The 72,089-nt window shown below is 35.5% G+C and overlaps 4 protein-coding genes and 2 pseudogenes across 4 annotated transcripts; 2 read left to right on the forward strand and 4 right to left on the reverse strand.

Annotated features, from left to right (window-relative positions):
- Window positions 1-19,011: 19,011 nt before the first annotated feature.
- Window positions 19,012-20,747, reverse strand: LOC130727433 (cell division cycle protein 48 homolog; annotated as a pseudogene).
- A 2,193-nt stretch (window positions 20,748-22,940) lies between these two features.
- On the reverse strand, window positions 22,941-25,369 carry LOC130727443 (uncharacterized). Its single transcript, XM_057578575.1, has 2 exons — window positions 23,065-25,369; window positions 22,941-22,952 (listed from the first exon to the last, which is right to left on the reverse strand). Exons 1-2 carry the CDS (start codon window positions 24,376-24,378, stop codon window positions 22,941-22,943), a joined length of 1,326 nt encoding a protein of 441 aa, XP_057434558.1. The 5' UTR covers window positions 24,379-25,369.
- Window positions 25,370-26,221: 852 nt separating this feature from the next.
- Window positions 26,222-26,662, reverse strand: LOC130727450 (cell division control protein 48 homolog A-like). The gene has a single exon (XM_057578587.1). The coding sequence runs from the start codon at window positions 26,660-26,662 to the stop codon at window positions 26,222-26,224; it is 441 nt and encodes a 146-aa protein (XP_057434570.1).
- A 1,716-nt stretch (window positions 26,663-28,378) lies between these two features.
- Window positions 28,379-29,898, reverse strand: LOC130733708 (uncharacterized). Its single transcript, XM_057585950.1, has 3 exons — window positions 29,525-29,898; window positions 28,738-29,008; window positions 28,379-28,648 (listed from the first exon to the last, which is right to left on the reverse strand). The coding sequence occupies exons 1-3, from the start codon at window positions 29,852-29,854 to the stop codon at window positions 28,524-28,526; spliced, it is 726 nt and encodes a 241-aa protein (XP_057441933.1). The 5' UTR covers window positions 29,855-29,898; the 3' UTR covers window positions 28,379-28,523.
- A 3,655-nt stretch (window positions 29,899-33,553) lies between these two features.
- LOC130731615 (uncharacterized) lies at window positions 33,554-35,811 on the forward strand (annotated as a pseudogene).
- Window positions 35,812-66,690: 30,879 nt separating this feature from the next.
- Window positions 66,691-71,231, forward strand: LOC130733709 (expansin-A4-like). Its single transcript, XM_057585951.1, has 3 exons — window positions 66,691-66,906; window positions 67,012-67,330; window positions 70,616-71,231. Exons 1-3 carry the CDS (start codon window positions 66,744-66,746, stop codon window positions 70,923-70,925), a joined length of 792 nt encoding a protein of 263 aa, XP_057441934.1. The 5' UTR covers window positions 66,691-66,743; the 3' UTR covers window positions 70,926-71,231.
- The last annotated feature ends 858 nt before the right edge of the window (window positions 71,232-72,089 follow it).

Genomic DNA, 72,089 nt, shown 5'->3' on the forward strand with positions numbered 1-72,089 from the left:
TAACAACATCATTATTAGTTTTATTTTAATTTTTAATTTTTTTATTTTTAAATCAAATAGATATTGATTTTTTTAAAAATTTATAGCATCAATATTTTTTATTTTGATTTTCCCGAAAAAATATTTTTTATATCGCTCTTGGCCATGGCTTAAAGCGAAGAGAGGTGATTCGATGAACCCATTGGCGTGCTTATCGCCGGTGCGTGGTGGAGTGGTGGGATAGAATTTGGCTTGGCTGTTTGAGAATGGATGGAGCACGTTGCCTATTTATCTATGGCTTATTAATTTTGTTATTCTGTTTCTTTCATTTTTTATCTTTTCTACAGGGTGGTTATGCTCAATTATAATTGATAATTGGTTGCAAATACATTGTAACAAAATTTATTCATGGGTTGGAGTAACTTGCCTTGAATTTGCTTTTAAGTTTAAATTTCTCTTTTGATTGGGATGTATCTTTGTTTTGTTACATGATGCACGCAAGTAGTTTTTTACTTGGAAAAGAGGAGGTGGATTGTTAGAGATTAATTGTTAAATATTTGAGGAATGATTGTGATAATAACTTAATGATCTAATAGGAAAAGTCTTTATCTACACTACCGAACAATAAACAGGGTATTTTCAAGTCGTCGTTATGCCATTAAGTTCTGTCACATGGACACTTGACACAAGCAATCCAAGTAAGTCTAACCACCTGCAAAATTAAACTAACTAAATAAATTCCAAGTTAGCTTTTTTAGTAATACAAGAATGTAACAAGTTGTTAATTTTATTTGTGCAGATTCTATATAAGAAAGGGGTAGAAATTTAGGTTTTCTAAGTTTGTCTCCTTTGGATGCTTGCCAGCTCTTAGAGCACTGAACCAGGAAGCTGGCAATAGTGGTTGTTTTGAAGCAGCTTCTGGACTTGCTCTAGCACACAATAATGCTTTGAGCAGTATTCTCACAAGCCTTGACCACATACTTAAAGGGTTTAAGTACTGTCATTCTAATTTCTATGATTGGCTTCAAGATAGAATAAACAACCCTGCAAATTATGGTATGTATTGCAATTTGCTAACCACTCATTTCCCAACCATACCAAGACAACCAAATAGTTTAGACACTCAACTGAAATCTCATTTTTCACTTGGGATGTCTCCTAGGTGTCTTTAGTGTGCGGATCTCCATGAATCATTACTCTCAATTTCCCTACTGCCACTGTATTTTAATCACAATGTATGTGCCCAATTCAATTTTGATTTTCGTTGAAGGTTTTAAGGAAGGAATTAATGCTTGCTGTGAGATTGGCCCATATGAGGGCATTTTTACTTGTGGGGGCACCAAGAAAGTTAAAGAATATTATTTATGTGACAATAGTGGCGAGTATGTACGGTTGGATTCTTTCCACCCAACAGAGAAGATCATGAGCAAAGAAGAAAAATTACACGTGTCAAAAAAAATTTTAAAGCATAAGTTTTATTAAATAGAATGGTTGATTGTACAAACAAAACTCAACAAAGTGAGCATAAACCCCTCCAATGTTCCCCAAGAACACCTAAAAATCACATTAAACAGGTCCAAACCCGGATCAAGCACTAATCGACCAATGAGAAAGAGAAAATGTCGGGGACCTAGATGTGGTTAAAAAAAACCACATAACCTAACAAAAACAGAGCTCGCTATTGGAGGGGACGCGAAACAACACACGACATCAACCGGAAAGCAAAGGGAAAAAAACCTAAAGGGAACAACACCCGAAAACGACCCTAAACAGCACACGTCGGCCCGAAATTTCACCACCTTCACTGTTGACCTTGAGCAGCACTCCGGCAACCCAGAACCATAGCGCCCAAAACAAGAACCATAACGCCCCAAAACGATCTATGGCAAAGAACATCTCCGCACCGGTTGCACCGTGCCTTCGCCCATAACTCCACATGCAACACCTCACGAACAGAGCTGGAAGAATCATCAGATCTGTCGTTAACACCAAAGTTGCAAAAAGGCAGAGGGGAAAAACAACATTTACCACTCCGAAGCATCAATCTGAACAAAAACATGGCGCAAGAAGTATCAAACTAGCTTCATAAAGGACCCTTTGTTGACAAATGCGGAACACAGACCAGCCATAAAATTAGGAACCTGAATCCTACGTGTCAATTTGTTAGATAGCTATATAAATTTTTTACAATCTATTTAATATTTGATTGGTTTTAAAAGGTGTATGATGATCAAATAAATATTGATTTTTTTAGTTAACAACATCATTATTAGTTTTTTTTTATTTTTAATTTTTAAAATTTTCTAAATCAAATAGATATTGATATTTTAAAAAATTTACAGCATCAATATTTTTTTATTTTGATTTTCCCGAAAAAAATATTTATTGTATATATTTGATGTAATTCACATTTTAATTCAAAAAAAATTAAAATCTTAAAATTAATATTCTATATAATTTTTATAACAATATAAAAAGCACAAAATTATATAAATTTCGAAATATATACAAAATAAAAACGAAATAGGAAAGAAAAACACAATAATTATTTTTTTTAAGGAAAAAAACATTAATTATCTCTCTAGCCAATTAAGGATAAAGAGAATAAATAATATGTCCAGTTCAAAAAATAATCAATAATATGTCAAGATAATATCAAGCTTATTTTAGAAGATGATATCAAGCTTGAATAAAATGAGCTACTGATTATATCTAATATGCAGACAGAAAATTACTTTCAGCGTCAATATTGACTCAAACTTGGATGACTTGGAATAAACACAATAATGTCATACTTTATGATTTATCTTTCACAATTCTTATTTGTGCTACTATCACATTCATTTTTTTTAAGATTAATATGTTGGTAATTCCTTATATTTGTGATTTGTGATATTGTCTTCATATTCACGAAGAATGTGAAACGAGTTACTGTTGATCTCAATCAGGCTTAGAAGATAAGTCTTTATGTCCACTTTGCTTAGCATTTCTGACTCTTCTATTTCATCATTTGTTTAATTTTTAATAATCAAGGTATTAACTTACGTATCAAATACAATAGACATATTCCCCGTGCAACGCGTGGGTAAAAGAACACTAGTTCTACCTAATAATACCAAAACATGAGAACAAGAAATCAAAATTGAGAAACTATTTAACTAGGTTAAACTCGTGGAGTTCTAAAATCTACAAAAATTTATCAACTAGAGGAAGCACTTAAGCAAGAGCTTCTCTTCTGAAGACGAGTTCAAGGTCAGGAGGCTTAAAGAATCCATTATTGGGTGGGTTTCTCCGCTGCATCATTGGAAAAACCGCCGGTTTCTTCTTTGGTGCTGGCGGACACACTGTCTTCGCGCTTCTTTGGTGCTGTGTCTTGGCGTCCTCTTCAATGTCCATATTCATCTTCAAAGAGAGAGTCTTCTGATTTTGACTCACTTGAGACTTATGTTGTTATGTCTCTACTTAAAGGTGTATTGTTGTTATTTATAGTTAGTTTGGGAAACAACTTGGGTTGCTTGCTAAGGAAGCAAAGAGGGAAAGGGTTAATTTTTTTTTTTTCTTTTTTATGTCAGCGCCATGGTGGAATCTAGGGGAATCCACATGGCAAAAGGGAGGGCTTTTTAGAGAGTTATGATTCATGCACACCTTCACTAATTTTCCACCTTCATCTATATCTATATATCTATATATATAAGTAAAGCACACTTGAACCATTACATTAAATACATTAGTAAAAATTACATATATTATAATGCATTAAGTAATAACAAATTATCTTTGTAATAAATATATTAAATAATAAGATTAAAAACTGAAAAAAAAATTGTATTATCAAAAGCTATTCAACTACCTACATCAAATATTCACAAAAATACCTATATTAAATAATAATAGTTATAATTTTAAAAAAATAACTTGAGTTGACAAATATTAAGAATTAATTAATTATAAAGGCTTAATAGCTCTTTTGGTCCCTCACTTATCACGATTTTACACTTTTGGTCCCAATAAAAAAAATTAACACTTTTGATCCGCAACATTGCTTAATTCTTTGCAAAAATATCCCTATTTGAGACTAAAGCGGCAAAAAAGTGTAGTTGTGAGGGACTAATTTTGCTAATTTTTTTCTAGAGGGACCTAAAGCGTAAAATCGTGATAAGTGAGGGACCAAAAGAGCTATTAAGCCAATTATAAATAATATTTATAATTAATTAATGTAGATAAAGTAGATTTAAAATTAATAAATATTTTTTATTAAATAATTATTGATAGTTAAAATTATCATAGAGTAATATTTCTATTTAACTATATATATGATGATAAATAAATTAAATATATTTGAAACTAAGTTTAAATTAGGAGATATATAAAATATATATGTTATGCATGTCATGTTAGTTATAAAAAATAATAGAATAATTAAATTAAATTTATTTGTCAAAATAGTTTAATTTTATAATTTTGATTTCAAATATGTTTTCTAATAATATTTAATATGACTTCATAACCTCCTATGAGGTTTATCGTTGTTGCACTCATCTATACAATAGACTAAAAATGTAGTATACAATGAAGTATTTAATAAACTTCCTAAATGAAATTATATTTGATATAGCTACAATATTTCTTCATGGATAAAAAATAACAATCATTCTTAACCAACTTTCACTTTTGCACATTATTATGGTACACGAGTTTAAGGATTTTTTTAACTAAGTCCTTATAATTTATTTGTGTTAACCACATGTATCCTCTACTAAGGGAATCAAGTTCTATCAAGTGTAGTGAAAGTTAAAGGTCTATCATAAAGTGCATTCCTTAAGGACGAAATCTCAGGGATCCAAAGATTTAATTTTAACCACTGTAATAGACATTCACTAGGTTGAACGATTTGTGTTTGCAAAATTGTCTTGTGAGGTTTTATAATATTTTACTTTCTTTAAAACTATAAAAATTTATCGAATAAGATAAATTATTATCTTAATTCATAAATAAGTTAAAAAATATATGCTCTTACAAACTGCATATTAACTAATTAAATACTCATTATGCAATAAATAATATAACTTTTATATGTGTCACTAAGAATATGTTTCGACATTAAACTTTCATTAACACACTTCCCATAAAGTTTCAGCTGAAAACACTACTTTCATGGTCAAAACATGAAAGTAAGAGATAAATACAACTTTATAAAAGTAGTTTTACTTTTATAGATGACATTACACAAACACGGACTAAATTATTCAGCTCTACTTATATATTTTCATCGTTTTACATAATATTGAGAGTGCATTACTATTTAAACATATATTTAACAAATAAATTGAAAATAATTTTTATTAAAGAAACATAAAATATAAAACATGTGCTTCGATTCCCACACAATACACTTTGAAGGAGGGATGATAAGCCTTAATTATGACTAAATCTCGAATATGTAGGTATATCCAAAGGGTAACCAGTACTAAATGTTTATACCAAAGAAAAATATACTAAAAAATTAGTGTATAATAAATTTTTTACTGAGCTTTATTAATGTAATTACATTACATATATTTATCATATTCTTAACTATCTACTATTCAATAATATTTCATATTACATAAATTATTCTTATAAATAATAGATACATAACTTAAAAACAAACTCGTGCAACGCACGAGTTTAATTTCTAGTATATATGTAAAGCACACTTGTGTTTTTTGCATGCAATAAATGCATTAAATCATAAAAGCTCACATACTTTTATATTAAATACATTAAATAATAAATAATTTAATAAATTAAAAACTGAAAAAATTTGTATTATAAAAACCTATTCAACTACTTATATTAAATAACAACATTCATAGACTTAAAATTGACTTGAGCTTTGCATTTAACAAATTAAAAATAAAATAATATTTATTAATAATTATTTTAGATAAAATACTTTTAAAATAAAAAAATTTATATATATATATATATATATATACATACATATGTAAATCAGACTTGAGAAAAATAACATTAAACACATAAAAAATAGTAAATTTATTTTGAATTAAAAACATTAAGTAAAAAAATTGAAAACTAAAATAAAAACTACATCAACTTTATTATTCATTATATTAATTATTAATTGTTAAACTTTTCAATTTCTCATATTTAAAAGTAAATATTAAAATTAAAAACTTTTCAATTTCTCTTATTTAAAATGAAATATTTAAATTATTTAAATTTAATTATTCATTACAACTTGAGGTGAATTTTTAAAAAATAATAATAATTGAAATTGACTACCTTACATTAATGACAATAATAGATTGTTAATAATAATTTATTTATATTCTTTACATTATTGTTAATAATAATTATAAATCTTATTAGTTATTAATCATAAGTTGAGAAATTTTAAAAAAATGAAAAATAAAACATATTACTTATAAAAAAATATTTATTAATAATTAATATCGAAAAAATAGTTGAAAATTAAAAAAAAATGTCTCTATAAGATATTATTATTACTATATCGAATGTGTATATTATTTGAAAAAAAAATTAATATGATTTTTGATCTATTATATAGAAATAAAAATAACTTGAGGAAGCATAACAGAGAAAAATAATTATAACAAAATTTGAATAAATTTAAATTTACTAAATAATATTTTACGATACTAAAATTATAACTTATTATAATTTTTATAACTTATTATAATTTTTAAGTTAAAATTATTTCAAGTTCAAAAAAAAGTTAAAATTATTTTATTGTTGATAAAAAAGTATAAAAAAAATATGTTACTATAACTTATATTAAAACCTTATTACTTGATTTAAAATATTTTAAATTCACTTAAGGATTTTTCAAATTATTAAATTGGTTTTTAAAGGTTAGTTATGATTGAAAAATAGAATAACATATGGGGACAATAATTGAGTATCAATGTTTACAACCGGATATATGATAAATCAGCACCTCTGCAATTGAAACCACAATAATAAACCTAAAAACAGAGAACCCAAATCAATAAAATATATTACAACCAAAGTTTTTAAAATTAATTTAATACTAATACAAAGAAATTTAATTACACTGTAATAATTTTTATACTATATTAAAAAAAATAGTGTAAATAGACCCGTGCAACGCACGGGTATTATTTCTAGTATATATGTAAAGCTCACTTGAGCTTTTGAATTAAACTTATTAGCAAAGAGTATTAAATGCATTAAACCATATAATTCTCAAATTAAAAACTAAAAAAAAATATTGTCAATATTAAAAATTAATTTTGTTAAAAAAAACTGAAATTTTCTTTAGTTTTGCATTTTACAAATATTGAAAATTAGAATTAGTTAATAATAAAATAATATTTTTAATAAATAATGTAGATAAATAGTTTTAAAATTAAAAAGCGCCGCTAAAATGAATTTAAAGTTAGCTATAACATATATGTGCATTATCGAAAAAATATCTAATAGTAATTTTGATCTATGATATATTAGTAAAAATTACTTATCCATGAGAGGGTTGTTCTCATGAATCATCTGCTATTAGTAATATTCATCTTTTGTTGTAAAAAAAAATACTTAAGGAAGCATAATAGAGAAAAATAATAATGGTCAAAGTTGAATAAATGTTCGTTGTGAGAAGCATATCCGTTTAATGTGATCGTAGAACCTCAAGAGATTATAAGTCTCTTGGCTATCGGCTTTGAGAAAACATTCGGAAACCAAATAAGTTAAATAAATTTAAATTCGCTTGATAATATTTTAAGCTATTTATGTTATCACTTATCATAATTCTAAAATTTAAAATTAATTTATCCTTCTTGACCTTGACAAGTCACAACAAATGACTTTTTTGGTAAAGTTGGATTGGGCGAGCCCCCCACACCCTAGAGGAACTTTCCCAGGGACGAACAAGACCTAAAAGAGAGGAACTCGCTAGGGGCGAGAGAAAGGACTTAGGAGATTAAGGACCCCCTTAGGGCAAGCGCCAGGGACGGTTGATGTATGTAAGGGAGTTTGGCCGAGTGAGGTACGACCCAACAAGCCCCATTAGTGGCAAAGTTAGGGTTTCATGTAACCTCTATAAAAGGGGACTTTATGATCATTGCAAAGGATCATTCGACATTTATTCTAAAGGATTAGGCTATTACTAGACTCATGCTTTACTAGGGTTTGAGGCTTATACCATTCTTGAGTGTTCATTTCCAGAACAAAAGTATAAAAAATGATATTAAAATTTATTTCATGACACTAGCACTTAACATTTTTTTACGTAATTTAAATATTTCAAATTAACTCAATAAATTTTCATAAATTTTTTTATTTCCAAAAATCATTTCTATGCTAATAATTAAATATCAATAATAATTTTTTTTTCTAAAGCATAAAGATATATATTAAGCAAAAGCTTTGGGAACAAAGCTCAAAAGAGTACAGGGTAACAAAAGTGATTAGTATAGCAAAAAGCTAATCACCTAAAATAGAAACGCCAACCTCAACCCAAAGACCCGAGATAGAACGCCCCACAAAAAGAAACCCCGTTCAAGAATATACAATGGAAATTCCCAAAAAAATTTGAGTAATATTAATTAATTATACAAAAAAATCTAATAATATTTATTGAAATGTCTTAGCACAGTTTATTTACAATTATAATTAAAAAATATTTTTTTATTTATTTAAACTATAATAATTTATATATAATGTTAAAAAAATATTGCAAGTAAACCCGTGCAACGCACGGGTATAATATCTAGTTTTATATGTATTTCTTTCTTTTCTATCAATCAAATCATCTATCACATCTCTACCTTTTCTCTCATTTCTCCCTAGCTCTCTTCCTCCACCTCTTCACACCTCAAAAAATGAGGTGTGCACAAAAGATTATCCCTTTTTGGCCTTATGTGGGGCCTAGAGAGTAAGGGGAGCATTGGATTGTGGTGGTTTCCAATGTGGAAGAGTGAACCATCAAGGTGTAGCACAATTGATAGATAGTTTGACTCTTTAAACCTTTAGTCCAGAGTTCGATCCATGTAAAGTGTCTAACACCTTGCAATTATTGAATAAGTTATTACGAAATAAATATATTATTATAATATATGAATTGGTTGATCCTTGTCTGTTGTCTGTTTTTACGTAAATGGATTTTTTTGATTTATTTACTGTTGTCATGATTATGGGAATGTGTGTATGACATGTATATATGGTAACGTCTCATAAGACAACCCCACTTTGTTGTTGTTCTTGATGTTGTGGTTATTGTCAGAAAACAGCATAAGGTTGTCTCTGTAGTTAGTCGTCAGTAAATGACAGAAATGCATAATAATTAGAAATAGACTTAGGTTAATTATTTAATTAATCTTATGAGTCATATAAATAAAAATTAAATTGATATAATACGGAAAAATTTCGTGGTTTTCAAAATTAATGACTAGGAGAGAGAAAATTGAGTTAAAAGTCTACTTTGGAGTGTTGTTTCAGGGCTTTTTCATAAAAATTGATTAAATCTTTTAAAATTTGAAAAGGTGATACAATATTCAAACAAAATTATGATGGGTCTGAAGTGACTCAAAAATATTTATTTTATATAAAAAAATTATTTTCCCAAATAAATTGTAATTTGCTATTTTTGAGATTTTAAGGTAATTTGAAGTTTATAACTTTAGCATGTCATGGGAAAATTTGAAAATTTAATTAGTAAAATTTATAAATAATTTTTAGGGGTAACTAAAAGCCCTTGGGAGTAGGGAATAGGTTGAAATTCGAATTCTTGGTTTTAGAAATTAAAATGAGTATTTAATCATATTTTAAGCTTTAAAATTCAAGAAAATGGGAGATATAATTTTTAAAAATTGTGGGAAGACTTCTAGAAGCTGAAGAAAGCTTGGTAAAGGTATGTGACCTGTTCCTTGACTTAAAAGAATTTAATTTCGGATTTTTTCCAATTTATTTTGATTATTTAGCATTTTGGGGGTTTTGTTACTTGGGGTGCAAGTAACTAACCTACCTTGATTCTAGGACTAAGGAGGGACTTCTAGAAGAGTGATAGAGTTAAGGAAAACTGAATGGAATCAGTTTTCATAGATTTTCTTTTTAATCAATTAATTTAGTGGTTTTTAAAGGTAATTTAATATAGTTATCAAGTAAATTCATAGGAAAATAGGGTGGAGTTTGAACCTAGACCAAAGAATGGACTAAAGGGAGTTTAAAACAAACAATAACAACCCCCATGGTTTTTTTGGTCGAGCCTTTCAGTAGGGGAAGGTTGGTTAAATCTCTCCTATAAATAGAGCATTAACTAAATGCAAAAGTCACATAACCACAGTAGGTGATTCCTTCACCCAAAAACAAAAAAACACTTGAGACTTCTAAGACCTTAGAGCTCTCCCCCTTTGGCCGAAACTCCCCTCTCACATTGGTAGACTCATATCAACTTCATCCTCACTAAAAGGTTAGAGGTTTTGTCTCCTAGGCTTAAACCTTTTGCATCTTTCGTAAGATTTCGTTTAAGCATGCCTCTTATGAACTTTTACAAAATAATAAAACCTAGAGAGGAGCAATCTCTCTGTTTTTTGGCTCAAGTTTTCAAAAGATCAAAACTTTTATGGAAGAAAGACATTTTGGGTCATAAAGGGGCTAGGGTTTTGAAATCGGGTTTGCAAACAAAAGAGAAAAATTATTTTCCTCCTTCCTTGTAGTGGCCGCGAGTTTGGGGTCTTAGGGAGGGGGTAGTTGCTTGAATAAAAATCTTTATTAATGACGTTTATATTCTATTTTGGTAGGTTTGTCGTCACATGCAATATAACTAGAGAAGGTAAGGGTAGTCTTTTAATTAGTGCGTGAGTTTGCATGACTTTAATTCTTCCCTTTTTGCATGATATGTGAGATGAATATGTTAAGGCGTCTTGTTGCTTAATTGTATGTCATGTTACTGTATTTTGATTTATGACATGACTATGATATGGATTAATTGTTGAAAGATGTCGTAAATTGGAATATCATTGTCTTGTTGTATCAAATTTGAAAACGACGCTTTGTTGAAGTATGAGTGTGGCCGTGGGTCACCTTGTTGCTAACTTGAGTTTAGGGTTTTGATTTGAAGTGGCAACATGGTGGTAATTGTCCCACCGTTGTCCCACCTTTCGAGGTGATTTGAATTACTTGACGACGAAGTCGTCTAGCCTTGTGAGGCTTGATCGATCCATGTTGGTAGTAGCATATACGCATTAGGACTAACCCTAATTAGGACTAACCCTAATTTCCTCTTGAAATTTTTGTAGTATGTTTTTGAATAGTTGATAAGTTGTTTTTCTATCCTTAAAATTGAAGTTATGAAGTTTGTTGTTAACTAATAAGGATAAGACTTTTAATTTGTCATTATCTTATCTTTAATTTTGAATTTGAAATTTGTTACCTTATCTTTAATTTTTGAATTTGGAATTTGTTATCTTGTTTAATTTGAATTTTTGAGACTAACCCTTAATGTTTGTTATTTGAATACGTGGGCGCTTAACGCTAGATGAGCCGTCGGACAACGGAGTTTGAGCTAGACGAGAAGGACGACCCTTCCGCATGGACCTTGGATTTGGTCGCAGGAAGGGCCACCTACAAAGGATCGCTAACCTTTATGATTAAGACGGGGAATAATATAGACGACTTGGATCATCAGTTCGATGGTGAGAACACCTTTTCTCTACCCTCACCCGCCATATTACATGCACAAGGATTGAATGTGGACATGGTGGATCTCACGAGGAATGAGGAAGAGTCCTCGGCAATGGAGGAAGACCTCGAGGAGCTTATGGAGGTGGAGGTCGTGCCTCCGGTTGAAGAGTCCATGGAGGTTCAGCTCACGAAAAGGATAGAGGCACTTCGGAAGGAGATGATCGAGCTAATGGCCAAGCATGCAACTCTCTGAATATTTTGTCGTCTTTAGATTTTGAACTTTATACCGTCGGTTTGAATTTGAACTATGCGCTAGTGGTTTTTAATTAGGTTTTATCGGGTTATTTTATATTATTTTGATCGTATCATTCTCGTTTAAATTTTGAATAATATATTTATTTTATGTTATTATGTGAACATGGTGGATCATCAGTTCGATATCGATATTCAAAATTTAAACGAGATAGATACGATCATAATAATATAAAATAACCCGATAAAACCTATTCAAAAACCTCTAGCGCATAGTTCAAATTCAAACCGACGCTATAAAGTTCAAAATCTAAAGACGACAAAATATTCAAAGAGTTTCACACTTGGCCATTAGCTCGATCATCTTCTTCCGAAGTGCCTCCATCCTTTTCGTGAGCTGAATCTCCATGGACTCTTCAAACGGAGGCACGACCTCCTCCTCCATAAGCTCCTCGGGGTCTTCCTCCATTGTCGAGGACTCTTCCTCATTCCCCGTGAGATCCACCATGTCCACATTCAATCCTTGTGCACGCACTACGATGGGTGAGGGTAGAGAAAAGGTGTTCTCGCCATCGAACTGATGATCCAAGTCGTCTATATTATTCCCCGTCTTAATCATAAAGGTTAGATGTCCTTTGTACCTTCCTGCGAACAAATCAAAGGTCCATGCGGAAGGGTCGTCCTTCTCGTCTAGCTCAAACTCTGTTGTCTGACGGCTCATCTAGCGTTAAGCGCCCACGTATTCAAATAACAAACATTAAGGGTTAGTCTCAAAAATTCAAATCAAACAAGATAACAAATTCCAAATTCAAAAATTAAAAATAAGGTAACAAATTTCGAATTCAAAATTAAAGATAAGATAACAACAAATTAAAAGTCTTATCCTTATCATTTAACAACAAACTTCATAACTTCAATTTTAAGGATAGAAAAACAACATATCAACTATTCAAAAACATACTACACAAATTTCAAGAGGAAATTAGGGTTAGTCCTAATGCGTATATGCTACTACCAACATGGATCGATCAAGCCTCAAAAGGCTAGACGACTTCGTCGTCAAGTAATTCAAATCACCTCGAAAGGTGGGACAAAGGTGGGACAATTACCACCATGTTTCCACTTCAAATCAAAACCCTAATGCTCAAGTTAGCAACAAGGTGACCCAAGGCCACACTCATACTTCAACAAAGTGTCGTTTTCAAATTTGATACAACAAGACAATGATATTCCAATTTACGACATCTTTCAACAATTAATCCATATCATAGTCATGTCATAAATCAAAATACAGTAACATGACATACAATTAAGCAACAAGACGTCTTAACATATTCATCTCACAGATCATGCAAAAAGGTTAAAGTCATGCAAACTCACGCACTAATAAAAAGACTACCCATACCTTCTCAAGTTATATTGCATGTGACGACAAACCTGTAAAAGAGAATATAAACGTCATTAATAAAAATTTTTACTCAAGCAACTACCCCCTCCCTAAGACCCCAAACCCGCGGCCACTACAAGGAAGGAGGAAAAGAATTTTTCTCTTTTGTTTGCCAACCCGATTTCAAAACCCTAGCCTCTTTATGACCCAAAATGTCTTTCTTCAATAAAAGTTTGGATCTTTTGAAAACTTGAGCCAAAAAACAGAGAGATTTCTCATCTCTAGGTTTTATTATTTTGTAAAAGTTCATAAGAGGCATGCTTAAACGAAATCTTACGAAAGATGCAAAAGGTTTAAGCCTAGGAGACAAAACCTCTAACCTTTTAGTGAGGATGAAGTTGATATGAGTCTACCAATGTGAGAGGGGAGTTTCGGCCAAAGGAGGAGAGCTCTAAGGTCTTAGAAGTCTCAAGCGTTTTTTGTTTTTGGGTGAAGGAATCAGCTATTGTGGTTATGTGACTTTAACCTTCAGTTAATGCTCTATTTATATGAGAGATTTAACCAACCTTCCCCTGCTGAAAGGCACGACCAAAACAACCATGGGTTGTTATCTTTTGTTTAAAACTCCCTTTAGTCCATTCTTGGGTCTAGGTTCAAACTCCACCCTATTTCCTTATGAATTTACATGATAACTATATCAAATTATCTTTAAAAACCACTAAATTAATTGATTAAAAAGAAACTCTATCAAAACTGATTCCATTCAGTTTTCCTAAACTCTATCACTCTTCTAGAAGTCCCTCCTTAGTCCAAGAATCAATGTAGGTTAGTTACTTGCACCCCAAGTAACAAAAACCCCAAAAATGCTAAATAATCAAAATAAATTGGAAAAATCCGAAATTAAATTCCTTTAAGTCAAGAAACAGGTCACATACATTCACCGAGCTTTCCTCAGCTTCTAGAAGTCTTCCCACAATTTTTAAAAATTATATCTCCTATTTTCTTGAATTTTAAAGCCTGAAATATGATTAAGTGCTCATTTTAATTGCTAAAACCACAAATCCGAATTTCAACCTCTTCCCTACTCCCAAGGGCTTTTAGTTACCCCTAAAAATTATTTATAAATTTTACTAACTAAAGTTTCAAATTTTCCCATGACATACTAAAGTTATAAACTTCAAATTACCTTAAAATCTCAAAAATAGCAAATTACGAATTTCTTTAGGAAAATAAATTTCTTTTATATAAAATAAATATTTTTGATTCACTTCAGACCCATCACAATTCATATATTATAATAATATACATATTTCGAAATAACTTATTCAATAATTTCAAGGTCTTACAATTCTACCCCCTTTACAAAAGTTTCGACCTCGAAACTTAAGAGTCAGAAAACAGTTCGGGATATTGTTCCTTCATCTTATCCTCTAACTCCCAAGTCGCGTCACCCGTGAATTGATTCCAAATTACTTTCACTAAAGGAACTTGCTTGTACCTTAACTGCTTAATTCTACGTTCCTCGATCTTCATTGGCGTAACCTCAAAAGACAAGTTATCCCTAAGTTGAACGTCATCCTCCTTGATAACATGCGAGGGACCCGGTATGTACTTCCTTAGTTGTGGCACATGCAACACGTCATGAATCTTCGATAGGAAAAGAGGAAGAGTTATCCGATATGCTACAGCTCCAACTCGCTCCGTGATTTGATACGGTCCATTGAACTTAGGTGCCAATTTCCTCGACTTTATTGCTCGTTCGACTCTGGTAGTTGTTGTAACACGGAGAAACACGTGGTCTCCCGCCTCGAACTCCAACTCCCTTTGCCGATTATATGCATAACTCTTCAGTCTGCTTTGCGAGGTTCTCATCTTTGCTTGAATCTGTTTCACCTTCTCGGTCGTTTGTTGCACCATTTCGGGTCTAACAAGGAGATGTTCCCCATCTTGGAACCACCACAAAAGAGTTCTACATCGACGCCCATACAAAGCCTCATAAGGTGTCATTCCGATGCTAGCAGGAAAACTGTTGTTGTATGTGAACTCAATCAATGGCAATAGCTCATCCCAACTCTCCTGGTTGTCCAACACACAAGCTTGCAACAAATCTTCCAACGACTGAATTGTTCTTTCTCTCTGCCCATCTGTCTGAGGGTGATAAGCAGAACTCAACCTCAACTTCGTGTCAAGGGCTTCATGAAACGCCTTCCAAAAATGCGAAGTAAATTTTGGGTCTCTGTCGGACACAATTCTTGAATGTACTCTATGAAGTCGTACGATCTCAGCAACATATACTTTCGCAAGTTGTTCCACATTGTACGTCGGCTTTATTGGCAAGAAATGTACTGACTTAGTCAAGCGATCCATGATCACCCATATCGAATCCAATCTCTTCTTTGTAGGTGGTAGGGCTTCCACGAAATCCATAGAGATACTATCTCATTTCCATTCCGGAACATCTAGTTATTGCATCATTCCCGCAGGCTTTTGGTGCTCCACTTTTGCTTTCTGACAAGTCAAACATGCCGCCACGAATTCCACCACATGCTTCTTCATTCCCGGCCACCAGAAGTTTAGCTTAAGATCTTGATACATCTTAGTCGCTCCGGGGTGAATACTTAAACAACTCTTATGACCCTTATTGTGGATCAGCCTCCTCAACTCTTCATCACGTGGCACACATACCCTTCCTTTGCAGCGCAAGATGTCGTCAGCTCCTACTTCAAAGTCTGGCGCTTTACCCAAAACTATCATACTTCGTATCTCGACCAACTCTTCATCCAACAGTTGCTTTTGCTTGATCTCTTTCAGCAAATCACTTGTTACTGTCACCATACCAAAACTTCGCTTACCAGGCGCCACCTTCATGCCTAAGCTAAAATCACGAAAGGTCTCATTCATTTCCAATTCCTTGATCATTAGGGACGACACATGAATCGTCTGGCGACTCAAGGCATCCGCCACCACATTCGCATTTCCAGGATGGTATAACAGAGTAAAATCATAATCCTTGATGAAGTTCATCCAACGTCTTTGTCTCATGTTCAGGTCTTTTTTATCGAATAGGTACTTCAAGCACTTATAGTCACTAAACACAGTGAAAGTACATCCATGCAAGTAGTGCCTCCAATTCTTAAGTGCAAAAACTATGGCAGCCAACTACAAATCACGCGTATGGTAATTTCGCTCATGTGTCTTCAATTTCCTTGATGCATAAGCCACAGCTTTCCGATGTTGCATCAACACACAACCCAAACCCCTATATGACGCATCACAATACACTTCATAAGGTTCTTCTTCATGGGGTAAAGTTAGAACTGGTGTGGTCGTCAAACGCTTATTCATTTCTTGGAAACTTTTCTCGCACTCCTCTGTCCATGCGAAAGGTTGGTTCTTACGATTGCGCTTCGTCAATGGCCCTGCAATCTTAGCAAAGTCTTCGACGAATCATCGATAGTAACCAGCCAATCCCACAAAACTCCTTATGCCAGTCGCAGTTTTCGGACGCTCCCAAGCAGTGATAGCTTCCACCTTACTGGGGTCCACAACAATACCTTCCTTTGAGATAACATGCCCAAGAAACATCACTTCCTCCAACCAAAACTCACACTTTGTTGCATTCACATACAAGGCCTTATCACGGAGAACCTTACAGACTTGTCGTAAATGTTCCTCATTCTCCTTATGGTCCTTCGAATAGATTAGAATATCATCAATGAAAACCACCACGAAACGATCCAAGAACGGATGAAAGATTCTATTCATGTAGTCCATGAAAACGACAGGCGCATTTTTAACTCCAAAATGCATCACCAAGTACTCGTAGTGTCCATAGCGTGTCCTAAACGTGGTCTTTTGAATGTCCTCATCTTTGACTCTTATTTGATGGTATCCAGACCTCAAGTCGATCTTCGGGAAAACAGTGGCACCTCTTAATTGATCCATCAAGTCATCGATCCTTGGTAAGGGATATCGATTCCTAATCGTGACCTTGTTCAATTGCCGATAGTCAACACACAGTTGTGACCGTCCATCCTTCTTTTTCACAAGCAGCACTGGCGCACACCTTGGGGTGCAAACGTATTTCAAGGTGTATTTCTTCAAGAGAGCTTCAAAACGTACGAGTTTTAAGGACTCTAAAAGTCCAACATTGGGGAAACTAACTACTTTATTGGTGTAATCAAACAGAACATGATGGTGGGACAACCAATCCATGCCTATGATCACATCCAATGCCTAGAGGGGTAAGCAGGTTAAGTTAGCTACAACGTTCTCTACCTAATACATGTTATTCTGGCCTTGCATCTCATCGAGTCATGAGCAGTTCAAAACCACAATAGATAACTTGGTCAGGACAACAAGAGAGTTTATAGTATATTTCTATATATAGATTCTTATCAACTACATATCTACTATAAATACCAGGTAGATTCTTCACTAACGAACAACCTTCAAACACAAGCACAATACAACAAGCAGTCAACTCACTCTTCCTTCGATTGCACCCCATCAATCGATCTCAGAGTTCAAACTTCTTAAGCAAACAAGTCTACCCAAAAGCTCTGGTTATCCCAACCAATGCTCTAATACCACATATGTAACGCCCCAATTTCTAAACTGGAGATCACATTAGTAACCCAAACAAATAGGGGACTTCTCGGGCCATTGCTTGGGTGATAGTGGGCTTTCTCATTTTCGAAATTATCACCCTTTGAAAAAAAACACGAGTTAGTCTCCATATTTGTTTGGGTTACTAATGTGATCTCCGGTATAGAAATTGGGGCGTTACACAATGCTTATGGAGAAACATTTGTTGAAAGACCTACACATTAAATATGATTTTCGAATCTCAAGAATTAGTCTCATTACTACCAACTGTTGAGATAGCTTGAAATAAAATAATCGAACAGAGATGAATGAAAAGTGTATTGGTTTGAATTGAGACCACAAGTTGGGTTTTGGGGGGAGAGGTTGGGATTGGTGGGCCTGGGTCAGCGTTGGTAAGTAATAGACCTGCGTTGAAAGTTAAGGACACTATCACACAGTAATGTGGAATGACCTTGCTGTCCTTCTGGATGATGTCACCGCCAAACTAATGTTCCACCGTCAACTATGCTTTTAAGCATTACAGATCTCCCCTTTAAATTCAATTTTGTGATAATTTAAAATCTTTTATATACAATTTGTCAATTTCTACGTATAATATATACAGTTGTTCAAGCTAACCTTTTTTTTCATTTGGATTAGACGAGTATATATACATACCTTCATCTCTTTTCCACCTTTGTTTTTTATTTATTTTTCTATTCTTTATCAATCAAACCACATATCACATCATTATTTTGTCTCTCCTTTCTTTCTATCTCTATTTTCTTCCACCTCCCCACACCTCAAAAATGAGGTGTGAAGATATAATTATTCGGACTAGACTAACCTTTTTTTCATTTGGATTAGTTGTACAAAAATGTGTATCCCTTTTGGTTTTTGTTTGACACTTCAAGGTAGACACCAGTACACCACCCATATGCCAACCTTAATTCAAAAGATACAGGTAGAAGTAGAACTTGGTTTGATATCAATAATGGGTAAAAGCATAATAATATGATATATGGAGCAGATTAATTGTCTGGCCTTACTCAAAAATATCTCAAACACTGCCTTCACTTTCACCAAACCACAAGCAATTCTGCCTTTCATTAGCTACATTGCCTAGGCCAACAAAAAAGAGAAAACTACCAAGGACTTTCATTCTTTCTAATATCGAAATGCTCATTTGCAACGGTAAGAGAATTCCACACTTCAGCATCAACAAACTCCATTTCTGAATCGATGAGCTCCTCAGCTCCTCCGTCCCCCGAATGCACGTCCAAGAAGCATCAGCGCAAATATCAATAAGGTCGACACCAGAATAACCATGGGTAAGTTTTTCAATTCTCTTTAAATCAACCTACAATAAGAGAACCAGAACAATTGAATAAGCAAAACAGTTGCTTTTATATATAGCTAGCAGTACGTGCATCAAACTGATTGAATAATTTGAGTCCATAATAGAGCTAGCTATATGCACAAGTTCAAACAAACCAAAACACACAAATTCAACAACAGAAAATTAAAATTCAATAATGCTCAACTTACATCAGAAGAGAGCTTCATCTGTTTGGTATATATTCGAAGGACTTCAAGTCGTCCAGCTTCATCAAGAGCACCAATACCAATTTCTCTATCAAATATACCGGTCCTTAACTTTGGGGGAACATTATCTAAACAATGTGCAGATCCAATTACATGCAAGAATGCGATCACGAGAGTTTAATCCATTCACAAGAGTCAGAAACTCGGAGACAATCTTGTCCTCCCAAGAACAATGATAAATTCCATGAATAAAGATGATGGAGGGAGCATTCTTGACCGCTTCTTCAAATAATGCTGCTTTATTGAGATTTCTTTCACTTTCACTCTTTCCATATCCATTCAGTGTCATCCGAATATCATCCCATTCAATATAAAAGAAGAATGCTCCAGTTTCAGCAGCTATAGCACTTGCAATCATTGTCTTACCATAGCCTCGGGGTCCATGCAGCAATATTCCAGGTTTTGGATACCTCATTGGAGGCTCTACCAACTCACGAATCAGTGTTATTTGTTCGCTGAGACCCCCAAATAATGGTACCCAAATTCTTTGAACCATACATCATCCTCCCCGTCTTTCACAGGCTCGCCATCACATAATATTTCAGAGTCAGGAGCAACAACACAATACTCATCATCACACTCCCCATGATCGGTTTCAATTGAGTAATGTTACTTACACACCTCTCTTTTGAGGTGGAAGAGGTGGAATGATGAGAGAGATAGGAAGAAAAGAAAAAGTAAGAGAGAAAGTATGAGATGTGATAGATGGTAAGATGAGAGAGATAGAAACAAAAAAAAGGTGGAAATGAAGTGTTTTAAAAATGAGGTGTGTGTATATATCATTACTGGTTTCAATTTCAATGACCTTGAACTCTACACTTCTCATCGCTCGGACAAGAAATACATCTCCTTTTCTAACCGGACGATACGCCTCAGCCGCTGAGAAATAAGGTTTCAAGAACCCTTCAACGAGATTGCCAGTGACACCATAAAAGGAGGTATCATTAACGGATTCATCAATAGGCAGAATGTGAACGCACTTCCCATACTTGACATCAGGGCAGTGGTTCGCCACGGACACAGACTCTCCAAGATAAACCATCAATTTGCACCTCACAATTTTGTTCATCATTATCTTGGCCTCCTTGCATGACTCATCAACATGGGCTCTGCAAATCGTGTACCTCAATCTCTTTCCCTTGATGAGGATAATATCGCCATCAGAAAGTTGGAGGGTTTCCATGGTTAGAGGGTGCATGAAGACCTTTGAGTTGTCATCTTCATTGGGTCGATCCACAATTAATTGCAGGTCTGATGATCCGCCCTGATGAGACATGGCTGATGATGATGAAGCAAAACAACAAAACTCCCTTACTCAATTTCCTTCTCTTCTCTGATGTGTGTGTGATAAGAAACTAAAGTTTAGCCCGTGTATTGTGCTTGGGCTTTGAAAGGGGTGTTTAATATCTCATTGATTTTTGTTTGTTATTATCTTATGTCATAAAACTAGAGATAAAGATGTAGATATAGGTTTATGTTTTAGATTAGTATCTTGTGTAATTGGGAAATAAGATGTAGAGATAAAGATGTAGATATAGGTTTATATTTAGTATCTTCTCATATTCATTAATTAAAAAATACTACCTCCGGTCCTATTTATAAACATGAAAGAGAAAAAAAATATTGGTCCTTTTTATAAGAACCAAATGAAAGTTTGAGCTATATTAATTATTTTTTTCCAATGATGCCCTTATTCATTCTAACTTGTAAAATGTGTCTCATTAGTTATTCTCTCTCTTTCTCACTTTCCAACACTAATAATAAAGGGTAATTTTGAAAGTTTATTTTGATTCATGACATATTTAATGCAGTTTATTTAGTTTAACTACATTTCTTAAACTATGTGAATTTTTTTTAGTTGCTTATAAATAGAACCGGAGGGAGTAATATACAATTTATAGAAGGAAATAACAACTAAGCTAATTAGGAACTAGGGAGAAATAACAACGAGACTAATTAGAAATCAAATGACAGAATATCTGAAATAAATATATAAATTTCCTAGAAATAAAATAACAGAAAAAATTCAAATTAACTATATTTAATTATATCTAAGTTAACTAGAAATATCTGAAAAAAAATGCGACTTCATTGTCAATGGAATTTTCAACAAAATCATATGAAGTGTTAGAACTTTAGAAGTGAGTTTTTCAACCATCCGTGAATGAAATTATTATTTATTTAACGTCGCGAATAATTTTTTTTTAATGGAAAAATTATTATTCATCTTACTTAAAATTATCCCCTACAAAATGCTGGTTGTTTTCGGGTGTAATGGACCAATGTGATATATTGAAGGGGGGAAATGACTTTCAGCATAGTGGGCCTATCCACTGTTTGATCTTGTTTGATTCAGAGACCCAATTTGATGTTGGGCAATTTTTTTTTTTTGAACAAGGGAAATTTATTGTTACTAGTCCGGGAATAAGTTTATTGTTACTGTTAAAACTTAAAAGTTAAAACAGAGTGCGTATGGAGTAGAACTGTTTAAAAGTAAACAAAAGGATATTTTGTTTTCAAATTTCATGTAAAAAATTAAAAACTGACCAATTTTTTTTTGCACCAAGTCAAGGTATGCTCATTGGTCCTACCCGACGTTGTGAGTACATGTTTTGAGTTATAAAAAAAAATGATAATATAATTATGTTTAAAGATAGAGACCAATCCAATCTGTAAGTATTAGATTAGATTGATTTGAAATTTAAAAAAAAATGATAAAACGACTTTTTAAATATAGAATTCGAAATTTTACCGCTTAAGAATATAGAGAGCAATCCAATGTTCTTAAATTTCGCTCAGATTAATTGGAATTTTCAAAATTGCCGTTTAAGAATCTATAGACCAATCCAATCAGATAAATTTTAGATGATTGATTTGAATTTAAAAAACAAGTAAAAAATAAGTTGCTGATTATGTGACAAAACACCAGAAAAACTGCTATATTTAATTATTTATATTGGTGCTTTCGTTTACTTGAATTTTGAGTCTATCTATCTTTTCAGAAACTAATTAACAAATCATTGGATTCCTTTCTGTTCTTCTTTTCTTTCTTCACCCACATGAATTCAGATTAAATTAAATAAGAAGAAGAAATGATGTATTGCAGATTCATATTTGGTTCTGCTATAAAACATCAAATAATCAGATTTGAGATTTCAGAAGTCACCTACCTAACTAGCTAAAAAGAAAAAGGCTTAAATGCATTTGTTGCCCCTGATGTATCGTCAATGTGCAAAAGATAACCCGACTCTTTTTTTGTCGACGTTTGTACCCTCAATGTTTTGAGAAAGTATAGGGAATGCCCCTCCATCAGATCGACGTTAAAAAACTAACGGAGGGGCTGACGTGGATTTTCTTTTTTTATTTTTCTTTTATTTCCTTAGATGCCACGTCATTAAATGAAAATAAAAACCTTGAAATTCGTTGGAGAGGTTCGAACCCAGGACCTTGTAGTGGCAAAACACACACATTACCAATTGAGCTACATGGACAATTGATATATTTGACAACAGAATTTTATTTATTTCATATATCTTCTTCATCTTCTTCCTCTGTTCCTCGTCATCGAGCCAGACGCTGATTGGACCCACTACCTCTGACTCGTCAAGGTACGGAGCCGCAGGAGATGTAGCAGAAGGTAGGTCAATGTCCTCGGTCCCTTGAACCCTAGAATCATCAGAGGTCGCCGCCTCCGCCATGTTAGCGATGTTACCTTCTGAAGATGAAAACCCGGAAACTTCCTCTGCAGCGAAAGGGGGTTCACAAAATTCGTGCTTTATATCCATCTCCAAAGCCACTGCCACCACCTCTTCATCAATTTTGATGTTTATCGAGCGACTCTGAAACGACGGTAACGATGAGACTATCAGCATCCTAGCTCTGTCATACCTGGAATGGGACTCTGTTTCTTTATCCAGACACACAAAGATTCCGAATAAACCTGCAATTGAGGAAAAGAATCTGGTATGCCAAGCAGCGATAGGAACATTTCTCAGTGTTACCCATATGAAATGCCTAGTTGGTTTTGCCAACATTGAAGCTTCTGATATACACTCGCACTTGTCGGCAAGGCATTCCACACCCTTGAGCAAGAAAGACAGCATTTCATCTCTATTCTCGAATTCCAGTACCACTTCCTTAGCCCCAAGTGCCTTGACTTTTATTCTAGAGTAGCCTTTTGCAATTAAGAAATTTTGTATTTCTTCTATATTGCGAACACCCCTGAGAGATGCTACTGCCATCCTCTGTACTCTATCCAGGTCCTCTTGTTTAGTATTGTAACAACAAGAATAGTCGGAACTCTCTTTTTCTTGGGAGATTGGCTCTGTTTTTCTCCTCCATACCCTTTTTCTTACATGATTTGTCCACCTATTGGCAGTAGGATGAGTATCCCCTTGTGCATTTGTCGGGTACTTAGCCACAGCCACAGAAATAGTGGCACCATTTAGAGATCCACCATTCAGATTTCTAGTTGCCCTTGCCGCTGCTTCTTTAGACACAAAATGCACAAAGCCAAACTTTGTCCTTCGGTGTCTTTTCTTGGTTCTCTGCACAAAAACACCAGATAGTTTCCCCCATTTTTTGAACGCATTTTTCACTTGTTCGTATGATGTCTTCTCTGTCAGACCATCTATGAACAAGGTAGTGGGGGAAAAACGCATAGTATGCTCACTACCCCTTTGACTGCCATGACCCTGTTTTTGGTGGGAATGTTGGGAGACCTGTCTATATCGACCATTACTCGGAGTAGAAGCATGGTGCTGTTTTCTCCACGACGGTTCCGCCGCATGGTCAAAGCGCCACCGTTTATTTCCTCTACTAGACTCCAGCTTCTCCCTCCGGTCGTTGATTCTCCTCCCTTCATGGCCTAGAGAGAAGTTGGATCCCTTCTCTCTAGAAAGACCCATTAAAATGGTTCTCACCAGAATACTTATGAATTTTGTTACATGAGGTTGAGAAGATGAAGAAGATATATGAAATAAATAAAATTATGTTGTCAAATATATCAATTGTCCATGTAGCTCAATTGGTAATGTGTGTGTTTTGCCATTACAAGGTCCTGGGTTCGAACCTCTCCAACCAATTTTCAAGGTTTTTATTTTCATTTAATGACGTGGCATTTGAGGAAATAAAAGAAAAATAAAAAAAGAAAATCCACGTCAGCCCCTCCGTTAGTTTTTTAACGTCGATCTGACGGAGGGGCATTCCCTATACTTTCTCAAAACATTGAGGGTACAAACATCGACAAAAAAAGAGTCGGGTTATCTTTTGCACATTGACGATACATCAGGGGCAACAAATGCATTTAAGCCAAAGAAAAACCAAATATATATACATGATGAGTTCTAGACAATTCCAATTTACAACCATGCTAGCTATTCTACCTAATAATACCAAGACAAGAAGAACTAGACATCAAAATTGAGAAACTATATAACTAAGTTAAACTCGTAAAGTTCTGAAATCTACAAAAATTTATCAACGAGAGGAAATAATTAAGCAAGAGCTTCCCTTCTGAAAATGAGTTCAAGGTCAGGCGGCTTAAAGAACCCACTCTTGGGCGGCGGCTGCCTCATAGGAAAAACCGCTGGCTTCTTCTTCGGTGCCGGCGGACACGTTGTCACCGTGGGAATCATACAACCGTTACGTCTTGGCGTCCGGCAACCTTCTTCAATATCCATGTCCATCTTCAGAAAGAGAGAGAGACTTCTAACTTTGACTCACTTAAGACTTGGGGGTGTGTTGGTTGTTACTTGTGTTGTTATTTATAGTGGGTTTTGAATTTTTTTATGCGAGCAAGCGTGTGGTGGAATCTAAGGCAATTCACGCGGCAAAAGAGAAGGGATCCGCCAAACTAATGTTCCACCGTCAAGTGTACGTGCTTTTGAGTTGGTTACATATCTCTACTTTAAATTCAATTTTGTGATAATTTAAAATATTTTATCCATACAATTTGTCAATATATTTCCTACTTATAATATATACAGTTGTTCAAGTTAACATTTTTTCATTTAGATTAGTTGTACAAAAATGTTCGTCTCTTTTGGTTTTTGTTTGACACTTCAAGGTAGACAGACACCACTGACCACCCACAATTCAAAAGATACAGGTAGAAGTAGAACTTGGTTTAATATCAATAATGGGTAAAAACATTGTAATATGATATATATGGAGCATAATGTCTGGCCTTACTAAAAAAATTCTCAAACGCTGCCTTCACTTTCACCAAACCACAAGCAACTCTAGGCCTTTCACGCTGATAAAGTTAGCTTGGCATTCATTAGTTACATTGCTTAGGCAAACAAAAAAGAGAAAACTACCAAGGATTTTCATTCTTACTAATACGGAAATGCTTATTTTTAAGGGTAAGAGAATTCCACACTTCAGGATCAACTAACTCCTTTTCTGAAATGCTGAAATTCGCCGTATCCCAAAAGCAATTCATAGTAGCATTAGCGCAAATAGTCGCCACCAGAATAACCATGGGTAAGTTTTGCAATTCTCTTTAAAATCTTTAAATCAACCTACAGTAAGAGAACCGGAACAATTGAATAAGCAAAACAGTTGATTTTATATATAGCAGTGCACCAAACTGATTGAATAATTTGAGTCCATAATAGAGCTGGCTATATGCACAAGTTCAAACAAACCAAAACACAAAAATTCAACAACAGAATTAAAATTCAATAATGCTCAACTTACATCAGAAGAGAGCTTCATCTGTTTGGTATATATGCGAAGGACTTCACGTCATCCAGCTTCATCAAGAGCATCAATACCAATTTCCCTATCAAATATACCGGTCCTCAACTTTGGGTGAACCGTATCTGGACAATGTGCAGCTCCAATTACAAGAATACGATCACGAGATTTTAATCCATTCAAAAGAGTCAAAAGCTCTGAGACAATATTCTCCTGTGTGTATGAATTATAAAACTCATGAATAAAGATGATGGAGGGAGCATTCTTTTCAGCTTCTTCAAATAAATTGATTTCGCTCTTTCGAGTCAGATTAAACCGAATGTCATCCCAAGCAATACGAAAGAAGAACGCTCCAGTTTCAACAGCTACAGCTGTTGCAATCATTTTCTTACCAGAGCCTGGGGGGCCATGCAGCAATATCCCTTTGGGTAGCTTATGAAGGTTTGGAAGCCTCATTGGAAGCTCTACCAACTCACGAATCTGTGCCATTTGCTCGCTGAGACCCAAATTCTGGGAACCATTCTCCGTCCTCCCCACTTTTCACAGGCTCTCCCTCACATGATATTTCAGTGTCAGGAGCAACAACACAATACTCATCACACTCCCCATGATTGGTTGGTTTCAATATTTCAATGACCTTGAAATCTACACTTACTGATCTTCTTGCATACATAGTTATGAAACTCTGCGATTTTGGAATGTCTTCAATGCAAAAGAGGAACTACTCACATGATTATTCAAACATATGGAACTATGAATAAGAGGAACTACTCACCAATATTAGTTCTTGTTAACACAGTGGCACCAATAACATCCGGCGAAAGATCATTAACTATGAGGTGAGTTCCATTGCATAACCTAGACGACTGATCTATATTCCTCAATAACATTATTGGAGCCCCGCCTTTAAACTCAACTTGTGATTTGGAATTCCATAGCACTTTATATCATTTAAAAACTTAGAAGTAAACCACTCTGAGTGTATCTCTGAATCCGCATCAAACCTGGAAGCTGTATCTGAACTAAAGTATTCTTTTGGTTCACCCGGAATTAAGCTCAGCATAAAATCATTCATCATCTCAACTGATTCAAGAATCAGACACAATATGCATCTCTATTCAAAAAAACTTGAATACACGGATCATTCAACAATTATTGGCTCAAACCTATAGACGCGTTCCCTTCGCACAAAAGCATGAATTTTGGATCCTTGTTCAAAGAAGTATAGAATAAGTTTAGATTCACATGAAAAGAACTTAAGAATTTGATTAAAACAATAAATCTATCAAACCTTACGATCCATTAAGACCATGTTCATATACAGCAGAAGCCTGGATCCATCGTTGCTTGGAACAAACCATCTATGTACCACTTTAGCAACGATTGTGACACAACGAGACAAATGTTTCGTTATGTTTGAAATAGGTAAATAGGTCATGACAACGTGGGAAAGGAGAGGAATGAATTGCGTTCACAGAAGAGGAATGAATTGCGTTCATAATGTACTAATATATTGCTTTGTGAACACAATTTATTACTCTTCATTGAACGCAATTCATTCCTCTCCTTTCCCACGTTGTCATGGCCTATTTACCTATCTTAGACATAACAAAAGAATCGCCCCGTTGTGCCACAATCGTTGCTAAAGTGGTACATAGATGGTTTGTTCCAAGCAACGATGGCTCCAGGCTTCCACTGTATATGCACATGGACTTAATGGATAATAAGGTTTGATAGATTTATGGTTTTAATCAATTTCTTAAGTTCTTTTCATGTGAATCTAAACTTATTCTAGGCTTCTTTGAACAGAGATCCAGAATTCATGCTCCTGTGCGAAGGGAAATCAGAGACATTTATCATATTGAAACGGAGAAGGGGGCGTCGATTAAGTTGCGGTGGCGATTAGGAAACGGTGATGAGGATTGGATGAAGGTGGAGAGGAGAAGGCGGAGATGAGAGGATGAAGGAGAGAAGACGAAATATTGGGGCATTACCATCAACCTCTCACCAGCCCTAGTATATCATAAGGCATTGCAGAATTTTAAATTTTGAAATTCTAAAACAATGGTTGTATCAAAAGCTGAGATAGGAAACAACGAATTTCATAACCACAGACACAGTTTAGTTGCACTACTTAACACCAAATTGAACATATCAGCAGACATAGAGGAGTTAAAATTCAGAAACAAAAGTTGCATCAAAAGCTAGACAAGAAAATAATCAATTTCACAATTACACAGCATACATTGTACAAAGTAAACGACTTTTAAATTGTGGTTAAAACTTACAAAATTTTGTATGCTGTTCATCCCTAATGTTCACCCAGACAAAGAATATCGTATAAAACAACCTATGTCTTTGCGTCTGGCTTTAAACCTTGACATATCAAATAGATCTCTCTTGATGAAGGCCTTGTGGCTTTAGGCCTCAGCCACGATGACTTTCTAAATAATGGTTTACAAATCTGACTGATTTCTGCAGCAGAAAAATTCAAAGAGATTAAATAAACACATTACGCAACCAAATCAGCTGGAATAAAACTAGTCTTGAGAAAAATGAACCACCTTTGGAATCTTCACTCTCCAAAAGCTTTATAATAAGGTTCCCTCCAACTCGCAAGACTCCCTTATCATCTGAACCAGATGGATCATCAACACTTTGCTCCTCCCGAATATAATCATCATCATCAGCTGAAGCTTGAACAGAAGAAGCAGCACTGCCGACAGCCAAATCCAATGCTCGCATTCCTAGCTCAACTGACAAAGCCGCATCTTTAGTTGTGACTCCAGAAACCGATGGACACATGTCTGAAAGTATCACAGAAAACCCTTTTTGCTGCAGAAAATAAATCACCAAAAACAGCTTCTAAGCCAAGATAGACAGATATAACAAGACAAAATACAAAAACCAATCATCCAAAAAAACACCCTCATGTAAAATCAATTTTTTAATGGCTAGTTTAGCATCATGCACCCAGAAAGCATTGAGATTTGGATTAGTTCAACTTTTGTCATTAAACCCATGTGCCAGAATGGCTAATTCAGTATATACACCAACAAAGTATTGAGATTTGGATTGATTCAACTCTTTTCATTAGACCCATGTGCCAGAATAGTCAGTATCATGCACCCAGAAAGCAATGAGATTTGGATTAATTAATCTTTTTTCATTAGACCCAAGTGCCAGAAATGAATAATTCTGTAATTCAGTATTATGCACCCAGAGAGTATAGAAATTTGAATTAATTCAACTCTTTTTATGAGACCCATGTGGCAAAAATGGCTAATTCAGCATCAATAACCAAGAAAGCAATGAGATTTAGATGAATGAACAAATGGGGTATTGAGTTACCTTGGGAGAGAGAGCTCGGAGCTGGTGTTTGGAGAGGGTCATAACATCAGCGGCAATGGTGTGGACCCTTGAATCGCAGTGAACAGGGGGAACCTTGACCTTCTTAACGTCGATGCCGAGGACGGAGCCACCGTGCTGGAGTGGACCCAGGCTCTGACAAGCGACCTGAAGCCATGAACCGGGAGCGCAACCAAGGTCAAGAACAGAGGAGCCGGACTTGATGATGTTGCTGTGCTTCTGAATTTGAAGCAGCTTGAAGGCGGAGCGAGCCACGTAGCCAAGGCGTTGAGCCTCCTTGTAGTAGAAATCCGGTGCTCCACTCGCACCCATGTCTCTCCATTCACTGAGAAACGACCACAAGGGGTGAGGTAGGGTTTAAGGTTTTTGTTCTTTTAGAAGAAGGGTTTAAGGTTAGGAAAGTAACCAAAAAAAAAAGCCCAAAAAAGAAAAACTACAATTTCTATATTTTACATAATTTAATTATTCCAAAAAGTTGACCAATAATGTATTTAATTTATTTAAGAGAATTTTAGTGTTAATGTTAATGTTTTCTGTTTCTCTTCGCAAGCTGATTAGTCACGGAACTCGTCGCTCAATCTTATGATTAGATAACTGAGTTGTCTACATCTAGCTCATGATTACATAACTTTGACCTATAAAGTGTTGAAGGACGTAGCACTAACAAAACTCCTAGCTTGAATCGCCCAACCAACACCTCATGAATCGAGATGATGATCAGACCATTTGGAAGTCAAAGATCACCACACCCTCACTCTAGGACATTGTAAAGTGACACTTTTCGCTAAGTAAGAAAGCAAGAAAGCTATCCACAAGACACAAGAAATATCAAGAGTCGTGACACAAGTCCGACCGTGCAAATGATCATCGAATAATATCAAAATGTTTCTCAATGTATTTTCTGACAAAACCTCACTCAAGGGTAAGCTTAGTATTGGAAAAAGTCAAGATCCACTACCCATCAACTTTGTCGGAAGGACAATCGACCTAGAGGATCTAAGGGTTGGCCGTGTAGTACGATGAGTTAAGGAACGCGGGCGGCACTGACATATCCTTAAAACCTCCAATGCCTATCTATATAAGAAACCACACCACCAGGTACACATCATCTTCTTTCAATTTAACTCTACTCATTTTCTCTTTGATGACTTGAACATCATAATGTCTTTGCAGGTTTCATTGACTGAGGATCCAACTTCATGCAAAAGCTCACTCAACAGAGGAGTCTCACCATACAATCAGATCCACCACAGTTGAAAGTGACACGATTTTATCAATCTTCTACTTTTTTTTTTCTCCAACGGAAAACAAGACAGAAAGAAAAGCAACTAACTAATAGAAAATGAGTCCCTCATAAAAAAATACCTCCCTACTTAATGTATTCAATTATTTTTTTTACATCAACGCTAAAATAAACAGGTCACCAAACTAGCTTGAAGCTTCTCAAAAAAGAGGTACTGGTAATCCTCAAATAAGACCAAGTGCAATGGTATGTTGAGAGAGAGGTTGAATGTTGTTGAGGGTTTGTAGTGGTTGTTGAGGTTTTGATGAAGATGAGGTGGAGGAGAGAAGAGTTGAGAGTGTTCAACAAAGTTGAGAGGGCTGCCCGGCGCCACGTGGCGCGATGCGTGTGGTCACGCCAGGCGCGTGCACCACACGCGCTGACAGGGCGCGTCTGTGCCAGTGGAAAGAGAGAGAAACGGCGGGAGTGATAGGATAAAGGACGCATGGCACAGTCTGATTCGTTGGCCGGATTTTTTTTTAAATCTTTTAAACTCAATTATTTTGTTGAAAAAAAAAATTTAACCAAAATTCATAACTTTTTTTCCTCTATAAATAGAGACTTTGTTCGTTTAATTTGGACACAGAAAAAAAAAACCAAGTTTTTCACCTTCTTATTATCTTTCTCACCATCTTATTATCTTTCTATTAGCCTTTGTTTTGAAATGGATCCCAACAATTACCATTTCAACATCCAGAATTCTTCTAACTACCCATATAACTACCAAAATCTCAACAATTATCAAGATCCAAATCAATTTTCCAACCCACGTCCTCAAAATCCCAACAATTATCAAGATCCAAATCAATTTTCCAACCCACGTTCTCAAAACATACATAATTTTGGTTTTGCACCAAATTTGAACCAGTCATCCTTTCATCCATCTTATGGATCTATGAGATATCCATCTCAAACACCCCCGTTTAGTGGTTATATGCCAATGGTGAATGAAAATTTTTCGAGTGTTGATGCACTTGAATTTCCCGAATTTTCAACACAAATGACTCTCGGTGGCATGACAGCTGCTAATCAAGTCACTCCAAATCAAGAGGATTCAACTCCTAAGAGCAAGAAAACCTCGTCACCAGCATGGAACACTGCACAAAATTTGGTGCTAATTAGTGGGTGGATTAAATGTGGAACAAGCAGTGTTGTCGGGAAAAACCAGAAAGAAGAAACATTTTGGAGAGATATTGCTGAGTATTGTAATGAGCATTGCTCATTCGATCCTCCGCGCGATGGAGTTGCATGCCGAAACCGTTGGAATTATATGAACAAAATACTGGATAAATGGATTGACGCTTATGATGGCGCTAAGAGTTCGCAAGGAAGCGGTTGGTCGGAGAATGATGTTTTGGCAAAAGCGCAGAAATTATTCGCAAGTGGGAAGAATGTTCAATATACTTTGATGGAAGAATGGCACGCTCTCCGTGATCCACCACGTTTTTGTAGTCAAGTAGGAGGAAATGGTGGCTCAGGAAGTAGTGGATCTAAGAGATCTCACGAGAGTGATGCATGTGGCTCAAACTCTATAGGATCAATTCCTCGTCCAATGGGTATGGAGGCAGCTAAAAAAAAGAGTAAAAAGAAAAGTAGAGAAGCTGCCTTGGAGGAGGTGGACAAAGATTGGGATGAATTCAAACAATTCAAGGAGAAAGAGCTTGAACGATTGGAGAAGATAGCATCGGTGCAACAAGAGACTAATCAATTGATGAAAGACAAGACTCATACTAAGAAAATCAATTTGTATCTAAAGCTAAGTTCTGAAGAGCATCTCGATGACCGTAAGAAAGAGCTATTGAAGAAGTTGTCCCAAGAGCTATTTGGAAATTAATTTCAATCGAGTATTTGTCTGTATTCGGTCAAACTTGTCAGTGGTGTCAAGTCTGTAGTGTTTGCTTTAATAATTTGTCAATGGTGTCAAGTATGTAGTGTTTGCTTTGATAATTTGTCAGTGTTGTCAAGTCTGTAGTGTTTGCTTTAATAATTTGTCAATGGTGTCAAGTTTCAGTAGTGTTTGGCTTTAATGTATGGGTAACTGTGTTTGAATATGTACCGTTCAATTCGAATCTAGTCATTTTCTGATAATTAACTCTAGTTGATAACTTATTTCAAATTTGTCAGTGGTGTCAAGTCTGTAGTGTTTGCTTTAATAATTTGTCAGTGGTGTCAAGTTTCAGTAGTGTTTGGTTTTAATGTATGGGTAACTGTGTTTGAATATGTACCACTCAAGTCGAATCTAGTCCTTTTCCGATAATTAACTCGAGTTGATAACTTATTTCAAATCTGACAGTGGTGTTAAGTCTGTAGTGTTTGCTTTAATAATTTGTCAATGGTGTCAAGTTTTAGTAGTGTTTGACTTTAATGTATGAGTAACTGTGTTTGAATATGTACCACTCAATTCGAATCTAGTCCTTTTCCTATAATTAACTCTACTTGAAAACTTATTTCAAATCCGACAGTGGTGTCAAGTCTGTAGTGTTTGCTTTAATAATTTGTCAGTGGTGTCAAGTCAGTAGTGTTTGACTTTAATGTATGGGTTATTGTGTATGAATATGTACCACTCAATTCGAATCTAGTCCTTATCCGATTATTAACTCTAGTTGATAACTTATTTCGAATCCATCAGTGTCCACCATTCAATGTACTTATTATATATATGGATTCATAGATCCATTGATGTACCAATATCCCAAATCTCTTCCAATCTACTTCAAATTTCACAACAAATGGATCCATCTGAATATCCTTTTGATATGGCAACATACCTTCAAAATAGTCAACTTGAAGAAACTTATATACTCAACTGATTTAGAGAGCGTCGAAACAAAATATTGGAAGATAGTGCACCTCGTAGTAGAAAATATGTCAGTAGAGATCATGCAGCGGAAAACCAAAGGCTAATTGACGACTACTTTGCCAATTAGCCTACATATGACGATGCAATGTTTCGTCGTCGGTACCGGATGCAAAAACATGTTTTTCTTCGAATCGTTGCGGACCTTTCAAGTAGTGATAACTACTTCACCCAGCGAGTTGATGCAGCCAGTAAAGAAGGTATATCACCCTTAGCAAAATGTACCACAGCAATGCGAATGTTAGCATATGGTGTGGCAGCAGATGCAGTCGATGAGTACATCAAAATAGGAGGTACTACAACACTGGAGTGTTTACGTAGATTCTGTAAAGGAATCATACGATTGTATGAGCAAGAGTACCTTAGAGCACCAACCGAAGATGACCTGTAAAAAATACTACATGTTAGTGAAATGCGGGGGTTCCCAGGCATGATCTGGAGTATTGACTGCATGCACTGGGAGTGGAAAAATTGTCCTAAAGCATGGGAAGGTCAATTTGCTAGAGGGGATAAGGGAACCACAACAGTTATTCTTGAAGCAATCGCAACTCATGATCTATGGATCTGGTAGGGGTGTCCAGCGGTCGGGTACGGGCGGGTTCGGGCCAATATTGTCGGATCCGATCGGTTTAAACAACCAAACAAGCACAACCGCCACCGTCCGGCCAGTATGATCGGATTTATCGGGTTCGGTCTTGTCGGGTCTCGGGCGTATACGGTCGGTTGCTCGGTTGAGAGAGAAAAAAAAAACAGAGTATAGAACAGAGGGCACAGAGGAGAAACACATGAATTTTTCATTGATATTTTGCATTACAATAACAAAGAAACCTCAATACAACAAATAGAAGAGGAAAATCAACAGAAAAATCGCATGGAAGGGTTCACACTTGCAGATCAAGCACCTTCGACCTTGATGAGACCGATCTGAGCGCCGCTGTAGATGGAGAGGCTGCAGAACTCCGGATTCGACCTCGTAGGTTCTATTTTGACAAGAAGAAGAGAACATCAACGGTGTCTATGTCAACAGCGGGGTGAAGAGAAGAGGAGAGAAGAGAATGACTGAGAGGTTATCTATGAGAGGGGAAGAGAAGAGACATGGCGGTGGTGGTGGCGGTTGGGTGGGGTGGGGTGGTGGCGGTTGGGTGGGGGTGGGGGTGGTGCAGAGTGGCGGCTAGGGTTTCTGAAGATGAGAAGGGAAAAGTGATGGAGGCTAGGGTTAAATGAAAGCTGGTGAGGGTTAAATGTTGTTTAAATGGGCCGGGTTTCAATTTGTTTTTTTTTTTACCCAGACCTCTCTCTTTCTCACTCAAATTGGGCTGGGCTAGGCTACAGTTTTTTTTTTAAACTACTTCGGTCGGTTCGGTCGGTTTTGAGCCCAAACCGAAACCGAAACCGACCGAACCAAACCACAATAAACCGGTTTTTTTCAACCGAGTGACCCGAAAACCGGCCCGACCGGCCCGTTTTCATGAAAATTGGCTCGGTTTAGCCGGGTCCGGTTCGGGCCGGTTCACCCTGGACAGGCCTAGGATCTGGCATGCCTTTTTTGGATGTCCGGGAACTTTGAACGATATAAACGTTCTAGGTCGGTCACCAGTTTTTGATGACGTGGAATAGAGAAATGCTCCAAGTGTGAATTTCTTTGTGAATCAACGTCCCTATAATATGACATACTATCTAGCTGATGGTATCTACCCTTCTTATCCAACTTTCGTCAAATCGATTAGACTTCCTCAAAGTGAACCCGATAAGTTATTTGCAAAATATCATGAGGGATATCGGAAGGACATCGAACGTGCATTTGGAGTGCTTCAAGCTCGTTTTAAAATCATCCGTGAACCAACTCGTTTGTGGGACATAGCGGATTTGGGTATCATTATGAGGTCATGCATCATATTACATAATATGATTGTTGAGGATGAACGAGATTCATATGCTCAATGTTGGACCGATTTTGAGCAATCTGGGGAAGGTGGATCTAGTACACCGCAACCATACTCGACGGAGGTGTTACCCGCTTTTGCAAATCATGTGCGTGCTAGATTCGAGTTGCGTGATTCAAATGTTCATCACGAACTGCAAGCAGATCTAGTGAAGCACATATGGGCAAAGTTTGGAAATGTTTCATGATTGAAGATTATTTGTATCGTACTAATTACGTTATTTGTGTGTTGTGTGCTTAGTTTGTTGTCTTGCATTTTAAGTTAAGAAAATAAAATAAATTATTGTGTGCTTAGTTTGTTGTCTTCCAATTTAAGTTAAGGAAATAAAATAAATTATTGTCTATATTTAAAAAAAAATTAAATTGTTAAGTTTTTATTGTTTTAATTTAATTTAAATCGATAATTGTAATTTTATGTAAATAATAAAAACAAAAATATAAAATTAAATAAAAATATGAAATAAAAAAGTGGTGGGGTAGGGTGTTGGTGTTGAATGAAAAACCATTGGAGTGGGTAAAAGTTTAATGAATGTTGAATTGGAGAGAGAAGATGATGTGGAGTGTTGGAAAGAGAAAAAGTGGTGTTGAGAGTGTGTAAATTAAACAAACCATTGTACATGGTCTAAAAGAGAGACAATGTAGGAGGATGTTGATGAAACACCAAGCTCATCACATCTCTCCCCTCTGTTCTTAGCTTAGTAATCCACCACCCATCCCGCAAAGTATGCTGCAAAGACACTTGTCAGTTGTCAATCTTGCCTCATCAACTTAAAAATCAAACTGAGTATAGAAGCATAATGAATTAGTGATGGAACATAGGAACATTCCTGTTGAGATTTGGCTCATTATATTTTGGGCTAAAATCTTTAGTTTATTAGGATTTGATTTAATGTGGATTGTAAAAGGTTTTAAGGGATTGTTATAGGATTTATTAGGATTTTATTGTAAAATAGAGATCAATAGAATCTACTATAAATAGGATAACAATGTAACCCTAAAAGTTGTACTTGGTACCACATGCTTCATGCCACAAGTAATACAAAGGAGCTATAGCTACTCCATAGCCGCAGAGGTAGGCAATTAGGCCAAACTGCGTGACCAAAGATGTTGTGTGTTTTATCTATGATTTCTCGCTCCACTACTTCGTGCAATCGAGGTGCTTGAATCCCCTACAAGTGGTATCAGAGCCGATGGTTCGTGGGACCATGGTAACGACTGGACAACTTCCGCAAAGGGGCCGATGGTTAGTAACCATGGTAACGGCCGGGTAACTTATGCGGAGGGGCCGATGGTTAGTAACCAACCATAGTGACAGCTGATATCTTCCGCTGCGAAGGGAGGTCAACAAGGATTGCAGAAGTCGTTGTGAGAGGAGAAACCGACGGATCAGAAAGACACGGAACAAGATGGAGATCTATCTACTTTCAAGAGGCGATGGTCACGCCAGCAAAGGAGAAGTGGATGGATGCCAAGGTGGAGGAGTGAAGCAACAGGGTGTTGAGCAAGGTGGAGTTCAATCCCAGAAATCAGAATCAGGAAACTAAAGCAGCAGATCTTCATATGGGGAGTCCGGAATTCGCCAAGGTGGAGATTGTTGAGATTTGACTCATTATATTTTTGGTTAAAATCTTTAGTTTATTAGGATTTGATTTAATATGGATTGTAAAAGGTTTTAAGGGATTGTTATAGGATTAATTAGGATTTTATTGTAAAATAGAGATCAATAGAATCCACTATAAATAGGATAACAATGTAACCCTAAAAGTTGTACTTGGTACCACATGTTTCATGCCACAAGTAATACAAATGAGCTATAGCTACTCTATAGCCGCAGAGGTAGGCAATTAGGCCGAACTGCATGACCAAAGATGCTATGTGTTTTATCTATGATTTCTCGCTCTACTACTTCGTGCAATCGAGGTGCTTGAATCCCCTACAATTCCCCTTAAGAAGGAAAATAACCAACATCGAAACAGTGTGAACAACAATACGTCAAAACTCCCACTCCCAGTAAATCCGCAATTAAGCTGACATAATTAAATATATAAACACTACTAATTAGAAACATCCAACAAAGTAGGCTTAAAGGGTCCAAAGGCCCCTGAGATTACAAAGGGAATCAAATCCAGGACTTGAAAAATTTTCGCATCAAATTAAGTCCCTAAGAAATTTTTTTTAATTCAATTAAGGACAAAGTGTGTCTGATGCTGAAGTGGCTTCAATTTTAGCCTACTCAGCTTTTCCACGTGGCATTTTAAATTTTTTTAATTGAAAAAATTCCTAAAACTTAATTTTTTAAATCCAACTCATATATTAAAGCATAAATAAAAAATAAAATCTCTAATGTAAATAAAAACCTAAATCTAAAAATAAAACAAAACACTCCCTGCAACCTTCCTCACCTCTTCAACCTCCACCATTGAAAATCCATAACCACACCAAAAATTCAGAATCCAGAAACAAGACCCCAACCCACCTCAACACCTCCAAACCCACGCACCACGATTATTTACCCACCCCAAATTTCATCTTCTTTGGCCAACAACTAGCAAAACTGAAACCCACCCCAACCACCACACCCAACCCTTTTTTGCTGTCATTGCCAAACCCAAGCTCTCCTTGCTGCACCTTTGTCATCTCCTTGCATCAATTTGTCCGGATATGCTTCGATCTGGGCTGGATCTAGGTTGGTGAGGTGAGACCGAACTCGAATTTGCATGTGGATTGAGGGTGGTGGGGTTCTGGTTGTCTGGTTGTATGGGTTTGTTGGGTGGGTGAGGGTGGGGAAGAAGAAGAAGAAAAATGGGTTTTTTGGGAGTTGAGGAAGAAGATAACAGTTGTTGGGGTTGAGGATGAAGATTTGTGAATTGTTAGTAAAACCCTAGATTTGTATTGTTTGATGTTGAAGGGATTGTTAATTTCTTGTTGGGTTTGATGTTTTTTGTTATTATTAGATTAGGTTATTATGTAGGTAATTATTTAGTTAAGAGATTTTATTTAAATTAGGGATTTATTAAGTTTTTAAATTTTTTTCCACTTAAATAAATGAGTTGGAATTAAAAAAATAAAATTTTTAATTAAAAAATAATTATAAAAGCCACGTGGTAAAAGTGACTAGGATAAAATTGAGCTGTGGCAACATTTGACCTTAATTGAATTAAAAAAAATTTCTTAGGGACTCAATTTGATGCGAAAATTTTTCAGATCCTGGATTTGATTCCCTTTGTAATCTCAGGGGCCTTTGAACCCTTTAAGCCGCCAACAAAGTAAAAGGAAACAGTAAACGGATTAATAGAGAGATAATAACAAGGAGAATGTTTCCCATTTTCCTAGTTATGCTATCATGTCCTTTTGACATTTCTATTTACATACATGAAATTGCATTACAAAAAACCAATTAAGTTCATGTCAGAAGAATCTTATTCCCTCGAATCAGTTACAAATGCCAACCTTGTTGCCATTTTGGTGAGGTTATTACATGAAATTGAATCCAAATGTGCATGTATGTTTTCCAAAGTTACAAGTCAACAATGGTAATTTCTTTCTACATAATCACAAGTGCTTGGGTACCATCAACACCGTGTCTTTCAGCTGAAGCTTCTGTGATCTTTATGGTTCCACCTTGATGCTTGACAATGTGGTGGTGAGACCAGAAAGCATGAGCAGCCAAAACTCTGTCCAAGAGCTCCTGGGGAACTAGTTGTCCTCTCCTTTGTTGAGGCGATATTTTTGCAGTATGCACTAATGTTTTCCATTTATCCTGCACAAAAAGTCATTAGCAATCAAACCATGCTAACATTAATACATGTGCCTGTGATTTGATAACCAAAAGGGTTAAAAACTATAACCGTCCCTGAACTTTGAGCGAGATTTGAAAATTGTCCCTCGCCGGAATATTATCTGAAAATCATCCTCAGACTTTCAAAAACAAATTGGACCCGTCCCTCCGGCCACCATAGCTCCGGCTAGTCGCTTATGTGGCATTTTTTATTATTATGTGTAATTTTTTATTATTATTTAAAATTAAAAAAAATCCTAATTTTTTTATTTAACCCAATTACCCTAAATTAAGCCCCCTAAATCCCAAATTAACCCTAAACCCCCTTTGATTCCCTAAATCTCTAATTAACTCTAAAACAACAATCAAACCCACCACCCCCAATCTCACCAACCCAGAACCCATACCCACAACCACCACACCCACGAACCACAGCACAAACTCACCACCCCCAACCTCACCAACCTAGAAACTCACACCCTCCACCAGAGCAGAAACCGACCACCCTTACTCCCACCACCCACAACCACCACACCCACACACCACAGCACAAACCCACCACCCCCAACCTCACCAACCCAGAAACTCATACCCACCACCAGAGCAGAAACCGACCACCCTTACTCCCACAGAGCAGAAACCGACCACCCTTACTCCCACCACCCCAAACCTCCTCAGATCAAAGAAGCAAAGCAAAAAACCCAAAACCCAAGAAGAAGAAGAAGAAGATAGGAACATGAATAGGACCAGAACGCAGGAAAAAAGAGGGAGAAGGAAAGAAGAAGAAGAAGAAGAAAAGATAAACACGAAGAGGAAGGAGAAGAACAAAACGCAGGAAAAAGGGGAAGGATTTGAGCAATTACAGTAGAGGAAGGAGAAGAAGGAATAAGAACAGAAGAACAAGATGAGAAACACTAACAGGAGAAGATGATTAGAAACACGCACATGAGAAGAAGATGGTATTTGGGGATTTAGGTTAGGGATTAAGGAGATTTTGTTTTATTAATATTTTTGTTTTTTAATCATTAAAAATCTAATTTGAAATTAAAAAAAAAATACACGTCATCTCATTAATTGACGTGGAATGTCACATAAGTGGCTTGCCGGAGCTATGGTGGCCGGAGGGACGAGTCCAATTTGTTTTAGAAAGTCTGAGGATGGTTTTCAGATAATTTTTCGGAGAGGGACAGTTTTCAAATCTCGCTCAAAATTCAGGGACGGTTATAGTTTTTAACCCTAACCAAAATAACAGCAAAAATCTAATTATTGTAAAATATATTCAAGGCTTAAAGGGTCCAAAGGCCCCTGAGATTACAAAGGGAATCAGTTCCAGGACCTAGAAAATTATTTCATCAAATTGGGTCCCTAAATTTTTTTTTTTTAATTCAATTAAAGCCAAATCCCAATTTGGTCCTAGTCTTCAGTGACACCTGGCTTTTTAAATTATTTTTTAATTAAAAAATATTAAAAATTAATTTTTAATACCAAGTCATCAAAATAATCAGAAAAAAAAAATCTTAATAAAAACCTAATCTAATAATCCTAAACTAAACAACCTAATAATCTAATAAACCTAATTTAAAAATCTAATCTTCAACACCATCATCTTCATCATTCTCATCTTCAACACCCAACACCTTCATCTTCTAAACCCAGCAACATCCACCCCACCTGCAACCTCAACATCCACCTCCAACACCATCCCCAAACCTCAACCTCCAACCCCCACCCCCAAACGGTCAAACCAAAACTCCACCCAACCCCCAACTCCACCTGCAACCGAAACCCCATCCCCACCCCCACCTGCAACTGAAACCTCCACCCCCACCCCCACCCGAAACCAAAACCCCAAATCCCCAAATCCACCACCAGGCGATGCAAGGAGAAGGAGTGATCGAGAGAGAGAGAAAGAAAATCCCAACCTCCATGAGTCCCAAAACCCCGATTTGGATCTGACGAAGGAAGGACAGACATATCTGGATCGAAGAAGGAAGGTTCGACCTCCTCACTCTCGATGACTTTCGAATCAGATCGCCGTCAGAGTATGTTGGAGCGGCGTTGGAGAAGATGGTGACGGACGGTGGTTAGGGTTCCATTTTTTCCTCTGCTCTTTGTCGTTTCTGGAAGCGGTGGTGGTGCGGCGGTGCTCGCTGGGGTCAGGGGAGAGGAGCTCGCGGTCGTGGTTTTCAAGGTGGTGCTGGTTCGTTCATGGTGGCTCTCATGGGAAGAAGAAGACGCGGTGATGATGGTGTGGCTTCCTCGTGGTGGCTTGCGAGTTGCGACAGAGGAAGCAAGAGGAACGGTGGTGGTGGCAGCCTTCATGAGAAGGAGAGGAAAGTGTGGTGATGGTAATTCACGTTGAAAGGAAGAAGGAAAGTGGGTGATGTTGGTGCTGTGTTCTTCTGGGAAAAGAAACGAAGAAGTAGATTAGGGATTAGATTAAGTTTTGGAATTAGATTAGGGATTTTATTAAGTTTTTTAATTTTTTTTTTCTACTTAAATAACTGAGTTGGAATAAAAAAATAAAGTTTTTTTATTTTTTAATTAAAAAAAAATAATAAATGTCAAGTGGAATTGGTGACTAGGACAAAATTGAGTTGTGGCAACATTTGACCTTAATTGAATTAAAAAAAAAAATTTAGGGACCCAATTTGATGAAATAATTTTCTAGGTCCTGGAACTGATTCCCTTTATAATCTCAGGGGCCTTTGGACCCATTAAGCCTATATTCAATGCAAATGTTTCAATTTTTTAATGATGCAACTAATAGCACGTTTGAAAATCACTTCACAGTTGATTCTTAAGACAAAATTAATTCTGTGAAGAAGCTGTTATAGTAACTTTTGGGTGCCAGAATTGATTCTTATGAAAATTAAGTTAACTCAAACTTGCTTAAAGAGGGACTTTGACATCCACAAATTTAAGCAAAATGCTATGGACAAGATTTATGCTATCAAGAACAAAAACAACTAAAGCCTTCTTCGACTATGCAAAGAAATCTATGGAACTCAAAATCCTAGATGACCCAAAAGAAATTTTGATGTGCTTTTTTCTCTCTAACTCAATAAAGTTTTGATTTTTAATGTCAATTTTCAGAGAAAAATGAAAAAGTTTCAGTTTTCAACATCAAATCCAAACACGCTCAAAGCTTAAACCCTTTATTATATTTCTTTATCCTTTCTTTCTGGTTTTGACCGAACAACCAGAACACCGCTTGAAATGACTTTTATGTCCCTGACAATGCTTGTGTTGTGTAGACGTGGAGCATTCTTATTCATCGTTTCGTCAGCAGAATGTGCCACGTCAGATCGTACCAATGTGTTTGAGCCAATAAGATGAAGGTTGAGAGGATGGCTTTTGCTTTTACAAGCTTTTCTGGTCCATTTTTTTTTCTTCTTTTTGCTATTATTTACTTTTTATAGGATGATAAGTTTGTGGTGGAAAATTCATTGTTTTAATTCTGCATTGTTTAGCTTTTCAAAAAAAAAAATTCTGCATTATTTAAGGATTATTATTTTAGATATTAATAATGCATAATATATACTTTCAAATATGGTAGATACATTGTTAATGCACAAACATTTAATTATTTTTTGTCACATCAAAAAAAATTAATTTAATTAATTTTATGATATTTATATGTTATGTTTAATTAATTTACTATTGAATAATATTATTTGAATTTATTATGTGTATTTATTACATATATGTTTTGATGATCGGTAAAATGACTACTAGGCTCAATGTCGTCCACGACAGCTTGAAGGTCCCACAATTAAGTGGACACCATGTCGGTAAAGCCGAGACGAGTAAAATCGAATCCATCTCATCCAATAGTCAGCCGAGCATTACAAAGTTGTTTACTGCTGGCATCCATATTCTCACAAGTCATACATAAACGCTACCCCAAGGCTCATCCTCTCAAGCATGCCTCTCACCATGCGTATAGATATAGGTTTGCTCATTTATTTACATAAACATTACTCACTTTTATTATCTCATCGTTCATCTATGACCCAGAGCTTCTCTATTTATGCTCTCTTATTGACTTATCCGTTAGAGTATTTTTGTAGATACTTTCCCTGATGTGTTAATTTAAGACCATCGCGGTTTATTGTAGTTTTGTTTAATATATTTCATTATGCTTGAAGACAAAATTGTTGTTAATGATGGAGAGCACAAGAAATTTATTTTGACTAGCTAATAATGGGGTTGTCTAAATGATCCATGATAAAGTTTGAGTTAAATAACCCATCAACCAATCACATTGGAGTTAAGTGAATTGGAATTTCTATATTTTATTTATTAATTTATTTCCAACTCATTTATCTCCAATGTGATTGGATGATGGGTTATTTAACTCAAACTTTATCATGGGTCATTTAGACAACCCTGCTAATAAAAGAGACAAGATCAACAACTGAAAGTAAACTGAGAGATTTCTTTGGTACAAAATTGTTAGAATCCCCCTTAAGGGTTTAATTTGTTTCAAGACCATTGAACAATTTATTTGCAGCATAACGTAAGTGATAACAAAAACGGTAATAAGAATACATTAATCTTATCTTTCAAAAAAAAGAATACATTAATCTTATTAAACTTATTCTAGCTTACTTTATTAGGATTGGTTGATTGTTGTTTTTTGTTAATAATGCTGGAGATAGCTGATAAAAATGCAACTAACTGTCAAAAGCAATTGATTCCACATAAACTAGGATCAAAGTCACTTGTAAATAAACTAGGATCAAAGTCACTTGTAAGGAAAAGAAATGAGATGGTATTGATATGATGTTTTTTGAAATTCATAAATGTAAGTTTGAAACTTCATCTCTTTGCAATTTTGTATTGTCTACGTAAGCAAAGTAACTTGATTAGTCCTTTCATGTTCACTTTCAAAAAAAACTTGATTTGTCCTTATTTAAAATAAAAATATTTTGAGGGACAAAAAACGTAGTAAAATTTTTACAGTCAATTTAGATTCAACCATGACTAAAAAGATATTTAAGCCACAGAGAAAAAAAAAATACACTTTGGAATCAATGTTTGACCAACTAAGAAGTCTTTACTTATGTTAGAGTGCACACATTTTTTCATTGTCATTCAATCCTAGTTTGAAGATGTGGAAAAAACAAAATTTAAATTTAATTATTTAATTGATTTATATGACACTTCAATTCTCTGAAATTTGATTGGTTGATTGTTTAAAATTTTGTTTACACTATCAAATGCATTAAGATTAAACTCTATCACTATTATTAAATTATCTACTTATGAAATTAGATCAAATTAACATCAAGATACATAAAACATATATACCAGTTTTTTAATAATTAACTTCACAAGAACGAAAATGTAAGAAATGAGGTGATTAATTAGTTGAAATGAAACCAAATCCAAAAGAGACTAGCTAGAGAAGAGATAGATTCCATAAGAAGCATGAATATAGCATTGCAATGAAACACGAAAACCACTTGTGAGTTTAATTAGTTTTTGAAGTTGCCACAAGTACAACATTCTTCCTAAACCTAACTAGTACTGCAGTACTACTACTACTGCTCCAGCAAAGAAAACATTGAAGTTCAAATTAAACTACATATATTTTTTTTAAAACAAAAGTCATTATATATAAATAGATAAAAAACTTGGGAACAATCTCTCCCAAATGAGAAAAGAGAACTGAAACCATACATGAATTGAAACTAAGAAAAGACTAAACTAAAACAATTACATAGGAAAGAACTAAAAAGCAGAATTGCACTGATGAAAAAAGCAACACCCAGCAATAAGAATAGGCCCCAAAGTCATGAGCCAATGTTCACCACAACCAATAATCAGCATTCCACCCCACAACAACCAGAAAAGTGCTCAATCTAAGGGCCTCGTAGCAATGTGTAAGAGGAATTGAAAGATCAGTTATATTCTTGGAAAATTCTTGTAAGTTTGGTGAGGCCTAGGCATCACGATAGCTACTCAATTAACTCTTCGTTTAGAAGATGGCATAGCTTGCCAAAGTGTGCACACAACGTGGTCCAAAGTGAAAGGATCTGAAATGGTTACTCTACAGAGACTTAATTCTACCACTCTGAGATGGGACATTGAATCTTTCTATGAAATCCAGCTCTTGTAAATCGAAAGACTGGAGGATAGGCGACTCCATAAAGTGTTTTCCTGCAGCTCCAAGCAAACCTGCAACTCCCTATGCCCACTAGCCCAAATCAGAAGCAGCCAGACCTTTACAATAGGTGACAAAACACATGCCAAAACTGCTTGCATGATGAGAAAAATAAAGGGCATCCTGCAAATCAGAGGCCAGCATGTTCGACTTATATCTCGACCCAAGCCAGAAGAATTTTATTTCATGAATCATCTGTTATGATCCGGAAGCCCCTTGCGCATAAAACTCCTTGAGTCAAAAAATAGCTTCTTCAGAGCCTGCTTTAACACATTTCTTTTCTTCGATTTCCCCAAACCGCTAACGATACCAGTGAGCCAATTTCTCTTCACCGAAATATAGTCTCACCTTCTGTTTGATCTGTGCGCCTGAATTTGTTTCTTGAATCCTTCAATAGCTTCTTCCTCTGAGCAATTGAAAACCACTCCCACTCTAGAACCCACTAGATAAGCCCTTCTGGCCCTAGTGAGAATGCTGTCTTCAGATGATTGAAGATTTTGATCCCCTTCTAACACCTCAGATTCATGCACACTGGTAGCAACAACATGGGTCGAAGAGGCAGCTTGGGGAGCGTGGCTATGATGCAAGAGCTGAGCGTTGGAGCACTTTGGGCGGCCCCTCCGACGCTGGACCACCGTCGGGGTCGGTCTCACCTGGGTCAGTGCAGGCACAACGAAAATAGGAGGTTCCTGAACCACTTCACACGACAGCTCTCTTTCATCAGTGTTTCGGATAAACGATGCTACTTGATTTGGGTCGGTTATAGAGACCCGACCCAGGTCAATAAAAATGCTAGAAATATTTATTTGAGGCCCAACTGTTGTAATTAGATTTAATGGCCCACTTGAGGAGCCCACTGTTTGACCCGGATTCAAGATGCTAATCGTTTCCTGACCTAAAGGTGCTGCCGGCAAAAAGGTTGACTTAGCCATCACGTGTGTGAGAAGAAGGTTGGGGTTCACAGTCACACAGGGCGGTTTGGGCAGATGATGGGAAATCTGATCATAAAAAGAAAACTGTAGGACATTACACTCACCTCTGCAAACTACAATCTGCCCAAGGTCCAAATTGATGATGTATCTTTGTCCTTCCTCTGTCAGTGATTTCAAAAAATTTGACAAGAAAGAGGTGTACGAATCACTTCTAATTGGCTTGATGGAGGTCTCTCTCTGCACACACTCTAGCTGTAGGTACTGACCTGTAGGTGGAGATGGCCCACTAGAGACAACAGTCTCATTAACGCCATCAGGAAGAGAAAGGTCGTCGGAGCTCTGCGTTGCCGGCACCACCGAGTCCTCAGAAACCCGATCGTCCCTCCAAACTGAAACAGAGGAAGAAGTGTAACCTGATTCGGATTGATGGGGTGGAGACTTCTGTTGATTGCTTTCATCCATTTGAACAATGATTTCTTTTACCTCATCATCAATCTTCACCTTGAACACTTGTTGCTGAATGAACGGTACTGAAGAGCTGATTAACACCCTTGCTAGATCATATCTACCATGAGTCCGAGTGATTTCGTCAACACAGATGAAGGTCCCTAGAAAGCTAGCAATGGTGGCAAAGAAGTCTTCATTCCAAGCTCCAAGGGGTACCTTTGTGAGTTTTAGCCACACCAAATGTCTCGTAGGTACTGAGAATTTGTCTGCAGGGGTAAATAATTCAAATTTCTTACCCATCCAATCCCTCTCTTTTTTCAGAAACTCCAACATATCTGGTCTTGTGTTAAAAACCAATGCCACTTCTTTTGCCCCCATGGGTGATATATTAACATTAAACATTCCATTTGCTATAAGAAAGTTCCTTAGAGAGGCAGGATCCTGTGCCACTCTCAAGGATGCCACAACCGTTCTATCTATCCTATCAACATCATCCTTCTTAATTTGATAGATGCAATGGTAGTCATGTGGAGTGAAAATGGAATTCTGATTCATGTTGCTATGTTTCACCTTCCAAACTTGTTTCATTTTCCTCCCTTGAGATTCCTGATTGCTCTTCACCTGGTGATATTCCTGACGGCTCTGTTTTGCCCTGTTTTTTTTATCACCAATTGGGCGTCTAGCAAAACTGACCCAAATCGGGATTCCGTTAATCCGAACTCCATTTAATCCCAGTCTAGCTCTTGTAGCATCATCCTTGTTCAAGAAAATGGCAAACCCGAATTTAAACTTTCTGTACTTGCGTTTGGCTTTCTGGACAAATACACTTGATAGACGTCCAAATTTGGAGACTAATTCCTTCACCTGGTAGTAGGATGTGTTGTTTGATAGGCCATCGATAAACAAAGTTTTTTGTTCCTCCGATGTTGGGTTCCTTCCGCCATTGAACGGCTCACGCGCGGAGAATCTGGCTGAGGGCCGCCACTGTTCCTCGTTTACCTTCCTCCGGTTTGCAAATCGGAGACCACTCGGTAGCACGCCTCCTCCCATCACTCAAAAACACAAAGCTCCATATATAATAAATAACTATCAAGTTTTTTATCAAACTATGTTTATTAAATTTAAAACTGCAAAAGTGATTGCCGTTTTTCGCCATTTCCAATTAGACAAATAGCTCCATGATGAATGCATAATTCCCAACAAAGCTCTCCCATACCTGTATAAACCAAGAACGAGACAGACTGAATTTTAATTTCTAATTAGAAGAATAATAAAAAAAAACTATAATATGTGATTAATTATACACTTAGCTATGTTTAAGCTAATAATTTATCATTTCATAACTTTTAATTTTTAAATTACAACATGTGAAAATAAAAAATATGCCCTCTCATGATGATCTCCTAATTTCCCACAAAAACCCTCACTCTCAACAAAAAGAAAAAGAAAAAACCAACCCTAGGTGAAAGCAAAATTTATCACTTTTTATCTTTTATGTTACATTCTAGATCTGTTCTACCGATATAAGGATGTTGTAAGTAAAGAAACGAAAAGAAAAGAAAAGAAAATACAATACAATAGTTTTGGTGAATTAATTAAGGATAACTAACCTGAATAGTGGTGAGAGCAAGAAGGAGGGTGGCGTTAAGGAAGAAGGTGGCGTGACAGAAGAATGTGATACAATTGCGGCGATCAACGGAGAGCATGCGGAAGCTCTTCCTGACTTCCAGAGCAAACCAAACGAGTAAAAGGAAACTAAAAACCATCGCAATGGGCCAGAACCAAGGGCACTTTTTGGGGTTGTTAAAGCAATCCGGGATGATCTTAACCATTTCTATGGAGTGAAGAATGGAGAGCAGAATCGACTGATCAGTTGTGAGGAAAGAGCAGAGGGAGCTGAGTGTGCATGTTAACATCAACAACATACATTAATAATGAACGAAAATGACAGGAACCTGAGTCCGAAAGCGACTTGTTCAGGTAGCACGCGGAAACAATGAGCATTTGCAAAGAAAACAAGTTGAAATTTCAAAACCACTTTTTTCAAGTTGATACTTCTAGTACTATCCTAGGAATTGAAAGGAATACTGGAGGATGCCAACATTTTCAAACTCTACATACTCGATTGGGATCTCATTGAAGTTAATTAAGGTGGATCAATATTGAAGTTAGTGTGTCAAAATTTTATTTTTCTAATACGTTAAATTTAATTTGGCAACTTTTAATTTCTCTGTCAATATTTTGAGATGTGTAAAATCACGTTTGCGTTGTTTTCACAGCAAACCAAACATGCATACACTACATTAGCAACTCATGACTTTTACATGCACTACATTGTCAACTCACTTTTGGGAGCTTATCTAACTTTTGTTTGAGAACAAAAATTCTAAAACTACATTTTATCTCTTCCATATTCTCACTCTTTACCCCATGCTATTACTAGGTTTAAATTCGTCCTCGATGGTTAGCTCAAGTAGTAAAAGTTGAAAAATATAAGATTTGGTGAGATGAAAGGTGAATGGTACAAAGTTCAAACCCTAAAGAGAAACTAATTTACTAACATTACAAAAACTAATATTAATCTATAAAAAAAAACTAGATTTAAATGTAATATGTTTAAAAACATGCTGTCGCGTTTTTAAAAATCCGGCAAATATGTTACCGAGTTTTAAATCGCAGCTGGTATGCAAAAAACACACTAGCAGGATTTTAAAAAATCTAGTAGGGAGAAAATTGTGAAAAAATAATTCATCAGTTTTAGAAAATCCGATATATGAAAATTCTTTGAATTCAGTGCTCTTGGAAACCCCACTAGAGATAGGTGATGGTGACAGAACTGATTATTTTTCGCTGCCACCAACCGCGCGAGGATTTGTCGCCGCAACTCTTCAGCCCCTCCACACTTAAAGAGAATTCAATTAATATGAAACATTTGCTAACACAATTATTAAGAATACTTTTGTTAAAAATAACTAATGTAACACAAAACAATTATTCAAATTCTTGTGCATGGAAGAAAAAAAACTCATCTATAAACCATTACCTGTTTAATGCGCTTGCCGTGAGACAAGAGATTAGTCTCATAGCTGCCGATTATGGGATACCTTAATCAATAAAAAAAATGATTTTATAATTTTTACCGTAGTGTTTGGGCTTGAGTTTGAATCTATGTTGATATGTTTAGTTCCTGTTTTTGGTCAAAAAAACGTTTGGTCACTTCAGTGTACCTTAGAAAGCGTGACCCTCTATCGTAATCAACGTGAAGAACGTACCCTTCCCAACCCTATACTTTCAATTTCATTTTGTTGCGTACCTAAAAAAAGGTTCAACCATATGGAACCATATGAAGATTTATGAAACACCATCTTTATATCAAATCTGAATCCCCATCAAAACAGATATCAAAAGGACAAGTCCTTATATATTTTTGGTCGAGAAAAGGACAATTCCTTAAAAAAAATGTAGTAGACCCCCACGGGCCCAGGTCCATAACCCGTACTTAAATATTCCCAAACAAAATCACACTAATAAAAAAATATGTAGGATTTTTTTTAGTTTACCTTTATTTATTTATTTAAGAAGTTCAAGGAAAACACTTGAACTAGAATAGGGCGAGGGAAAGAAATACTCATTCAATCGTAAAAGAGTAACTCTCAACAAGTTAAAGAGGCGAGACACCAAAACATGGCATAACTTATTCACAAAGCATATATACGGTCAATCAATCATATTTTAAGGATGTCACATAAATTAACTAAATTATGAAAAATAATTTACTCATATCTTTAAAGGATAATGATAGAGGGCACGAGGAAGTAGGCACGATGGGAGCACGAGGAAGTTTCTGGCGGTTTAAAACCGCCAGAAATGTGTAACGCTTGCGATTTTTTTTTGGCACCGCATATTAGAGGCCGTTTAAAACCGTCAGAATTGTGTAAAATTTGCGTTTTTTTTTTCTGGCACTGCAAATTAGTGGCGGTTTGAATGCTGCTCGTGCATCACTGCTCATCTTTAAAATTTGATTGGTTTACATTGTCGATGCATATACACTTTTTCTAAGTTTTTAATTACTCATTGTATGTCCAGATTAATTAGTTTCATTTCTCACCATATAATTTTAGCCCATACATTTACAAATAATTTTGATCTCAGTCAATATATGTTGTTGATATCACATTATGTAGTTAATAAGAGGAAAGGTCACAATTGACACATGCCTAGCGCAACTTAATGTGACATATTTTACTATCAAGTCTAGATGATAGCTAGTTCTTTCAATAAAATAAAATTATCTCTATCATGTGAAGCTGCTCAATATGAAATGCATCACATAATGCGACTTTTTTACTAAAAGAGCTAGTCATCAGACCTAACTTGACAGTAAAATAAGTTACATAGAATTACTCCATACAGTTGGTAATAGAGTATTAGAGTGTAATGATTCTTTCTTATTCACACCACTAGCTAGTTAATTGTGAGATATTAACATTGGGACAAAAGCAAAATTATTTAAAATGGTTCTATCAAAATCATAAAAAATGTAGATGGTAAAGATCAAAACCAGATCTAATGACTAAAAACTTTTAGACAAAAAAAAATTATAGGGTTAATCCTCTACTTGGTCCCTGAGGTTGTGTTGCCGTCTGAAATTAGTCCCTCCCCAGAAAATTTGAAAATCTAAGTCCTCGCGTTTGGAAAGTGTGTGGAGCAGGTCATCGCCGGAGTTGGGAGCTCCGACGAGTGATGATTAGGCTTGCTGACTAGATAAATTTTTCTGACGTGGCATTAAAAAAATTTAAACAAAATAAAAAATAAAAAGTAAATAACATATCAGATTTTTTAATTTAATTAGTAAAAATAAACCCAATTAATAAAACTAACCCCTTATAATCTGAAATTAAAACAAAAATACCAACCCTTAATTCGAAATTAACCCCTAAATCAAAATAAACCCCAAAATTAAAATCAACCCCCAAAATCCCCAAATCAGAACCAACCATGGAGCTTCTTCTTCTTCCTGTTCCAGCATCACCTTCTTCTTTCTGTTCCAACTTCCAACTTCTTCAATTGGGCCATGCCCTCTTCTTCTTCGTTACACCGCCAAGCTCTTGTTATGCCGGTGATGGCGGCGTTTTCCAAGCTCCTGTTTTGCCGCCATCACTGACCGCTTTCCACCATTAACTCGCCTTCTTCCTTCGATTTCGATCTGAGCTCGCCTTCTCCTTATGGAAGTTGGGGTTTTCGTTTGGTATGGATTTGGGGTTTTTGAGATTCACGTTTCACAACCCACACCCAGTCGCAACCCACCCCACCCTCACCCGCAACCCACCACAGAAACCCAACCCCCCTCTCCCACTCCTCCATCTTCATTACATGCAAGAAGAAAAATCTGAGAAAAAAAGCTTGCGATGGAGGCCGAGAAGGCTCTGAATCCATCGATCTGCTCTGATTGTGGCCTCCGCACCCAGATCTCCTTTCACCTCAGAAAATCGGGACATGACTTGAGGGGTTTGGCTGGGGAGGAAGGTTCACTAAGGTTTTGGTGGTTGAGGGTGGTGCGATGGGGGGGGGGGCACCGTGCGATGGAGGGGGCTTTTTGCATCTTGTCACTTGTATGATTTGAAGGGTTAAGTAGAGGAAAGGGGAGTGGGAGTGGGGTGGGTCTGGAATGCCAGAGGGTATTGATGGTGATTTTGGTGAAGAAGCGTTGATGGGGAAGAAGATGGTTGAAGACCCAGATGATGATGATGATGATGATGATGAAGAGGGTAGAACATGGAGAAAGTTTGTTATTCAGAACTTTCTTTTGCGATTTTTAATTTTTAATTAATAAGTTTAATTTTAATTAATTAATTTGGGGTAATTTGGGTTTTTAATTTAATTTAATTTTCTTAATTTGATTTTAATTTTCTGATGTGTAATGTTTATTTTATTTTTTAAAATCCATGTAAGCATTATTGATCCACTCAGCGTGCCACTTCATCACTCGTCGGAGCTCCGGGCTCCGGCGAGGACCTGCTCCACACACTTTCCACCAAACGCGAGGACTTAGATTTTCAAATTTTTCGGGAAGGGACTAATTTCAGACGGCGACACAACCACAGGGACCAAGTATACGATTATATAAGAAAAACAAAGCTCAGATCTTCTATAAATTCCATGGTCCATGGCCCATTGGGACGAGGTAGTTAAATTGGTAGTTGGTCTTCATCAAGCCTTGCATACTTAGAGCAGCGTGGGAGTACTTAGCTTGGGACCCCATGAATGATTAAAAACGAAGCTTGAGTTCAAAAAGAGCACAAAGAAAAGATGGTGGCTATGTGTTAGTGCATGGGAGAAGGTAAAGAAGTTGAAGATATGATTCTCATTCTACTTAGCTTGCTTCATGGGGAAACTTTATAGGGATTGCGTAAAGCAAAATAGAGCCTGCTGAATTTGAGTTTTAAAGAGGAGACATGACATGCTAATTGGTCCTAACGGTCCTGCATTGTCCTATAAAGATTAGGCAATTTTTCAATTAGAGCATGCATCAACTAATGGGGATGCACTAAATCATACTAAATGTCATTGCAAATATTCTAAAGTGTGTATTCAATTTTTTAATTCCTTAACTGTGGCCCTGTCGTCATGGGACATTTATTAATTCCTAATTTTATTTCCTCTGTAGCAACCAGTAATCACCATTCACTAGCAATTGTGACATGATCTTGTTCACAATGATACTTTTTTAATGATGCAACATTAAAATTTTAATACACTACACCACACTAAACCTAATTATTTTATTGTTCATTTCATTCTTTTAAAGCTTTGAATTAGCTGTTTGTGTTACAGGGATACACACTCACACACACACGACACTCTAGATCAATGAGGTACATGACGATGAAGCCTTCCACACTATTTCAGTCAATTCAAACCATGGCATAAACAGAACACTTCTAAGATCCAAGGATAAGTTCACATTAAACTCTTACAAGTCATTATTTTTGAAGAAGGAGAATGGGTTATCTAAATCACTCAAGATTTATCTTGGGGTGGTCAAATAATATTTTAACATGTGTCTTGAAAATATTTAACATAATTGAGTAGTATTAGTTGATTTTAGGTGCGGGGACTGCGCTTTTCACCTTATATGATACGAGATCTAAGTAATTATCTGGAGTTGAAAGCAAATCTGATACTAGTAATTGACTTGAATCATATCCATGTTAAATTCTTTGGTCGTGCCATTTATCAAAAGACTTGGAAATCAAATTAACTGTATACCTTTTGCCTGGTTCGTTGGAGGATGTTTCAGGGAGTTAAGAAGCTACTTGTACTTAATTGAAGAGTAGTGAAGTTTCAAACATCAAAGCAAATGGTAATATCTAAATTTTAAGGTTCTTTCTCAGAAAAAACAGCAAAGACTGTCTTTGAATTATTCGTTGCTTTGGAATCGGTTAATTGTTAGTGCCAACTGAATTACCTACCACCATATGATTGAGACTTTTCACAAAAGGAAAGATACTATGCATAATGATGTCTCTCGATTTGTGAATTACTAAATCAGCTATTCCATATAGTAGTATATTTTGATAAACCAGTTTAATGTATTCAATTTGTAATTGGGAGTCATTAAATTTCTTTGATAAATTTAGAGTACTATTTACAAGGATCCAATGCTGAGGTAGAATTAAAGAACATTACCTTCTGGACAAACACACAGAATAGTAACAGAAGGGAGGAGAAAAAGGGATGGAGAAAATAAGTTCATTCTGAGGAATGTTTCATCCACACCTCTCTTTTGAGGTGGAGAGGTGGAATTGTGAGAGAGATAGAAAGAAAAGAAAAAGTAAGAGAAAAAAAATATGAGATGTGATAAATAATAAGATGAGAGAGATAAAAATAGAAAGAGGTGGGAATGAAATATCTAAAAAATGAGGTGTGTGTATATATCATTACTCACTTCATTCTCCAAGAAGGAGAAAAAGGGATGGAGAAAATAAGTTCATTCTCCAAGAAAGTATGGATCTCATATGACATGCCAGTAGGAACTATGAATCCTAAGATATTGGGACATGTAGCACTAGCGAGAGAAAACAAATAGTTAAAATGTAGAAGTGTTAAAATCGACTCGGCCGACACCCCAGTCCGATGTTAAATGTAGAGGTGTTAAAATTGATTTTGTCGATGACCGATTCAAATAATTCAATATTTCAATTAAAAGTATGGGTTGGACTACTAAAATTGAAGCGCAATTTAAATTTGGCGCAATTTAAATTTGGCACAACTTATTCCGTCCCGAAAAAATTGAGCAATGAATAAAGACTCGACTAATCAGAGACTTCCAATTCTAAGGCTCGTATGGAGATGACTTGTGCATGCCCACCGGCTAGCGAGTAACTCTACATTTCGTATGCGCCTCCTCTACTTGGCGAGCCACTATCCACAAACTCATCATCCTCCTCCGACTTCTTTCTTATGTAGGCAATCTTGTCTTGTCTTTGTATATTAACGGTCTCGTTGGCGATTCATATATTATTGAGAGTTTAGACGACCTCGTCCCCCTTTTGGGTGTGCTATGTTTGTATGGACTATTTTACACTTACGCTCAGGTTCATGTATTTAAGATTAGACACCTCTAAAAAAAAGAGATAATTTACTGTAATAAGGATGTTCACTTGAATACCAAATAGGACTAGGTTTTTTACTCTAATTGAAAGAGATATGAAATCTAGTTTGCAAACCGTTGAGTGAAATGTGAACAAAGAGACAAACACACAGTCATATAATATAATGAGACATAATGTTGGATTTAAAATTCAATTGCTGGTCTATTAGAGGTTCAATGTTGTAATTCAGAAGTTATTATGTGAATAAGGATAAATCATTATGTATACGATCTCTCAAACTCTGTTTCACTCTGTTGTTTATTTTCAGACAAAGATTAAAAACTTGCAGCTAAGCAGTAGGTACTCATTCTACATCATTATTTACTGAACTTGGAAGCAATCTCTGAATTAAAACAAGCTGTAACTCTTACTTAATTCAAATATTATCAATTATACATCTTATTATGAAGTAGTAAAACTGTAAAAGTAATCAATCAAGTCTAAATAGAAAATTTTAAAACTTAATGCTGTTCTAGCTAGCCTAGCTACCTCGATCATAGAGCATCATAAGTTATTGAATTATTAGCTTACCTAGTGTGTTAAACTTAAGAAGCTTTTTAAGCTCCAAGCACTACTTGAGAACACCTTGTAAAGATCCATTTAGGTGCACAATTTTATTCTAAACTAGAAAATATAATTTACATTAAACTTGATCGGGCAAACTTTGCTCCCCATAGATGTCATACCCAACTCGAACAAGATTGTCTCAATGAAGAATAAATGTTATTTAAACCAAAAAAACAAGTTCTAATAATTTTAATCACTTGAAACTGGTAAAGGGTTACATCCTTAATGAGCTTCTATAGTTGCATCATTATGTGCCTCAAGTTACTAGGTCAATTATAATTAGTTATTATTATTTCTATGTTTATTTCTAGTTTGTTATTTAGATCAATGTTCTATAATATTTTACTTTCTATGATGGTGCCACATGTCAAGTCACCTTTCATCACTTAGAGTGGATAGTTAGTATAAGTTGTATGGTTTCCATCATAAAATATTAACAAGAAATATGGCAAGAGCCCTCTTTTATCCTTTTCTCTTAATTTTTCTTTCATTTTCTTACTTTGGTTCTACATGGTTGAATTTCTCTCTACCAGAAACCTTGTCAAAAGCTAATTTTATTTATTTGTTTCGTTCTTGAATCAAAATTAAGAAAAAAAGTTATCGTATTATCCTGTTAATGATTAAAATAAGTTGTGAATTGTAATAGGCATCCGTTGTGTCTCATATTAGGTGAAACAATAAACACCTTCACAAGTACACTAACATCCCTAGCTGGAAAAAAAAAAAGTGAATGTGATGCATTGTTGGCAACACTTTGGTAGGTAGTAGTAGGAAAAACACTACTAGTAAGCACTTCACTTGCCCCTTCCCCTTTTCTGGTGGCAAGAAACAAGGCTAATATTGATCCAAAAACATGGTTCATCATCCGTTCGTGCTATCTCATAATTAATGGTATGGTATATTGGTATTGAAAGCAATATTAAATTTGGGACATTGAAGTCAAGTATTGGATACCATTATTGTGCATTATTAGGATTCAGTATGTGAAGTCAATTAGTATTATGTGGTGTACCTACGTAGTTGTTGAGCTACAAACTTAATTATATACACTACGTGGTAGATCTAGTTGATTTGGTAGATAATAGGAGCCGATAATTAAACCAAGTCACGCCTCAAACTCTTTAAAGGGAGGGTGACACACGAGTCAAGGGGTCAAGAGTCACATGAGAGTAGAGATTTAAATATTTTGATGCATATTGAAGCTATTCTGACAATTATCTACATAATTAACTAAATAGTCATAAAACTCATTAATTTTTCGGCACAATTTTTTTAGCTTTGTGTATTCACCGGCGATAATAGTGACTAATATCTTTACTATGTATACTCGCATTAAACAGTAAATAATTAGTCATAAAATGCCGTTTCATTCTAATGAGCGATGATCGAATCCTACATCTTATGCTTAATGGACTAGGTGTATAATTTGTGGTTAAAGTTTGAGTCTCTATCATTATCATTAGCTTTCTCTAATTTTCCTAGAAGTTCATTTAGCTAGGCTACTTAGTCAAACATTGTATGTACGGCACGGGTTGATTTTTAGTGCACTTTTTTTCACTTTCTTGATTAATTATCTCATCTGTATTTTTAAATGAAAAACTTTAGTCAAATGCTTTATAAAATTCTCATTTTTATTCCTTAAGATCCATTAGAGTCCACAAAATTATACCAGTCTTGCCCTTGATTTGGTGGATCATATTTCCTATTTGGTAATGGTATGACCAATTGTGTGAATTGAATTTCGGATTCAAATTTATATCCTTTTTCCATCTATATTTATATTTTAAAAGTAAATAAATGGAGAGGACTAATCGCCGTCCCCAAATGTACGGCAAAGATACGGCGTGATACGTGGAGCGATGAATGCGGTGGAAACTTGCATTTGTTCCATTTTGGCGGTTAAGCTTCGCACTTGTGCTTGAGTTATTTTGATTTAATAATCTCCCTTTTGTAAATATCAAAGAATCTTTGTTACCATCATTTATTTATTATAATGTCTTCTTTTTTTGGTTGGGAACAAACATGCTTTCATGTCAAAAAATGCTGCTTAATTAGATCATTATGGGATTATATATGAATGAATGAGTTATGTCTCAAAACATGAAATCAAGTGGGGGACATGATATTAAGGTTTGATTAAAGAGGATAGTTTTATAACTCTTATCTTTTTTTTTTTTGAAGTAAGAATGAACTTTCATTAATAAGCCAAATCAGCAGTAGCTACATTCAAGATGTGAGGAGGGATAGAACCCATCCATACAGAATTAGAATTAGAAGAACCTAAACTGGCAAGAAAATGAGCCACATTGTTTTGCTCTCTAAATACATGAGAAAGGGAGACAAGAGAAAATTCAGTTGCTAAACAATGACAATCATCTAAAATGAGCTGGAGATCTGGATGAGCATGACCAGTAGTGAAACCACGAGCAACAATTAGTGAGTCTGATTCAACCTGGACCCTTGTAAAACCCCTTTGAATCACCAGTTTGAAAGCCCACCTTAAAGCTAAAGCCTCAGCCATGGTAACATCTACATGAAAGCTAAATCTGGTACAAGCTGCAAGGAGAACTAAGCCAGAATGGTCTCTAATAACACAACCAAAACCTACCACACCCTGCTTAAAGCTAGCATCAATATTCAGCTTTAGCACACCAGCAGCAGGGGGGCTCCATCTCTGATTTCTTTGAAAAATCTTGCGAGCCTTGACATGTTCCCTTCTCATAGTAAACTCATTATCAAAACAAGTAGCAACTTGTAGCACCTTATTGGGGTCAGCAACAGTACCAGAGAAACAAAGCTCATTCCTGGCTTTCCAGATGGACCACAGTAAATGACAAATCAAAGACATGCACTCAATATCCTTCTGAGTCAATAAACTCCTCAGCCAAGAGACAAACTCCATATCATTTCTAATCAGGGGAAGCAAACCAGAGCCAAACCAGACAGCCTTAGAAAAGGCACAATCCACAAATAAATGCTGCATGGATTCAGGTTCACGCTGACAGAAAGGGCAGCAAACATCCAGCCCAATACCCTTTTTATGAAGGTTAACACGAATAGGGAGACTGCTATTAAGGGACCTCCAGACAAACAACTGAATTTTACCCGGAACATCCACCTTCCAGAGGGTATTCCAAGAGGAAACAGGCTGCTGAGCACTTGAGGTCGATGGGCCATTACCAGAAAACGAAGACAAGAGACGATATGCAGATTTAACAGAATAAGAACCATCCTTAGAGTCATGCCAAATTAGTCTGTCAGCAGGCAATCTATCTGAGAGAGGAATAGACAAGATTTGCTCAGCTTCGAAACTCAGAAAGGAAGCTTCAATAAGATCCTTTTTCCAGCACTTGCAATCCTCATCAATTAGCACACTAACAGTAGAGTCTTTAGGGAGAGAATCACACGGGCTCCACACACGAAATCCAGCCTGCTTGGGCAGCCATCCATCATGAAAGATCCTTGTGCTTTTCCCATCCCCAATGGACCACCTAGTGCCCTTAGAGAGAACATACCTGGCAGTCAACATACTCCTCCACGAATAGCTAGGCATAAAGCCCAACTTAGCCTCCATAAAAGAAGAACGAGGAAAATATCTGCTCTTAAAAACCTGTGCCACCAAAGAGTCCTCCCTAGAAAATATCCTCCAACATTGCTTACCCAAGGTGGCATCATTAAAACTTCTCAAGCATCTAAAACCCATGCCACCAACTGCCTTAGGCCTCTTGAGCTTGTCCCAACTCAACCAATGAATACCTCTGTCACTTGATTTACTTCCCCACCAAAAGTTGGCCATCATGCTCTCCATAGTACCAATACATCCCTCTGGAAGCTTGAAACAGCTCATCACATACGTAGGGATCGCCTGAGCAACTGATTTCAGCAACACTTCCTTACCAGCACTTGTCAACTTTTTCTCCTTCCATCCTTTAAGCTTCTTCCAAATTCTATCTTGAACCAAGGAAAACACAACCTTCTTGGACCTCCCAAAAACAGTGGGTAACCCAGGGTATTTGGAGTGAGATTCCACCACCTTAACCCCCATCCTTTGCTGGATATTAAGTCTAAAATCTACCGGCACATTTCGGCTGAAGGATATCTCAGATTTTTCCAAATTAACCAATTGGCCCGACGCTTTTTGGTAGTCATCAAGAATCTTAGAAATAGAATCTGCTTCATGAAGAGAAGCCCTTGCAAACAAGAGGCTATCATCCGCGAAAAGGAGATGAGAAATAGTAGGGGCCCCTCTAGCAATCTTCAAACCATGAATGGACTTGTCTTGTACCCTAGAATTAACCAAACCAGAAAAAACATTAGCACATAGGATAAACAAGTACGGGGAGATAGGATCTCCTTGCCTTAACCCGCGTGAAGGCACAATCTTACTACTAGGATAACCATTGATCAAAATCTGATATGAAACTGTAGTGACACATTGCATAATCAGATTTGTGAACCTCTCCGGGAAGCCCATATGAACCAAAACTCCATTAAGAAAAGGCCATTCCATCCTATCATACGCTTTGGCCATATCAAGCTTTAAAGCCATCATACCCTTCTTTCCTTTTTTCTTTTTCTTCAACCAGTGGAAGCACTCCAAAGCTATCAAAGCATTGTCGGTGATAAGCCTTCCCGGGACAAAGGCGCTTTGTGCCGGATCAATGATTTTTGAAAGCACCCCTTTTAAACGATTCACCATAGCCTTAGTCACTATCTTCATGATCACATTACATAGGCTAATTGGCCTATATTCTTGGGGGATAGAAGGTTTCTTGCATTTAGGGATGAGGGTGATAAAAGTAGAATTAATATCCTCCGGACTTACCCCATCATTGAGAATAGCCAGAACATGTTTGGTGACAGTAGGCCCAACAATATGCTAGTAATCCTTGTAGAACTTAGCAGGGAGACCATCGGGTCCAGGGGCCTTAAGGGGATGCATATGTGAGATAGCACTAAAGACCTCTTCCTCATTAAAATCCATATTCAGCCACTCCACATCCTGCTGTTCCAGCTTAGAGCCCACCAAACTACTCATATCCAGCAAACCAGAAACCCCTTGAGAAGAAAAGATAGAGCTGAAGTACTTATTCAAAATGGCACTCACCTTTTCTGGTTTATTGTACCAATTACCATCATCCCCCTTCAGCTTCTTGATGCAATTAATTTCCCTTCTCTGACTGGCCTTAGAGTGGAAAAAACCTGTGTTTCTATCACCTTCATTTAGCCACACAGCTCTACTACGCTGCCTCCACATTTTCTCCTCCAACATCAACAAATGAGAGTGTTCTTCCACTAAACTTCTGTGCTTTGCCAGACCCTCCATACTTGCATCCCAACTTTGATCCTTACTGAGTTCTGCCTCTAAGGTCTCAATTCTTTTCCTGAACTTTCTTGTGCCATAGTCTCGAAAAACAGTTCTCAATCCCTGAATACCCTTTAGCTTCTCTACACAACCACCTCTATGGCCAATCCATGCATGAAATATCTCCTCCTCGCATCTAGGATCCAAGCTCCAGGCATCCTCAAATCTGAAGGGACGCTGTTGCTTTCTCTCAGCAGAGGAGGATTGCTGCTCAAGAAGAACAGAAACTGCAGCATGGTCCGAGCCATATCTCCCCAAATGTTGAACAGAGATAGAAGAGAAAATTTGAGATACCTGACCAGTACAAAGAGCCCTGTCCAATCTGGCTTGAATGTTAGCTGACCCAACTCTTCCATTCGTCCATGTGAAAGGATATCCACTATAGCCAAGGTCCAAAAGGCCAAACTCATTCATAACAGACCTTCCCCTTTGGAGCTGAGAAACAGTCCTTTGAATACCACCAATCTTCTCATCATGAGACAACACATCATTCAGATCCCCTACCCCAATCCATCTTTCACCCCCTTCACGCACAAGATTACTAATAAGGGCCCAAGTTTCTTCCCTCAAGTTTCCTTGAGGAAAGCCATAGATTCCTGAAAAAGAGAATGAGACATCATCCTCCACAATTTTTGCAGAAATATGATTACTGGAGAAGGAAGTAAGTGAAACATCCACATAACCACTCCACCATAAAGCCAGACCACCACTCATCTCCTTTCCTTGACCTGCACAATCCACAGCCAGAAAATTATTCAAACCATAACCCAACTTAATATTTTCAAGTTCAAACTTTTTTAACTTGGTTTCCATCACGAAAACCAATTGAGGGAACTCTTTTTTGGTGAGCCTTTTCAAGGCCCTAACTGCCGGGATGCTCCCTAATCCCCGGCAGTTCCAACTTAGTAGTTTCATGAGGCCGGGCAATGTTGGTCTCCCAACATTGCCTCATGGCTCAAATCAGCCATATGAACATCAACCATAGCCTTCTTACTAATGTGGCCCCTAAAGGCAACATCATCCACCTCCAGCACATCCACCTCAACTAAACCCCTTTTCCTCTCAACACTAGGACCAAGGCCAGCAGCCTTCTTCCTAGCTTTCTTGGAGATGAGCCTCTTCCAACCCTTATGAGCCTTAGAGGGAGGAATCTTTGTCTCCCCAGCAGACCCAAGATTGAAAGAAAGAACATTCACAGGGGCACAGTTCTCCTTGTCTTCCTCCACAGGGTGAACCTGCAGAGCAACACTACCCAGAGCCTTCAGGACTTCATCCACCTGCTGAACATTCTGACAAAGATCAGCCACAACCTTCTTTTCCAGACCATCAATAGGCTGAATAACAGCATTTTTTTGTAAGAACATGAAAGTACATCACAACTGTTAGATCTAATAATGAATTGACCAGATTAAAACAATTTAATACTCACATGACCATTTAAAAATTAAAATGTGACTTTTTCATGTTTTAATCTGGATCGTTCAAGATTAGATTTAACAACACACATTCTCATATAAGAATATATTTCTCATATGGTATGTTGTTTGAATTGAGAGAAAAAAAAGTGAAAAAAGTAATAAAAATGAAAATACGTAATTAAATATTACTCCTTTACCCTCATATAATAAGATTGAAATTTTAATTTAATATCAAGTGGCGTTGTTCAATACACTCAACTGAAGGAAAAAAGTGAGGTAGAATTAATATGTAAAATATTTGTAGGGCATAGAATTATTCAGTTCATTTTGGGCGAGCAACATGTTTATTAGTACGGACCCAATTTATATCGTGTGGATGCTCGACTCAAATTAGATGTGAAGTGGTTAAAATGTTCAATTATCTATCAATTGTAATGAAATTGTTGGTATTACATGTGATTTAAACAACCTCATAAAATATATTTACAATAAAAAATATTTGGTTAAGATGGATCACTAGGGACAAGTGAATAGAATAAAGTAATCTATCATCATAATTATAAAAAATATTACTAAATACGTAAAAAATTCAAAAAATAATATTTGTATTTCCATATAAATTTTCCAAATCTAAAGGAGAACATATTAACAAAAGAAAGCGTATTTAGTTATGTGGTCGGAGAAATTATAATGGTTTTTTGGGAAAATAAAACTACAAGATTTAATTTCTGAAATTTATGTGCTATTGATTGTGTGAACATAAAAAATGTGAATACATAAATTGATAGTCAAAAGTATTAAGTTCTCAAATGACGATAAATAATAATCTTGGATCATGGGTTTAATTATGTCAAGACTCTGAGTTCACATAAGCGAGTAAGTCTCTTATGATAAATAATTTTTTATACACACTGGATCGAACTCTTAATTAAATGTTTAAGAAGTCTAAATATTTTCAGAATTATTTACCACTCAAACAACGATGAAGTTACTTCTATCGAGACTCTTAAATCACATAAGCGGATAAATCTCTATTTCTCTATACACACTAAATATGATACATAGGGATCGAACCCACTTAAGGGCTCCTCCCCCTTGGGGGACTTCTCCTCCTCTAGGAGGTTCTTTTCCTGCTTTAGGTAGGTTTTCTTCCCACATTAGGTGAGTTCTCTTCCACATTAGGTGGATCCTTTACCCAAATAAGTGGGTTTGTTGGTTTTTTTTTTCCCTTTTTCCTTGGCCATCACCATCCTCCTCCACCTGCCGCCACCCTCTCCTCCACGGGCCTTACATGTCGCCGTTGCTGCCACCCTTGCCTCCTCTGGCCTTTTCCGCCACCATCTACCACCGGATGCTCAAGCTCCAGATCTAGTGTTGTTCTTGTCAGATCTAGATGAAACCAGTTCTCTGATAAAGGTTTAGTGATCTACAAGCTCGATCTTGGCATCCCATTCCTAGCTTCTGTTGTTGTATGTGTGGAATCTTCAAAAATTCCCCTCTTTTCGTTGTTCTCATAGTTGCAGAGTTGACCCCTTTGGGGCCTCTGAAGCGCTTTGCTTTCCGCCGCCATCGCACTACAACTCCGGCAAAGCCGTTGCGTTATAAAGAGGGAGCACTGGTTAAAATTGATGTTATTTCTTATCTGCTCAGAAGTCAAATGACTCTCTGTTCATTTGAATTTTATGGGCTTTTGCTGGGCTCTAGGGTTTTTACACCATGTTTTAGCTGATTGTTTCAGTTGAGTGTGCATGTTTTCTCTTAATTTTCTTATGTATTTGTGCATTGTGGATATTAGAGAGTCTTCTCGCATGTTGTAAGTGCCGTTTGACAAATCCTTAAGCTTTAATTTCATACATCTTTGACAAAAAAAAAAGGGTCCATAACTATGTGGGAGTGAGTAGTAGTAGTAAGTTTGAAGTTTGAACACAAACTTTCTTCACATTTACATTTCCAAAAGAAATTAACAATCCCCTTGTAACATTACGAATTAAAAAAAAGGGGTCCATAACTATGTGGGAATGAGAAAGCAAATCCAATTCGTACCGCACTTGACTTGCCGCTGCTATGGGATCCCGGTAACTTCTGACCTTGGTCCAACCATCAAATTTCAGCATTTTTCTTCTTCTTCTTCTAAAAGTAGCATTGGAAGTTAAAATAGTGGATTTTACTCCTTTATAACAGATAAGGACAGAAATTGTAGATGTATTCAGTGGAAAGTCATTAAAACTTTTTTTTTACGGTTGATAAAAAAAAGAATGACCGGACTTTCAGACTTAGGCCTTACATAAAAGACACTCATAGCATCCGCCAACATCAACAAATTCCTCCCCTCTAGAGGGAGATAAAAACCCACAAGAACATCGTCCTGCTGCGTGCAATGCTTCGCCAAAAAATTCGCACAAACATTTCTCTCTTTATAAGAATGTGATGCAAAAAAAACATTCAAAGATTGACCCATAAAATTAGAGAAGCATAAACATGTCTTGATGACGGGATAGAGTTCACCAGAGTCACCGCATCCACAAACTCAACAATAAGAGCACCCTAATCCCAATCCTAAGGAAAACCATCAAAAATGGCAAACCTTTGATAATATGTATATAATTATATACATTATAAAAAAGAATATCATTTGACAATATTTAGTTTTTTCAAACCAAATAAATTTACTTTTATCTAATCAATAGGAAATAATTTTATTCATACCCTCAACCTCAATATTTATAATTTTATGGATTAACTCTCATAAAAAATTCTTTATACAATGACTTTAATGTAAAATTTTACTTAAAAGAAACTAAACATGTAAGTGAGTTTAAACTTGAATGACAATTTACTAACCCGCCAAGCCAGCCAGGATGAGGTGGACAATTACGACTAATGTTTTTGCAACCCGCCTCGCATAGCCCATCACGAGCCAACATTTTTTTTTAAGAAATATACTTTTGAGTGTTTTGGTGGATTTTAACGGGCTAGCTCACAAGGGATCCGCTTATCAGTCTTAAAAATGTTCATCAATTAATGCTTTTACATCATTTTGTTATTAGTTTTAATATTCTCTTTTACTTGCGGGGCAACTCATCAACTCACTGCGGAGCAAGGCATGACGAGTTGGGTTTTTCGACCTGCATTCTCAACACTTGGCAGACTAACATGCCTCACCCAACATTCAGGTGAATTGAGTGCAGGTTGCCCACAGTCCCACACCTACATATGAACTACTTGAATTAACCACTCATTGATGCAAACAAATGTTTTTTTCCAAATGTAATAGAGATTTGATGTGAGGTTTTAGAACCAATTTTATTACACTTCCATTTATTTTCAAGTTTATCTCATTTCAATTTATTTTTTTTCATCTATTTTTTCCAATCACATCACTTATTATATCACTCATATATTTCTCATTTATTTCCTTTCAATCTACATGCGAGTGGTAATTGGGTGTTAACATAAACACGCGTTTAGGCATTAGGGTTCTTAACCCCTTTTGTCCCTCATCCCCACACTCTTTTTCAATTTTCATTTCACACTACTCCTTAACATTTACAGCTAATTGCTAATTATGTTAACTTGGGAGTGCAGTGAAATGAAGTGTGAAAGTGAATGGTAATAAGTTGAACATATTCTAGATCAATTAACGAGTGGGAAAGAGAAACCAAACATCATCAATTAGTTAACTCTGATAATCTTCCGTCCCCACTTTTTCCTCTATAAATACCAACACCCTTTCCTCTTTCCCTCCATAGAAACACAATCCCCTTCTTTCTGTCTTCACTCATTCATCATGGCACTAGTCAACACAATCAGCATTTTCACCACCTTGACCCTCCTCCTTCTCCTTCTCCCAACTTCAATCCAAGCCAAAATCCCCGGCGTCTACCCCGGCGGTGCATGGCAGACCGCTCACGCAACCTTCTACGGCGGCAGCGACGCCTCCGGAACAATGGGTAGGCACCCACTTCCCACACCACTCATCAAAACTCCAAAAATTAATGTCTAGTCCTTTTTCAACAATGTTGTTAAGTTTTTTGTTTTTTGTTGTGTTTGTGCAGGAGGAGCATGTGGGTATGGCAACTTGTACAGCCAAGGCTACGGCGTGAACACGGCGGCGCTGAGCACTGCTCTGTTCAACAACGGTCTCAGCTGCGGCGCGTGCTTTGAACTCAAGTGTGCGAATGATCCTAGCTGGTGCCACGCCGGCAGCCCTTCTATTTTCGTGACCGCCACAAACTTCTGCCCTCCTAACTTCGCTCAAGCTAGTGACAATGGAGGGTGGTGTAACCCTCCTAGGCCCCACTTCGACCTCGCCATGCCTATGTTCCTCAAGATCGCTCAGTACCGCGCCGGCATCGTCCCCGTCTCTTACCGCCGGTAACTTCTTTCTTCCTCTTTCACTCACCCCCAAAATTCGCCATTTATGCTCTGTTTGTTTAGCATGAAAATAAGTGGAAGGAAAACAAGAGGATGAAAGTTGAATGGAAAACACAAGTATAACAATGGAAAATGGAGGGGGGTGGAATTGTAACGGCACAGCATACTCATTTTCCTTTATCTTACTTTTCCGTCTGTTTTACATACATTTTCACTCAATCCAAACCACTTAAAAATTATCTCATATTCTCATGTTTCATTTATGTGATTTCTTTTTATAGTCTTTTCACTTATATTCGTTCCACTTATTTTTCATCCCTACATTCAAACAGAGTGTTATTGAGATTTAAATTTTGTGTTAATATAATAAGTTAGGAAGAAAAAAATCAATTTTGGGTAACTTATTTAAAAAGAAGTCACTTACAGTGTAGTAAATATTAATGAGAAGTAATGTTTTTTTTTTCTAATTATTTGCTTATTTATGTTTTTTTTTAATTAAGTGGCTTAGAACATCGTAGAGTAGGATTCTTACAACTTATAAGTATATATAAAAATATAGTTTTTACACTATTTCCTATTTTAAAGATATTAAAAGTAATTTTTTCATGTTTGCAAATTTCTGAGAACAAATAAAATTGAAAATTTTGAAGAAATGAAGAACATAAAATTTCGATGACTTTGTTGTTTTTAATTTTTTTTATGAATTTTTAATATAAAAAATGATACTTTTATAGCTGTTTTTGTTACAAAAATTATTGTGAGTTGAGCTTGAAATCTATATATATATGTAAAGCACACTTGAACAATAGCATTAAGTGCATTAAGCAATAAAGGAATTCCTTTGTATTAAATACATTAAATAATAAAAATAAAAACTTAAATAAAATTCATCTACTTTATTATTCATTATATTAATTAATAATTGTTAAACTTTTCAATTTCTCATATATAAAATTAATTATAAATATTATTTTTATTTTAATTATTAAACACAACTTGAGGATTTTTTTAAATAATAATAGTAATTAAAATTTAGTACATTTACATTAATAAAAATATTATATAGTTAATAATATTTTTTATATTTAGAACTAATTCAAAAGTTTATAATTTGCCTTTTTCTATTCAAGAAGATTTTCTCTTTAAAAATAACCAATGTAAAACTTTCCAATATATATATATATATATATATATATAATTTTTAAATTTTAGTTATTAATAATAAATTGATAAATGTTGAAATAATAACAAAAAAACTTACTACTATTTTTAACATATAAAAAATGTGTTAAGTATTAAAGTTAAATATCATGTTAATATATTAAGTATTAAATTTGTAAAATTGACTTGATTTTTACATCAGTTACAAGATTAATTAGTTATTTATTGTAATTTTTAGTATTACTTATATATTATTTTTTGAACGAATAATACTTATATATTAATCTTAAAACTTCTTAGAGATTTATATATAATTATGTGCGTGTGCGTATAAATATGAAAAAATAGACTTGAAATTTTGCATTAAATACATTAAGCAATAAAAAATTCCTTCCTTTATATTAAAGTACACTAAACAATAACAAATCTCATATGTAATAAATATATTAAGTAAATAAATAAACTAAAAAAATTGAATTGTCAAAAACTATTTAACTACCTATATTAAATAGTGATATTTGTAAACATTAAAATTGACTTAACTTTTGCATCAATGTCAAATATTAAGAATTAAAATTAATCAATTTAAAGAAAATTGTTTATAAATAATTTAAGTAAAATTTTTTAAAATATAAAAATTATTCTAACTTTTATTTAGCCTACAATAACATTCAGAAAACATTAAAAATATTGTAAATAAACCCGTGCAACGCACGGGTATTATATCTACCCGTGCGTTGCACGGGTTTACTTACAATATTTTTTTAACATTATATAAAAATTATTATAATTTAACTAATTTAAAATTAAAATATTTTTTAATTATAAATAAAAAATGTGTTAAGTATTTTTAATTATTATAGAAATTTTTATGGCAGATTGAGGTTATGTATTTGCTGTTGTTATTGACATTTTGGTTGTCGTCTGTGTTTTGAGTACTCTTTTTCCTTCCCTAGGGTTTTATATAAAATTACAATTTATCTTATTTAAAATGAAATATTTTAATTATTTTAATTTTAATTATTCATTACAAATTGAGGTCTATTTTTAAAAATTAATAATAATTGAAATTGACTACCTTTACATTAATGACAATAATAGATTGTTCATAATAATTAGTTTATATTCTTTACTAATGGTTGATAATAATTATAAATCTTATTATTTATTAATCATAAGTTAATAAATTTAAAAAAAATAACAAATAAAATTTATTACTATTTTTTACTTATAAAAAAATATTTATTGATAAATAATGTCGAATAAATAGTTGAAAATTAAAAAAAAAAATGTCTCTATAAGATATAATTATTATTATATCGAATGTATATATTATTTGAAAAAAAAATCTTTAAATACAATTTTTGATCTATTATATAGAAGTAAAAATAACTTGAGGAAGCATGACAGAGAAAAATAATGACAACAAAAGTTGAATAAACTTAAATTTACTAAATAATATTTTAAGATACTAAAATTATAACTTATTATAATTTTTAAGTTAAAATTATTTCATTGTTGATAAAAGTGTATAAAAAAATATGTTATTATAACTTATTTTAAAACCATATTACTTGATTTGAAATATTTCAAATTCAGTTAAGGATTTTTCAAATTATTAAATTCGTTTTTAAAGATTAGTTATGATTGAAAAATAGAATAAAACCTGGGGACAATATTTCCCATAATTGAGTATCAATGTTTACAACTAGATATCTGTGATAAATTAGCCCCTCTGCAATTGAAACCACAATAATAAACCTAAAAACACGGAACCCAAATCAATAGAATAGGTTAAAACCAAAGTTTTTAAAATTAATTCAATGTTAATACAAAAGAAATTTAATTACACTATAATAATTTTTATATTATATCAAAAAAATAGTGTAAAATTAATTCAATGTTAATACAAAAGAAATTTAATTACACTATAATAATTTTTATATTATATCAAAAAAATAGTGTAAATAAACACGGGTATTATTTCTAGTAAAAAAGTAAAAGAAAATGAAAATTGCACACGATTCCAAAACCCACCAACATCCTGATCTTTATGCCCTTGTTGTTGTATTTTAATTACAAATTATGCCCCTTTTGATTGTGATCTGGTGCGGTCATATGCAGGGTACCATGCAGGAAGCAAGGAGGGATAAGGTTCACGATCAACGGCTTCCGTTACTTCAACCTGGTTCTGATCACCAACGTCGCAGGAGCAGGGGATATCGTGAGGACTAGCGTGAAAGGTTCAAAAACCGGGTGGATGAGTATGAGCAGAAACTGGGGTCAGAACTGGCAGTCAAACTCTGTTCTGGTTGGTCAGTCACTGTCATTCAGGGTGACAGCCAGTGACCGACGCACTTCCACATCATTGAACATTGTTCCATCCAATTGGCAATTTGGACAAACTTTCACTGGGAAGAATTTCAGGGTCTAGTAATGTTTGATTTGAATTTTTTATTGGAATGTGGATAGGAGGGAGGAAAAAATGGGAGAGTGAGGTAAAGGAATATTATGATAGTGACTAGGGAACCTTTTTAGACTTTTTTATTTTTGTCTTGTTTGTGATAGTGGAGGGAAATCAACTCAACTATCTTGGTATATGAGAAATGGAGGGAGGGAAAGGTTATGTCAAATTTGTAATGGGTTGAAGTGGCTTCAAATTCATGATGAGCCCGCAGCTCTTTCTTCCTTTTTATAATTATATATAACTATATAATATAACAAGGTCAAGTGTGTTTAATCTTTTTGTTTTTAATTTTTCTTGTTCATTTGGTTGATATATGGGTGGTTGATTGAAAATTTAAGTGTTTCTAATTAGTCTCTTATTGGCTGAAAATATGTTAAGAAAACACAATGTGTGAAGATTTGTATTCAATACTTTTGGTTCGTTCTTCTAAAGTGAGAAATTTCTCCTCATGCTTATAAAAAAAAACTCCACATATAGATTTTATTTTATTTACTTTTCAAAGTAAGTAACTATTAATGTTGAAGATAACTTACTTTGTCCTTCAAAGTGACTCTTTCATTTTAGATGCGCTAAATCCCTAATTCTCCGCCTATCCTCATACTCTAGATTCCACTTAATTAAAAGTTATGAGTTTAAATGCATATTTGGTTTCAGTTTAAAACAAAAATTTAGTACTCATAATTCGGGATCACAATTTCCGGTGTATATTTACCCAATGGAATGCATTTATTTTATTGAGTGAATGTGCTTTTATTCAACAAATAGAAATCTAAACGAGTTTGTTTGGATTCTCATTAAAACCAGTTTGTCAAAATCTTACTTCTCTGATCCATATTAAACTTAACGTGTCATCTTCTAACTTCTCTTGATGTTGATGGTTTGAGATGATTAAATAGTTAAAAAAAAAGTCTTGCTATCATATGGCTGAAAGAGAATTGGTTCCCTGTCTTAAACAACTTGATTTGCTCCGGTGCCCTGAACCGAGAACAGTGATTTGTGTGGGATAAAGTACTAATTGAAATTTGATTAATTAGTCGTTTATTTGATGCATGCATTTTCTTTAAAGCACGCTTGGTTGCGCCGAAAAGCTAAAGAAGAAATAAAAGAAATGCAAATGGGTGTTTATTAACT

The sequence above is a fragment of the Lotus japonicus genome, chromosome 1, assembly GCF_012489685.1.
Source record: "Lotus japonicus ecotype B-129 chromosome 1, LjGifu_v1.2".
NCBI classification, from domain to species: domain Eukaryota; kingdom Viridiplantae; phylum Streptophyta; class Magnoliopsida; order Fabales; family Fabaceae; genus Lotus; species Lotus japonicus.

Excerpts from the sequence above, each read along its gene's own strand:
- LOC130727443 (XM_057578575.1), bottom strand. The coding sequence starts at position 24,378 with ATGGGTCTTTCTAGAGAGAAGGGATCCAACTTCTCTCTAGGCCATGAA.
- LOC130733708 (XM_057585950.1), bottom strand. The coding sequence starts at position 29,854 with ATGGGTGCGAGTGGAGCACCGGATTTCTACTACAAGGAGGCTCAACGC. Across the intron at positions 29,009-29,524 it reads TCCGAGCTCTCTCTCCCAAG|CAAAAAGGGTTTTCTGTGAT; the intron begins GTAACTCAATAC and ends TATTTTCTGCAG. Across the intron at positions 28,649-28,737 it reads GGAGAGTGAAGATTCCAAAG|AAATCAGTCAGATTTGTAAA; the intron begins GTGGTTCATTTT and ends TTTCTGCTGCAG.
- LOC130727450 (XM_057578587.1), bottom strand. The coding sequence starts at position 26,662 with ATGGCACAGATTCGTGAGTTGGTAGAGCTTCCAATGAGGCTTCCAAAC.
- LOC130733709 (XM_057585951.1), top strand. The coding sequence starts at position 66,744 with ATGGCACTAGTCAACACAATCAGCATTTTCACCACCTTGACCCTCCTC. Across the intron at positions 66,907-67,011 it reads CGACGCCTCCGGAACAATGG|GAGGAGCATGTGGGTATGGC; the intron begins GTAGGCACCCAC and ends GTGTTTGTGCAG. Across the intron at positions 67,331-70,615 it reads GTCCCCGTCTCTTACCGCCG|GGTACCATGCAGGAAGCAAG; the intron begins GTAACTTCTTTC and ends GGTCATATGCAG.